Here is a 72,089-nt window from a genome sequence, read left to right as displayed (position 1 = left end):
AATCTTACCTTTATCTATTTTAAATTCTATTTTTATAGGACTCCATATTGCCTCCTGATTAATTTTTGTATCACCAATAATCAATTTCAATTTTATTTATAAGGGCTCAGGGGTGTAAAATTTAGGCACCCGAGAATGGTATAGGTAGGCCTTCTGTGAAATCTCTTTTCTCTCCCTGCCCCTGCTAATAAATTTAAGATGATTAAATTGCAAAAGGCAAGGCACGACAGAAAGGTGATGTTTTGACAAAATGAGCTTGGTTGTTTGGAAGCAGCCCTGAAGCAGTAGCTGGGAATTGGGGGCCTTGTGGATTTCTCCATAATGCAGATAGAACTTCATGATATATTTAAATCCTTTTCCGCAAACATTTCCCTGATTTGTTGCCAAGCCGTCACTGAATTTAGTAATCCAGACAGATTACCATAGGGGTCCTATTTTTAGGGTCCTTCTGTTGCTGTGGCAGTTGCAGCTGATCGGATTATGGCTCTATCCTACCCATGTAAAATGCTTTGATGCTTCAGAAGAAACCTGCACTCCACTCCGGTAATTACAATGTCAGACTCATAGCTGGATATTTCTCTCTGAATTTATTTTGTAGCTCCATTGTGACCAATCCATTATTAACTCATGAGACGGTCTGTTGTCTTTTAGTTTTGCTCGTGTCTTTCAAACTGGCTCACTATTATGCGTATGTGTATGTTTGGGGGGAAGGTGGTTGATAGTAAATGCATGCTGGGGGTCACAGAGGACATATATAATTCTCTGATTCTGAGGCGGGGGGGGGGGAAGCAACCCAGACATTACTTTCTCCTATAAATGACAATATCTCCATCTAGTGGCGAGAATGACATTAACCATTATGGTATCTTTTGCTGTGGGAAGGGGAAAGGCTTTACAAGTTTGCCTCAGGATGTAATTGGCGTAATATAAATGTTTTCTCAAGAAGAAAAGACATGAACTAAATCAAGCCGGACCCCATCCCTCAGTGTTTGCAAGGGGAAAAAAAAAATAATTCCATTTACCTGAGAGGAAGTTTGGTCTTCATCACCTTATTGAGTACACAAATTTTGTTAATAATCTCTTTCGTGGTTTTTTACAAGACATTAAGAGAAAGGTCGTTAAAAATGTAATGAAATAACAAATTGAATTAATTTTAAACAGATTCTTATATTTGGTCTAAGAGGTAAATTGTCCAACAAATTTCTCATGTCCCATCAAACTGTTTTATCAATTGTACAGCTATTACATTGCAGTAGGATAAAATATATACATATAAGCCCATAAATAACATTTTTCCTGGAAGAAATAAAAGCTAAAGTAGACTGGTAAGATTTCTCCTATTTCCTAATTTACTGCAACCTCAAAAAGCTCTTGCAATACGAAGCCAGTAATTTAAGGCTGTCTTTTCACAAATGTTCTTGATTACATTATTGTTATTTGTTAATGCAAATGTGAGATTATTTTAACTAATGTTCCATGTCATAGTCAAGTAACTAGCTTGTCATAAGAAGTTACTCATGGCTCGGCGCCTGTGGCCCAAGGGGCTAAGGCGCCAGCCACATACACCTGAGTTGGCAGGTTCGAATCCAGCCCGGGCCCACCAAACAACAATGAAGGCTGCAACCAAAAAATAGCCGGGCGTTGTGGCGGGCACCTATAGTCCCAGCTACTTGGAAGGCAGAGGCTGGAGACTCGCTTGAGTCCAGGAGTTGGAGGTTGCTGTGAGCTGTAAAGCCACGGCACTCTACCCAGGATGACAGCTTGAGGCTCTGTCTCCAAAAAAAAAAAAAAAAAAAGTTACTCACATAGAAATACAAACACTGGGTCCACAGAAGAGCCCACCAGGTGGCAGCACTTGCCTGGGCTCGGCATATTCTAAACATTTTTCTTATACTTGAATCCCGACTATGTTAGTAAGCCATGGGAATTTGGTCTCAGTAAGAAACTGAAGTTAGTAACACAATGCAAAAGAGGAAGATATTTCAACCCAAAATGCAAATTCATTAATTAAAAATTGAAAGTCTCTTCTGATACTGTAATATTGAAGTGTGTTACCCAAAGAAACTCTTATCAGGGTATCTGAGAATGATCTTTTTTCTGTCTACCACTTTCTTCTCTGCCTTCTTCCCTTTCTCTTTCATTCTTTTACTGGGTTTTGTTTCCATTTTTCTTTTTTATTTCCTCATTTCCCCCTGCCTTCTCTCTTTCCTCCCTTCCATTTTTCCTTCCTTCTTTACTTTTTCCTTCATGAATTCTTTCCATCTTCCTTCCAGTACCCTTCCCTGTCTCCCTTCTCCGAATAATAATAGCCCTAATAAAACTAACAGCACCGGTAGCAACCACATCAATAAATAGAAAAACAATATCAGTTTATATTTTCCAGTTCTAGTTACTTTACTGGGATTGTCTCATTCAGTCCCAACCTCACGATTATTATCTATGTGTACACATGAATAAACGGAGGGATAATATGATTAAGGAAATTGTTCAATATATTCATCTAGAAAATATTTATTATTTGCTTACTATGTAATCAGTATACTAAGTGGTCAAATAAGATACATGTTTTTATGAAGTTTGCATTTTAGACAGAAAGAAAATGAATAGATTAACAAAATAATTATAGCTAGTGATAGGTGTTATGAAGGAATTAAAAGGGCCATTAGTATTATACAAAAAATAGAAGTCTCCTTTAAATAATGAGCCATGAATAAATCAGACATTTCATATAGATATACACATATCTACGTTATGAAGTAATTGTATCTTCAAGATCCGGTGTCTTGCTTACATGGGCAGATTTTTGAGCCACATTTTTGAAGACTTCTTGCACATAATAGCCTTCCTTACACATTACAGTCTTTTTGTTTACATTGCCCTCAGTTTTTACATCATGAAAAGATTATGCTTTATTCACCTTAGGAAAAATATGTCATTCATACTTCCCTGAACTACCCCTTACTGCATAAAATTTCGATAGGCTTTCCAGTGATGTATTCACACACAATCTCACTTACTTGTATTAGTCTCATCTATTATGTATCAATTCTTACTTTAATTTAAAATTATAAGAACTTTCCTACATCTTTCTAAAAGTAATATTTATGTGTATGCAAAAATAAAAATTTTTTTAAAGTTTGGGTTTTTTAAAAAATTTGTTTTTTTAACTGGCACTGTAGAGTCTAGATCCGGAGTTTTTAAATTGTTTTAACCACTCTAGAAAATATGCAATCTCAAGTGTAAATATTTTTTCTATATTACATAATCTAAAATATTTGAAATATTAATTCTTTGCAAAATTTTAATCCTTTAGTGCCCCAAATTTACTATCCTCAATTGGTATGATACTGAATAAATAAACAATACACATTATAAAAGTGGGGATATTTGAAATAGCATCAAAAGAAGGAAGGTAAATTAAATCCATTCTGAAAACCACAATATTCAAACCGAATGAAAGAAGTCTACATTTTTCTCTTGAAGCATGATTAAAACCTTAAAGATGTTCTTGAAAAGAGATTCATAGCTCTAAAATAGACGTTTTCATTTCTTTTCTGTACCACTAGTATTTAAGAATTCCTATCATATTAAAATTTTATAGTAAATAAAAATGTAATATTTCCCAAATGATCACATTACTAAGGCTTTATTAGAAATGGTCAAATTATCTAATACAGAGTGCCCAATATTGATATGCATTATGTAAAAACCATGAGAATAACACTATCTAAAGGATAAATGGATTTTCTGACCTCAGCAATACAGTGTCCAATACATAATGACTGTTAAATAAATACTGCTGGAATGTGTTAATAAATAAGTGGAAATCAAAATTTCTTAGGTAGTCACAGCTATAATAGTTTCAGAACAAGGAATGTCTATGTTCAGTGTGTTCATTCAATATTATTATATACATGTATAAATTATACACAATATGTAATATTAAAAATGTAATGATAAATGTAAATATAAAAATGATCTAATAATAATTTAAAATAATAAATACATACAGTACCATTTTTGTTTTCTAGGAACTACATTAGATTCTGGGTAAAATATATATTGTATCCTTTTTTGTTTTCTAGGAACTACATTAGATTCTGGGTATTACATTTTAAGAAGTAGACCTTGTATTTTAATGGAGAAGACATATTAATAAATTATTACAAATTAAACAATTTAATTTTAATGACCACAAATTCTAAAAGAATTTCAAGAATGTAGGGGAATATAATAATTGAGATGATTGGTCTAAAGTAATAAAAAGCTAATGAGTTATCAAAGGCCTAATGTGATCCTAACATGTCTCAAAGAATCAACTTAAGCCCTGGTGAGGCTCTGATTTTTAGGATGTTTTTATTCATGTCTTATATAAGCAAAAAAGCAAAGTTCAAACTGATAAACTAATCTTAATAATTCTGTAGGACTTAAAAAAGATACTGCAATCTATCCTCTCACCCAAATAGCATCAGAATTAAATACTTAAGATTCTACTGTAAAGCAGGTCTGCACATTACATAGCGATATTGCCTCACTGTTAATTTTTTTTTTTAGTTTGATGACATTGCTATGATTTTGTAGTAAAATATCTTGTTTGCAGGGAACATATGTTGAAGTATTTAGTGGGCAAAAGGGGAGCATGTCTAAACATCATTTTTCTTTTTTGTAATTCAATTTTTTATTAACTCATACTGTACACTTGATGTTAGCCAAAAGGCCAAGAACCAATATTAAATCACAACTGCATGAATTTATGGTGTACAATGTGATGTTTTGATATATGATCTAGAATGCTTAAGGTGATTAACATGACCATCAACTCAAAAAACCTTGTTTCATTAATTTTCTGAATGATTCTTTTGTTTTCAATGTCATTAATCTCTGATTTAATTTTGGATATTTCTTTTCTGCTGCTGGATTTAGGTTTAGATTGTTCTTCTTTTTCCCATTCCATAAGATGGCTTGTGAGTTTGTTGATGCACTCTCTTTCTGGTTTTCGAATGTAGGCTTCTAAAGCAATACATTTTCCTCTCAGTACTGCTTTTGCTGTATCCACAGGTTTGGTAGCATGTGTCTTCATTGTTGTTATGTTCAAGGAAGTTAATAATTTTCTTTTTTATTTCTTCCTGCACCCAACTGTCATTCAGCATAAGGTTGTTTAATTTCCATGCCTTTGTGTTGGAGTTGAATGTTTTTGTTGGAGTTGAATTCCACTTTTAGCGCATTGTGATCTGAGAAAATGCAAGGTAAAATTTTAATTCTTTTGATTCTATTGAGGTTTATTTTGTGTCCTAGGATATGATCAATTTTGGAGAATGTTCCATGGGGCGATGAGAGGAATGTATATTCTTTATCTATGGGATGAAGTATTCTATATGCATCTATCAAGCACAGTTGTTCTAGGGTCTCATTTAAATCTCTTATATCTTTGTTTAATTTCTGTTTAGAGGATCTGTCCAGCTCTGCAAGAGAGTGTTAAAGTCCCCTGTTATCATGGTGTAATAGGATATCATATTGCTCAGACTAAGTAAGGTGTGTTTCAAAAATCTGGGAGCATTTAAGTTGAGTGCATAGATATTTAGAATTGACAGGTCTTCTTGTTGTATTTTTCCCTTGACCAATATGAAGAGACTATCTTTGTCTTTTTTTACTTTAGTTGCTTTAAATCCACACATATCTGAAAATAAGATTGCAACCCCTCTTTTCTTCTGGATTCTGTTTGCTTGAAAAAACTGTCTTCCAACCCTTAACTCTGAGCTTTAATTTGTCCTTTGAGACTAAGTGTGTTTCCTGCAGACAGCAAATGGATGGCTTGTGTTTTTAATTCAATTAGCCAATCTATGCCTCTTCAGTGGCTAATTCAAGCCATTAACATTTATTGAGATAACTGATAAGTGTGGTAGCATTCTATTCATCTTATTTTGTGAAAGACCATTGCTTAGTTCTGTCTTTTGCATCATTGTGGAGTCTAGGTTCTGTCCTTTAATTTCTGAGTGCTTACTTTGCTGGTGGTCCATTGTGATGGTCAGTGTCTAGAACAGCTTGAAGTATTTCCTGTAGAACTGGTCTTATTGTGGCAAATTTCCTCAGTGTTTGCACATCAGCAAAAGATTTGATTTCTCCATCAATTTTAAAGCTTAGCTTAGCAGCATATAGAATTCTGGGCTGCAAGTTGTTCTGTTCAAGTAGAGTAAAAGTAGATGACCATTGTCTTCTGGCTTGAAAAGTTTCATTAGAGAAGTCTGTGGTCACCCTGATGGATTTGCCCCTATAGGTCAACTGGAGCTTATTCCTGGCAGCTTGTGAAACCTTTCCTTTTGTCTTGACTTTGGACAGGTTCATCACAATGTGTCTTGGAGATGCTGTATTAGAGTTGAGGCGACCTAGGGTGGTCCGATATCCCTCTGAAAACAGTGTGTCAGAAACTTTGGTGATATTTGGGAAATTTTCTTTTCTTTCTTTCTTTCTTTCTTTTTTTTTTTTTTTTTTTGAGACAGGGCCTCAAGCTGTCACCCTGGGTAGAGTGCTGTGGCATCACAGATTACAGCAACCTCCAACTCCTGGGCTCAAGCAATTCTCCTGCCTCTTGACTCCCAAGTAGCTGGGACTACAGGTGCCTCCCACAATGCCTGGCTACTTTTTTTTTTTTTCTTGCAGCTGTCATTGCTGTTTGGTGGGCCCGGGCTGGATTTGAACCCACCAGCTCAAGTATATGTGGCTGGCACCTTAGCTGCTTGAGCCACAGGCACCCAGCCAGGAAATTTTCATTTATAATATTCTCTAGTATGGCTCCCATTTTTCTGGGGCCTTTCTTTATCCCCTTCTGGTATACCTATAACTCATATGTTTGAATGCTTTACAAAATCCCATAATTCTGTCAGTAAACATTCTGCTTTCTCTCTCTTCTTTTCCACCTCTTTAACTATCTGAGTTATCTCAAGAGCTTTGTCCACTACCTCTGAGATTCTTTCTTCTGCATGATCTAATCTGTTGTTGATACTTTCTATTGCATCTTTAAGTTCCCTAATTGACTGCTTCAGTTCCTTCAGCTCTGCTGTATCCTTTCTATATTCTTCATATCATTCATCTCTTATTTGATTCTGTTTTTGGATTCCCTTTGGGTTATTTTCCACTTTCTCAGCAATTTCCTTCATTGTTTTCATCATCTGTATTTTAAATTCCCCTTTTGTCATTTCTAACATTTCTTTATAGGTGGAATCCTCTGTAGTAGCTACCTCACAGTCCATTGGGGGGTTACTCTGGACTGATATTTTATGTTGCCAAGATTTTTCTGCTGATTCTTCCTCATGAGTGTTTCCTTTTATCTATTTTCTTGCCCTAATTTTCCTTTCACTCCCTCTTGCTCTTTTAGTTACTGGCTTAAGGCTTTGATGAGTCCTTTGGTACAAGACCAGAAGGATGAGAAGATTGAAAAGCAAGAGGGAAAAAAAGATTTTAAAAAGAAAGAAAAAAATGGAAACGAGAGAAGGTGAGTAAAAGGGAATATTGATAAAATGATGAGAGATTCATATAGAGGGAGACAGGAGTAATATAGGTGTAGGGTACTTTGACCCAACCTTAAAAATCCCCAACCTCTGGGGGTGCTAGGTTGGGTGGTTCCCTTGAGGTCAGCAGCTCTTTGCCAGCCTCTTCAGACACAGTACCCCATCTCCACCAAGTAGAGAGGAAAGACAAAAATACTATATTACTATATATTAGTATATACTAAAATACTATAAATCAAACAAACAAAAACCCTTATGGGATAAAATTGGGGGAAAAAAACAAATAACAGGGGCAGAAACACTAGCAAAAATGAAGTTCTAATTGTTAAAGAAAGCAACAATGGAAAATTGTATTTAAACTAGAAAAATGAAAAAAAGAAAAGAAATAAAAAATAAGAAAAAAAGAAAATCTAGAGGGAAAATGTTAAAATTAAAAAAAAACAGTATATATATATATATAATATGTCTTGCTGAATATTGTCTGTGCAAAAAGTGATCTTCTGGGATATGAGCTGTTAATCACAATGCTGATACAGCTGTATGAGATAGAGACTGGTGGCCTTTGCTGATTTCTCAAACCCCACAGGCTTGAGATCCTAAATGTCTCCTCAACCTGCTTAAAAAACTCTTTAAACTGTTATCCTTGGCTAAGCAGAAGCATTCCCAGGAAAGCACTTGTCACTGGGATCTCTCCTGAAGTGGCTCCCCACTTTTCTAGTACGCCAAAACCAGTCTCACTCTATCCTCTGAAGGTCAAGGCTGTAATCTGCCAAACACTAAGATTTCCACTCTTCCCCAGCCAGCGTCTCAGTTCCCACCTTTGGGCTGCTTAGTCACTAGGTTATTCACCCAAGATCTCCCAGCCAATCCTCAACCCTGAGGGTGGAGCCTGCAGGGGCAGTTCTCCCACAGTGGCTGTGTGGGCAGCCCACAGTTCAACAATATTAGCTCCCTTCCAGCTTAACAGCTTAGTCAGGGCCCTAGACCACGCTCAAAGTCATCCACACTCTCGCCCAGGATCTCTCAAGGCAGATCAATCAAGTGCCCAAGTCCAAAAAATATGAAACAGCCCAAAGGTAAGGCCTTTCCTGTTTACAATCTCACTGTTACTATAGTTACAGCTGCGGGCAGCCTCTGACCGAACAAACGCACCCACTACTTGCCAGTTCTCTACTGTTTTTATCCTCCTCTTTGGGTCCAGAAGTCACTTGCTATATCTCTGTGTCTCTAAAGGGATGTTTCTAAGCAGATCCCACCTGCCAGAGATGCTCGGAGTCTTCTCTCCCCAGTCTCATGAGGCCCGGTTGCAAAAAAAGCTATTACTTGGCCTCCGTCTTCCCATCAAGTCAAAATAAATAAAATTGATAAAACTTTGGCCAGAGTAACTAGAAATAAAAAAGTAAAATCTCTATTAACCTCAATCAGAAATGATAAAAAGGAAATAACAACAGATGCCACAGAGATACAAGAGATTATCTCTGAATATTACCAGAGACTATATGCCCAGAAATTTGACAATGTGAAGGAAATGGATCAATATTTGGAATCACACCATCTCCCTAGACTTAGCCTGGAAGAAATAGATCTTTTGAACAGACCAATTTCAAGTCCTGCCATCAAAGAAACAATAAAAAATCTCCTAACAAAAAAAATCCCTGGTCCAGATGGCTTCACACCAGAAGTCTATCAAACCTTCAAAGAAGAGCTTATTCCCATACTGCAGAAATTATTCCAAAAAACTGAGGAGGAAGGAATCTTTTCCAATACGTTCTACAAAGCAAACATCACCCTGTTTAGTTGGGAAAAGACCCAACTAAAAAGGAGAACTTCAGACCATTTTCACTAATGAATATAGATGTAAAAATTCTCAATAATATCCTAGCCTATAGATTATAGCTTATTATCAAAAAAGTCATACATTATAATCAAGTAGGTTTCATCCCAGGGATACAAGGCTGGCTTAATATATGCAAATCTATAAATGTTATTCACCATACTTTTAACAGAAGTAAAAACAAAGACTATATGATCCTCTCAATAGATGCAGAAAAAGGATTTGATAAATTCCAGCATCATTTTCCAATTAGAACACTGAAGAGTATAGGCATAGGTGGCACATTTCCTAAAGTAATCAAAGCTATCTATGACAAACCCACAGCTAATATCTTACTGAAGGAAGTTAAACTGAAAGCTTTTCCACTTAGAACTGGAACTAGACATGGTTGTCCTCTGTTGCCATTACCATTCAACATAGTGCTGGAAGTTCTAGCCAATACAATTAGGCAAGACAAGGAAATAAAGGGCAAACTCTCCCTCTTTTCTGATAATATGATCTTATACTTAGAGAACCCCAAAGACTCAACCACAAGATGCCTGGAAGTCATCAAAAAATACAGTAATGTCTCAGAATATAAAATCGGTGTCTACAAGTCAATAGCCTTTGTATACACCAAAAACAGTCAAGATGAGAGGCTAATTAAGGACACAATTTCCTTCACCATAGGTTCAAAGGAAATGAAATAGCTAGGAGTATAACTAACAAAAGAGATGAAGGACTTCTTTATGACACTCTAAGAAAGGAAATAGCAGAAGATATTAACGAATGGAAGACCATACATACCATGCTTATGGCTGAGAAGAATCAACATTGTTAAAATGTCTATAATTCCCAAAGCAATCTACCTATTCAACACCATCCCTATTAAAATACCAGCATCGTACTTTCAAGACTTGCAAAAAAGGATTCTGCGTTTTGTATGGAGCCAGAAAAAAACCCGTATAGCTAAGGCAGTTCTTAGTAATAAAAATAAAGCTGAGGGCATCAGCATACCAGATTTTCGGCTGTACTACAAGGCCATAGTGGTAAAGACAGCATGGCACTGGCACAAAAATAGAGACACAGACATTTGGAATCAAATAGAAAATCAGGAAATGAAACTAACATCTTACAAGCATTTTCCCTGAATTCTCTTCTAGAATTTTTATAGTTTCATGTCTTAAATTTAAATCTTTTATCCGGTGAGAATAAATTTTTGTTAGTTGTGAGAGATGTGGGTCCAGTTTCCGTCTGCTACAGGTCTCTAGGCAGGTTTCCCAACACCATGTGTTAAACAGAGATTCTTTTCCCCAATGCATGTTTTTGTTAGGCTTATCAAAGATTAAATGACAATATGTGTCTGGGTTCATCTCTAGATTTTCTATTTATTCCATATATCTACATCTCTGTTTTTGTGCCAGTATCATGTTGTTTTGATCACTATAGATTTATAGAATGGAAGTCCTAGCCATCACACTCAGGCAAGAGAAGGGGATCATGAGTATTTAAATGGGGTCAGAGGATGTCAAACTCTCACTCTTCACAGATGACATGATCTTATACCTGGAAAACCCTGGGCACTCAACTACAAAGGTATTAGAAGTGATCAAGGAATACAGCAGTGTCTCAGGATATAAAATTAATACTCTCAAATTAGTAGATTTTATATATTGTAATAATAGTCGAGCTGAAAATATAGTCAAGGACTATATTCCTTTTACAGTAGTGTCAAAGAAGAAGAAATACATGGGAATTTATCTAACAAAGTAGGTGAAAGATCTCTATGAAGAGAATTATGAAATCCTAAGAAAAGAAATAGCAGAAGATGTTAACAAATGGAAAAACATACCACGCTCATGGCTGTGAAGAATCAAAATTGTTTAAATGTCCATACTACCCAAAGCAATCTACAGATTTAATGCAATCCCTACAAAGCACCAATGTCATATTTTAAAGAGCTTGAAAAAATAGTACTTCATTTTATATGGAATCAGGAAAAAAAAAAACTGAATAGCCAATACATTACTTAGATGCAAAAATGAAAGTTATTTTTCTATAATTAAAAAAGTGTCTGTGCATGTATGTGTTTAGGAAAAGAAAACAGGACAGAAAGAGGTAAAATCGTAAAATTAAAAGATTTGATTGAATGACAGATACATTAGAAACTTTGTTTCTTCTTACAACTCTTCTGTAAGTCTGAAGTTCTTCAAAATAATAAAAATTACAAACATAAGATTTAGAAGATAAAACTAAACACAGTTCCTGGCACATATAATCATAAATATATAGATTCACGGTTTGCACTGAACATCATGAAGTAATCATTGATATATGGCAAATGAAAGCAAATTAGTCCCTGTCATTCAACTTTTACCCATAAGGTGAACTTATAGTTCATAAAGTAAAAAGAAAGATACCTGTGTGATATATTTAGTTGAGAAGGGGACACTTTGAAATCATGCTTACAAACTTCTAGTTCAGAAAACTGAGCTGAACACAGAATTTTTTTTCCTCTCCTTCTGAAAGAGAAGGCAGTTTGCAATAAATCCAAGAGGTATAGCACCAGAAGACAAGAAACAAAAAGTATTTAGAAGCAAGAATCATTCATCCATGAACTGGGATGATTTCTCCCAGACTTCTGTCTTCAAATCACTGAGTTCTAGATGGACTTATTAATTCTGATTGATAGCTTCTGTTGTTAAAAGCCAACAAAGAAACCCTGCTAGTAAACACCAAAGTTTTCTTCAGTTAATTTCCACCCCCAAGGATAAGCATTGGCAGCAATCAGTGCCCTCGCTACATTGTTATTTGTTACCAGTGCATGTGATGTTTTCTGCTAAGAGATTGGCATGCCTTAACTATTTCTCACAGGCAAAATCATTTCTTCAACAGGCTCAAAATTTACTTTCAGATAGAAAGGGTGGCATGATAAACTTTAGTTTTCTGGGGATATTCCAAAGGTTCAACAGGTGACTAGAGATACGGGGCTAGAGCTCTGGGAAATCAATCATGCATTAGATTGCAGGGCATTGAGAGGCAAATGGTAGAGAAAAACATACATGTGGATGATATCATGTGACCATGATATCATAGTAAGGCAAATAAACCACTCTGGAAAATATCAGTAACACTTATAATGTAGTCAAAGGAACCCCGAAAAAAGGAGGATAGCCAGAGAACTGGAAGAAAATCAGGTTAGAATTCATGGTAGGAGGAGAAAATTAAGAGAATGTGTCACATGCAGCAAAGGAAAATAAAAACCTAAAAGCAAAATGGGGACATAAGACCCCATTCTTGGCAAGGGAAAACACCCCCAGAAAAGGGGAAAATAAAGAAATAAGCTGAGCAAGTTGGAACAAAGGGAAAGTCAGCTAGTTTACCTTTAAACCAGCTGCTGGTAATTTTTTTATGTGAGCAAGTTTCTTGCTTTTCCTGGAAATCTGGTCTGTCAGGGTTATAGCTTGCAATCACCCCTGCTGTGCCTATAAACACTCTGAAGGAATATGGCCACAGAGGATGCTGTGTGCAAGGCCTAGCAAGAAAGCTTTAACTAGGCCATCTCCTGCCCAGTCAACAGCCAAAGCAAATACCCATTGTGGAGATTTGTATTATGGCTAGGGGAGAAATCAAGGCACAGCTTGACCCCTGAAATATGGGTAGGAAGAAGACCTTATCCCAGAGGAAGACCCTCTGTGGTGGTTATGAGAGGAAAATTCCTCTTTCTCACTGATTCTTCAGAGGAGATTGACACCAGTGGCATTTTACTCCACAGTGAACTAGTGGGGATTAACACTTCCCTAGGAATCCGTGTGTGTGACCACAGACAGGAAGCTGCCCCAACACAAAGGTCAGGTTTTGGATTTCTTAAGACTGCTCAGACCCTTAAAGTTAATGATTATAGAAACAATAGGAGCTGATATGCTTGCTCAGAGAAACTGCTGATGTCTTTGTTCCCTTCCTAGGCTTACTCTCTGAGCTAAATGACCAAATAGCCTTCAATAAAAGATTAGTACAACAAACACCTGGAGCCACCCACCAGAACCTCAGGAACAGGCTTTGGTCCCCTGTGCTCTCATCTTTGAAAATTCTGTTCTGTGTGTCTTGTCTCTTTGTCTCCTGTTGTGTCTATCTTCACTTTTCTCCAGTCGATCACCACCAGATCCACAGGTCTTAATGGACCCTGCCCCAGGGCAGGACCCCAGCAGAACTAAAAATGTTTTTTATGCATGGTATTAGTTGACACAGTCTTTAATGACTGATCAAGGTCTTTTCAACAGAGTAGCAGGGAGTAAACAGGAGTGAAGAAGTGAAAATAGTCACTGAGATTCACTCTTTTCGGAAGTATGAATGAGAAAGGAGACAGGATTGCTTGTGTGATTTCTAAAAATCTATGCTCCATTAATTTTTTAGTGATACATAAAAATTGTATTTTTAGTGATACATATATTGTATGCACATGATACGTTGATATATACATAGAATGTGTAATACTCAAGTTAGAGTATTTAGGATGTTTTCTGAAACGTGTGTGTGTGGGGGGTTGTTTGAGAACATTTCAAATCTTTCCTTCTTACTACTTTAAAATATGTGATAAATTGGTGTTAATTATAGTAAACTTACTCTGCTATTAAACATTAGAACTTATTTCTTCTATCTTAACTGAATGTTTGTACCCATTAATCAACCTCTCTTCTTTCCCCTGCCTACCCTTCCTAGACTCTGACAAGTATCATTCTACCCCCTACCTCCATGAGATCCACCTTTTAGCTAGCACAGACAAATGAGAACATGAGATATTGTCCTTTGTTTCTGTTAGGTTATTTTTAATGATACCTATCTTTTTGTTGATTTTCTTATTCAGATTATAACTTATGGTTCTGATTGTATTTTCTATCCATGTTAAGTTTCTTTAATATCATTAGTTTGAATTCCTTTTTAACCATTTCATATATTTCCTTTTAGGCGGAATCTATTACTGAAGAATTACTGTGTTTCTTTGGAGGTGATATTTCCTTGCTTTTTCTTGTGTCTTGTATCCTTACATTAATATCCGCCTATTGATGAAACAGTCACTTCTTCCTATTTTATTGTCTTTTATAAAATATAGATGTATCTGTAGTGTTGTTTGGGTGAGGGCCTTGGCTTTGATTCTGGGTAAATGTAGTAGTGTATTCTCTGTTTGATTTATTTGGCTATAATCAGCATTAGTAGTGCCTGTGCATTCCTTGGTGGCTTAGGCTGTGATGATTCTTGTAGGCTGTAGTGAGGTTTTGTTGGGGATGGAGACGCCAGACCAGCCAGTCCTTGGAAATTATTGGCGGCAGTGGCAGGCAGATACCTAGGCAGCATATGTGGATGCCAGCAGTGGCAAATACAAGTAGGCTGGTCGTTAAGCTTCCAGGCAGCTTGCTCAGATGCTGGCAGTTGCAGTGGTGGGACAAGAAGGTGGATAAGTCTCACTATGTGTGGTATCAGTGTTGGGAAAAGTAGGCCTGTCCACAGATCCCTCAGTGGTATGCTTGGGTGATGGCAGCAGGTGGGGGGGGAGGGTTTGATCTCTTGGCCCCAGGATGGTGCCTGAGTAAGCCATTCTCTATTCCCATTGAAGGTATGTCTTTGCCCCATTGGAAGGGGCAAAGTTGTTGTCAATGGCAGCATCTCTGAGTAGGTGGCTCTTAGGCTCTAGGTAGCAAATACTTCAGATCACTTTTTCCTGGAGGCCACCTTGCCAGTGTGCTGCACCACCCATTCCTCAGGGTTTGTGGTGCTGTGTGGGCTAGAGGGCTGAGGACCCTGCTGCACTGCTGGTTTCAATCAGTATTGTGCAGCTGCAGCCATCTGGATGGATGCAGGGGGAGGCAGAGGCTGTTGGGCTTCAGGGCAGGATACAGTCTAGGAGGGGCTAATCTTTCAAAATGGCACCATGCTGCAGCTGCCTGGGTCTCAGCGTGTGTGTAAGACCTGGGGTGAATTCCCTCTCTAGGAAAATGTCATTGTGCACTCTCCCGGCAGAACCTATACCAGTCTCAGGCCCCAGTGGGGCCCAAGGGCTTTCTTGTGGGTGGACGTGTAGGAGTCTGTAGTGGCAATGTGAAGTACTGGGGTCCTCTAGGCTACCCCTTTCCCTCAATGTGGAGTTGCTCCTGGCTCCCAGCTAATCCCAGCCAGCCTGGCTGCTTTGTTTTCCTCTCCTTCCATGCCTCAGTGGCTTCCTGTCACTCTCCCATTCAATTTCAGTGTTCTCTCTTAGACGCTTAACTCAAAGTGTTATTTACTCACTGTTTTGGTCCTTCTTTGGGGAGGAAGTGGATGCTGAGCAGCTCTAATTCCTTCTGCTTCATTGATCCTATACAATATAAAACTGGATTGGGGGAAATGAGTATTACCTTTCCAATGCTTTATTTCAAATAAAAATAATAAATATATAAAATATATAATTTTGTTTTTTAGTAAATATATAATTAATAATTTTGCTCTTTTATATTTGTCTAAGAGCTTTCTCTCATACTTTTTGTGCCTAGCTATGCACCCTGGGCTAATTGCAAATCCTATGAAGAAAGAGAATGTGCCTTATAGCACTTTAACATTTTATTCTTCATACGCTTTCAGAAGGAAGTTTTAAAATACAGACACTAGATGGCAGTAAAGATCAAAAGTTGGATGAAACGAGAGGAGAAAATTTCCACTGTAATCATTTTGAAATAAATTATTGTTTCTTTTTAGGTGGGAGGGGAGACAAGATGGCGGACTGAAGCCAGCTTTCAACAAAGGCTCCCGTCCAGAAGGAGAGTTAAGGGACAGGAATTTATTAAGTATCCTGGTGGACTTGAGCCTCACCAAGAGAGAAGGCTGAAGAACGCACATCAACACCGCTGAGGCAAGTTGTGATCACAAGGACGCAAACAAAAGGTACAAAATCCACCATCAAGCGGACGGGAGTCGCCCTCCCCCATGAGACCGGCTCTAGAGCCCCATAATTGAACAAGCAGGCAGAAATTAAAGGACCTCCCACTACACTCCACGGGAGAGACCTTCTAAAAACTGGACTAACCTCCCCTACTGGGGTGCCGTGGCATTCTCCTGCCGGACATAGGGCTGAATAAAACTTTGGGAATCCTTTGCCGGCAACCCTGAATCCCCGGCGCTCCCCTCCCGCCCACTGAGGTCTGGAGGCCTGTCCCCCAGGACTTCGGATCCTTGGGTGATTTCTCAAGGGGAGTGGACAGTCCCCTTGAGTGCGACTGGTCAGCATTGACTCTGAGGCGCACGAGTGAGGAGAGGGCACCGGGCTGAGGGGGAGTCACGCCTCGCGGCACTTCCCTGCGGTGCAGTGCAGCAACCCTCCCCAGGCATACGGGGCCCAAGACTGAATCAGACTCTGGCCTCCCCGCTGAGAGCTGAGAACCCCTACTCTCACTCGGGGTCTGAGAGCCTATCCCCCAGGAGTTCGGCTCCTTGGGTGATTTCTCGAGGGGAGTGCACAGTGCCTGAGCTGTGTCAGGTCAGCGCTGACTCTGGGACACGTGAGCGAGGAGAGGGCACTCTGCTGAGGGGAAATCAAGCCTTGGCGGCACTTCCCTGCGGTGCAGTGCAGGAGCCCTCCCCGGACCGTAGTATTGCGTGAAACTGAATGAAACTCTAGCTTCCCCCCGCCCCACTCCCAATCGGGGTCTGGGGGCCCATCCCCCAAGAGTTCTGATTCTTGGGGGATCTCTTAAGGGGTGTGGACCCAGCACAAACTGCGGCCGCTCAGTGCTGACTCTGGGGCGCGGGACAGAGGAGAAAAGGGTCGCCTGAGTGCCCACACCAGAGCAGCAGTTCCCTAGAGGTAGATCAACAGCCGTTTTTTCTTTAACGGCAGAACGCTCACTTCTGGATATTCTGAGGCCACACCCCCTGTCTCCCTGGGCAACCAGAGGAGGCCACCGGTGACACGGCTCACAAACCCGGAAGCCTCCAGGGCGGGGCCGACCCAGAGAGGTGTTCAGACGCAATTCCCCAGCAGCAAAGACGTTTAAACTCAAAACAGCCCGTCTCCTGTAGGCGACGACAGGAACAGAGACAGAACCTCACAAAGTTGTCTGTTCTGTTCTGTTCTGTTAGCAGCATGCATCAGGGATGGGGCTAAGCCTGAGTGAACATCTCCTTCCCATCACCTGCATCAAACACTCAAAGATGTCAGGCCCCATCTCCTCCTGCTAGATAGCGGCAGTCTGCGGGGGCCTGGCAGACTTCCTTGCGATTCAGGCAGGTGCAAACCCCTGGAGTGTCTGTTCACTGCAGGCAACTGGGTTAGCCATCTGCAGAGATACCAGTGACTGGGTCCGACGGACGGGCAAAGTGGGGAAGGAGACGTCAACCTTCCCAGACTGCTCTGTTTGCTGGGTGGCTCCTCCTGACTCCACGCTGCACTGGGGTGAGCTGTGTCAGAGGAGTCACCAGGCCCCTGTGATCCAGTTCCCAGAGACCTCTTGAACCCTTCCACCTGAGACAAGTGCCGATTGAGACAGCTGATTCGGACCTTTTGAACTGGGCTAATAGACTGAGGACTCTTCAGGCGGTGCCCTGGGTGTGCAAATGTAGGAAGGTTTGATTCTCCTTTTCCAACTGGGGCCAGAGGTGGGCAGGCGGGGTGACTTAATTGCTGATTTTTCCACACAGCTGAGACTTCAAGCCAGAGTAGAAGTTGCAATAGGATCGAACAGAAACCAGCTGAAAACAAGACACAACCACTTTGTTTTTTTTTTTTTTTTTTTTTAATTTTTTTATTAAATCATAAGTGTATACAATGATATGATTATGGGGCATCATACACTCACTTCATAAACCATTTGACACATTTTTATCCCAGTGGTTAACATAGCCTTTCCGGCGTTATCTCAGTTACTGTGCCAAAACATTTATATTCTACATTTACCAAGTTTCGCAACCACTTTGCTCCACCACACCAGACAGGGCCCCAGTTTCTCAGGCCACAACACTGTACGGGCCCTCGATAAAACCCCAGGGGAAAAACCAAAGGGAGTAAACCATGGGGCGGAATCAGCGGAAAAACTCTGGTAACATGAATAACCAGAATAGATCAACCCCCCCAAGAAAAGATACGGCAGATGTGATTGAAGATCCCATTCATAAACAACTGGCTGAGATGTCAGAAGTCGAATTCAGAATTTGGTTTGCAGACAAGATTAATAAAATGGAATTAGGAATTCGAGGAGAAATTCAAAAATTGTCTCAAGAATTTAACGAATTTAAAGACAAAACCACCAAAGACTTAGACACACTGAAACAAGAACTTACAGCCCTCAAAGATATGAAAAATACAGTAGAATCCCTCAGTAACAGAATGGAGCAAGCAGAAGAAAGGATTTCTGACATTGAAGATAAAGTCTTCGAACGCTCCCAATCTCTCAAAGAGGAAGAGAAATGGAGAGCAAAAACGGATCACTCACTTAGAGAGCTCTCAGATAATTCGAAAACAAACAACATAAGGGTTATAGGAATTTCGGAGAATGATGAAGTAGCTGCCAAGGACACAGAGGCCCTTCTACATGAAATTATGAAAGAAAATTTTCCAGACATGCCTAGAGAATCTGAAATTCAGATAGCAGACAGCTTCAGAACCCCAGCACGATTCAACCCCAATAAGCCATCTCCCAGACATATCATAATTAGCTTCACTAAAGTTAACATGAAAGAGAAGATTCTCAAAGCAGCCCGGCGAAAGAAAACTATAACGTACAAAGGTAAGAATATTAGAATAACTGCAGATCTCTCTGCTGAAACTTTTCAAGCAAGAAGAGGGTGGTCATGAACTTTTAATCTCCTAAAGCAAAAAAACTTTCAACCCAGGATCTTGTATCCAGCTAAACTGAGTTTCATCTATGATGGAGAAATTAAATACTTCAATGACATTCATATGTTGAAAAAATTTGCATAAGTAAACCAGCTCTTCAGGATGTTCTCAGACCTATCCTCCACAATGACCAACCCAATCCTATACCACAAAAGTAAACTCACTCAGAAACTTCGGATCAAACTCCAACTTCCACACTGGCGAAAGGATTAAAAATGTCCACTGGACCTTTGAAAAACTCGATACCCAAAATTCCACCAGACTTATCAATACTCTCCATCAATGTGAATGGCTTAAACTGTCCTCTAAAGAGGCATAGGTTAGCTGACTGGATACAAAAACTCAAGCCAGATATTTGTTGCATACAAGAGTCACATCTCAACTTAAAAGACAAATACAGACTCAGGGTGAAAGGATGGTCATCCATATTTCAGGCAAATGGTAATCAGAAAAAAGCAGGTGTTGCAATTTTATTTGCAGATACAGTAGGCTTTAAACCATCAAAAGTAAGGAAGGACAAGAATGGTCACTTCATATTTGTTAAGGGTAATACTCAATATGACGAGATCTCAATTATTAATATCTATGCACCCAACCAGAATGCACCTCAATTTATAAGAGAAACTCTAACAGACATGAGTAACTTGATTTCCTCCAGCTCCATAATCATTGGAGATTTCAACACTCCCTTGGCAGTGTTGAATCGATCCTCCAGAAAGAAGCTGAGCAAAGAAATCTTAGATTTAAACCTAACCATCCAATATTTAGATTTAGCAGACATCTACAGAACATTTCATCCCAACAAAACTGAATACACATACTTCTCATCAGCCCACGGAACTTACTCCAAAATTGATCACATTTTAGGTCACAAGTCTAACCTCAGTAAATTTAAAGGAATAGAAATTATTCCATGCATCTTCTCGGACCATCATGGAATAAAACTTGAATTGAGTAACAACAGGAATCTGCATACCCATACAAAAACATGGAAGTTAAATAACCTTATGCTGAATGATAGCTGGGTCAGAGATGAGATTAAGAAAGAAATCACCAATTTTTTGGAACAAAATGACAATGAAGACACAAGCTATCAGAACCTCTGGGACACTGCAAAGGCAGTTCTAAGAGGGAAATTTATAGCACTGCAAGCCTTCCTCAAGAGAACGGAAAGAGAGGAAGTTAACAACTTAATGGGACATCTCACGCAACTGGAAAAGGAAGAACATTCCAACCCCAAACCCAGTAGAAGAAAAGAAATAACCAAAATTAGAGCAGAATTAAATGAAATTGAAAACAAAAGAATAATACAACAGATCAATAAATCAAAAAGCTGGTTTTTTGAAAAGGTCAATAAAATAGATAAACCTCTGGCCAACCTAATCAGGAAAAAAAGAGTAAAATCTCTAATATCATCAATCAGAAACAACAAAGACGAAATAACCACAGACTCATCAGAAATCCAAAAAATCCTTAATGAATATTACAAGAAACTTTATTCTCAGAAATATGAAAATCTGAAGGAAATAGACCAATACTTGGAAGCACGCCACCTTCCAAGACTTAACCAGAATCAAGTGGAAATGTTGAACAGACCCATATCAAGTTCAGAAATAGCATCAACTATACAAAACCTCCCTAAAAAGAAAAGCCCGGGACCAGATGGTTTCACGTCAGAATTCTACCAAACCTTTAAAGAGGAATTAGTACCTATATTACTCAACCTGTTCCAAAATGTAGAAAAAGAAGGAAGACTACCCAACACGTTCTATGAAGCAAATATCACCCTGATCCCCAAACCAGGAAAAGACCCAACAAGAAAAGAAAATTATAGACCAATATCACTAATGAATATAGATGCAAAAATATTCAACAAGATCCTAACAAACAGAATCCAACAACACATCAAACAAATTATACATCATGACCAAGTTGGTTTTATCCCAGGGTCTCAAGGCTGGTTCAATATACGTAAATCTATAAATGTAATTCAGCACATAAACAAATTAAAAAACAAAGACCATATGATTCTCTCAGTTGATGCAGAAAAAGCTTTTGATAATATCCAGCATCCCTTCATGATCAGAACACTCAAGAAAATTGGTCTAGAAGGGACTTTTCTTAAACTGATAGAGGCCATCTACAGCAAACCCACAGCCAATATCATATTGAATGGAGTTAAATTGGAATCATTTCCACTCAGATCAGGAACCAGACAAGGCTGCCCATTGTCTCCATTGCTTTTCAACATTGTAATGGAAGTTTTAGCCACCGCAATTAGGGAAGAAAAGGCGATCAAGGGTATCCATATAGGGTCAGAAGAGATCAAACTCTCGCTCTTCGCAGATGATATGATTGTGTATCTGGAAAACACTAGGGACTCTACTACAAAACTCCTAGAAGTGATCAAGGAATACAGCAGCGTCTCAGGTTACAAAATCAACATTCATAAATCGGTAGCCTTTATATACACCAACAACAGTCAAATTGAAAAAGCAGTTAAGGACTCTATCCCATTCACAGTAGTGCCAAAGAAGATGAAATATTTGGGAATTTACCTAACAAAAGACGTGAAAGATCTCTACAAAGAGAACTATGAAACTCTAAGAAAAGAAATAGCTGAAAATGTTAACAAATGGAAAAACATACCATGCTCATGGCTAGGAAGAATCAACATTATCAAAATGTCCATACTACCCAAAGCAATACATAATTTCAACGCACTCCCTATTAAAGCTCCACTGTCATATTTTAAAGATCTTGAAAAAACATTACTTCGTTTTATATGGAATCAGAAAAAACCTCGAATAGCCAAGACATTACTCAGAAATAAAAACAAAACAGGAGGAATCACACTACCAGACCTCAGACTTTACTACAAATCGATAGTGATCAAAACAGCATGGTATTGGCACAAAAACAGAGAAGTAGATATCTGGAATAGAATAGAGAACCAAGAGATGAATCCAGCTACTTACCGCTATTTGATTTTTGACAAGCCAATTAAAAACATTCAGTGGGGAAAAGATTCCCTATTTAACAAATGGTGCTGGGTGAACTGGCTGGCAACCTGCAGAAGACTGAAATTGGACCCACACCTTTCACCATTAACTAAGATAGACTCTCATTGGATTAAAGATTTAAACTTAAGACATGAAACTATAAAAATACTAGAGGAGAATGCAGGGAAATCCCTTGAAGAAATTGGTCTGGGTGAGTATTTCATGAGGAGAACCCCCCGGGCAAATGAAGCAGCTTCAAAAATACACTACTGGGACTTGATCAAACTAAAAAGCTTCTGCACAGCTAAGAACACAGTAAGCAGAGCAAGCAGACAGCCCTCAGAATGGGAGAAGATATTTGCAGGGTATAACTCTGACAAAGGTTTAATAACCAGAATCCACAGAGAACTCAAACGCATCAGCAAGAAAAAAACAAGGGATCCCATCGCAGGCTGGGCAAGGGATTTGAAGAGAAACTTCTCTGAAGAAGACAGGCGCACAGCCTTCAGACATATGAAAAAATGCTCATCATCTTTAATCATCAGAGAAATGCAAATCAAAACTACTTTGAGATATCATCTAACTCCAATGAGACTAGCCTATATCACAAAATCTCAAGACCAGAGATGTTGGCGTGGATGCGGAGAAAAGGGAACACTTCTGCACTGCTGGTGGGAATGCAAATTAATACATTCCTTTTGGAAAGATATATGGAGAACACTCAGAGATCTAAAAATAGATGTGCCATTCAATCCTGTAATTCCTCTGCTGGGCATATACCCAGAAGACCAAAAATCACAACATAACAAAGATATTTGTACCAGAATGTTTATTGCAGCCCAATTCATAATAGCTAAGTCATGGAAAAAGCCCAAGTGCCCATCGATCCACGAATGGATTAATAAATTGTGGTATATGTATACCATGGAATACTATGCAGCCTTAAAGAAAGATGGAGACTTTACCTCTTTCATGTTTACATGGATGGAGCTGGAACATATTCTTCTTAGTAAAGTATCCCAAGAATGGAAGAAAAAATACCCAATGTACACAACCCTACTATGAAACTAATTTGGGACTCTCACATGAAAGCTATAACCCAGCTACAACTTAACAATAGGGGGAAGTGGGAAAGGGGGGGGTGGGTAGAGGGAGGGGAATCGGTGGGATCACACCTGTGGTGCATATTACCGGGGTATTTGCGAAACTTGGTAAATGTAGAATGTAAATGTTTTGGCACAGTAACTCAGATAACGCCGGAAAGGCTATGTTAACCACTGTGATAAAAATGTGTCAAATGGTTTATGAAGTGAGTGTATGATGCCCCATAATCATATCATTGTATACAGTTATGATTTAATAAAAAAATTAAAAAAAAATAAATTATTGTTTCTTTTTATTTTTATTATAAATTGAAAATTTTTAATTGTATAAATTTATGGCATACATTTATAATCTATAAATTCAATGTGAAATATTTAAATCAAGCTACTTAACATATCTATTACCTTAAATATGTTATATCTTTTTTTGGTGAGAACATTTGAAATTTAAATTTTAAAATGTACAATTCTCTATTATTAACAATATTAATCATGTTATGCAATAAAACATTAAAAAAGTAAAAAAAAAAATATTCTTTCTATCTGTGGCCCTCTATCAACATCTCCTCATTTCCTACCCCCAGTCTTGGTAACGCCAATCCTACTCTCTGCTTCTGAGTTTAGTTGTTTTAGATTCTACACATTAGTGAGAATATGTGGGATTTGTGTTTCTGGGTCTGGCTTATTGTATTTAGCATAATGTTCTCTAATTCCATCTCCATTGTCTCACATGACAAAATTTCCTTTGGTTAATCTGGTTTCTCTCCCAAGTTTTCACAGACTAGAAGAAAAAGTTAACTGTATTTTGTCACTATGGTTTGGATATTTGGCTTCTTAAAATCTCATTTTGAAATGTTATCCCCAGTGTTAGAGGTGGGGCCTAATGGGATGTGTCTGTGTTATAGGAGCAACTTCCTCATGAATGGGTTGGTCCTGGCTTCATGGTAATATGAGAACTGGTTGTTGAAAAGGGCCTGGCATCTCCTCCCTTCTCTCTTTCGCTTCTTTGTGTCTGGTCATAGAATGTCTGCACACCCAGCAGTTCTCTGTCACTTTCCACCATAACTAGAAACAGGCTGAAAGCCTTACCAGAAGCTGATGCTGGAACCATGTTTCTTGCACAGCCTATAGAACCATGAGTCAAATAAGCCTTTTTTTCCTTTATAAATTACCCAGCTTCAGATATTCTTTCATAACAACACAAATGGACTAAAATGCCTATTTTGTTTAAAATCCAACAATGACAGTCCTTGTCTGAACAAATGGCAGCTTCTCACATCCAGTTAACCAGCTGCAAACTACGGCCTCCAGTATCACTTACTCCCCGTATGAGCAGGTGGTGCTAACCGGCCATCAGAGGTCTGCAGGACACTGAGCCAGGGAACTCAATTTTTATATTCTGCAGTGACCTTCTCCCAGTTCACTCAAAAAATTATTAGAGTGACCAGAGGAGGAAAAGGTGGAAGAAAATGGGAGAGACAGAGTTCTTTTTGTCTGGACAAATAGAGCAGTGCCTAAAAGAAAATTACCAGAATAGTAGTCACACCAGGTGGCACTACAAGTTAACATTGCCCTTCTTTAATCGGAGTATGAGAACCCATGAGGTAGAAATTTTATTTGTAGACAAAGAAGCTATATTCAGGGCCATCTCTGTATAAAAACTGTGCGGCCGCACAAAGCCCCCTACTCACAAGAACCTCCTATTTGTAGTGGTCTGCTCTTGTCTTTTGGAAATTCTTAGCAGTTTTTTAACAAGGACCACCACATTTTTATTTTTCACTGGCCCCACAAGTTTTGTAGCCATGGGGCGGTGCCTGTGGCTCAAGGAGTAGGGCGCCGGTCCCATATGCCGGAGGTGGCGGGTTCAAACCCAGCCCGGGACAAAAACCACAAAAAAAAAAAAAAAAAAAAGTTTTGTAGCCATGCTTGAACCGTACTTTCTTCACCCTTTCAAATTCAGATGTGATTACAAATTGCGATTTCACTACAGACAAGCCAGTTACTAGATTTCTTTTTTTTCCTTTTTCTTTTTGAAAATTAACATAAAAGATGATTTTTCTAGGATTATGTAGGTAGATTTTTTTTTTGAGTACTTCTTTGGTTTTCTTCTATAAAAACAGATATAGAAAGACTAAAATAGAGAATTGAATGCAAAGAATCTAAAAGGAAGATATACAGATGCTAAAAAAAACCAGGATACAAATATTAATGGTATAAACACTGAGGCATCTAAAGCCACTAGCTGGTTTGCATTCTGACACCACGAAGTTTCCAGCACTCACAATCCCCATGAAAATGGAACAATAATAATTGTTTCCAGTTAGAAGCAAGAGACTAAACTTTTTTTTTTTTTTTTTTCCCATTAGACTGGCCAAAATCAGTCTTCTTCCCAGATGGTTGTTTGGTCGGTGAGTCACCATGGGACTAGGCCTGAGTTTCTACACATTCCACTGCTGGGGCATAAAACAAACAAACAAACAAAAAACAAAAAACAAAAAAACAGAAGTCTTGATATGCCAATATAGTCATGGAATTTTCATTTTGTTTTCTTTCTCTTATATCTAGTATTTTACATTCTACTCAGCTCCTTTTCACATTTTCTCTACTCCTATGGTGGCTCCATTTGAGGTTCCATACTCACAGGAAAGAACAGGGAGGCAAGAATGTAAAGAAAATAATCCATAAGTTAAATTACTACATGTGAGCAATCTCATTAAAGTTACCTTTGCAATACCTGGAAATGATGGAATGTATCTGAGATTATAGGACATTTCAATGTAGGCATTATCATATTAATTAAGTTTCTTTGTCAGAAATGTGGTACAGCTTCTTATAGTAGCAGCAAAGACATATTAATATTTATTGCTTTCTGTGTTTGTTTGTTACATGCAGATTACCTCAATTAGGGTAAAAAACTTGGCCAAGCCTCACAGTCAGTGGGTTGTTGGAGGGATTTGAATGATGAGGCTTGACTGATACTATATCATGGTTGTAAAGAAACTGACCTCCTCTGAGTCAGTCTCCAGACTCAAAAAGTGAACAGTGATGGGCGGCCCCTGTGGCTCAGTGAGCAGGGCCGGCCCCATATACGGAGGGTGGCGGGTTCAAACCCAGCCCCGGCCAAACTGCAACAAAAAAAATAGCCGGGCGTTGTGGCGGGCGCCTGTAGTCCCAGCTGCTTGGGAGACTGAGGCAAGAGAATCGCGTAAGCCCAGGAGTTGGAGGTTGCTGTGAGCTGTGTGACGCCACGGCACTCTACTGAGGGCAATAAAGTGAAACTCTGTCTCTACAAAAAAAAAAAAAAAAGTGAACAGTGATAATTACAAGAAGGCATTTCGTCTATACACCAAAGCCAAAGAAGGAATCTAGAAGGTGAGTCACTTTGGCTACCGAGTAGACGTCCCAGATCTTTACAACTGAAGTGAAGGCAAAAGGATCATTTCCACAGAACAGCAGTTTGGTTTCCAAATACTAAAAGCTCTTCCTCTTTCTGTATTTCTTGCTCAGCCTGTAGTGGGTACACCAAACTCTAGTACAAGAATTTCTTCTCAGGCTACTTCATCTTTTAAAGTCATTTCGGTTGTTAAGTAAGAATTAACTTAAACCAAGTTTAATTACTACAAGATTTGTATTATCTATACCAACAGAGATAGGTGAAAAATAAAAACAGATTCACTTACATTGATTGTCTGAGCTGTCATTACCAGTGACCTTGTATTTGGAAGTATTCTTTTTTTTTATTCACTTTCTCTTAGTTGATTTGATATTAGCTGTTCATCCAATTTCTTAAACACCTACTAGGTACTACATGTTAGTCCCTTTACTTTGTTGTGTCTGATCATTACAGCAACTTTGTACAGGAAGTGGTGGTAGTATAGTAGTATTACATTAAAGAAAAACTGTATCTTAAAAAAGGCAATAACTATCTTTGGGGTCACTAAATAAGTGGTGGAGGTTTAATTAGAATTCAAACATCTCGGGCTCCTAAGTACTATTCTTTGTACTATGCTCCAAAATTATAGCAAACCCTTCGTTATTAGAATCCCCAAAGAAGTCACTTTATCTGTAAGCAGAAGAGAATATTTCAATTTTTACTTTCTGGATACTTCTTATTCATATGTTGTACTATTCTGTCACAAGACCTGCATCTAAAGCAGGTTGTCATTCAGGCTCTTTCCTTCCTCATGACATCAGAATTTCGCTTTTCAGTAGGTCATTGGTCTCGGGGATTCAAAGACAGACCACAGATCAGTGGTAAGATAGGACTTTTATTAGAACTTAGAAATAAAACAGAAGAAGAAAAAAGCATCAGAGCTTCTGGAAGGGAGAAAGAACTTAAGAACTCCCTCAGGAGTCTCCACATGGGCTCTTTTATCCAGAGGATTACACATGGCTGGCACTTGGTCCTTTACAGTCTTTGTCCCTGAGAAGGGATTAGGGTGTGTGCTCCTACCCGAGGTGGAATCACCCAAAAAACTATCACAGGCTGCTTTGTTCATGATCTTATCAGAGCCCAGAGGGTGTGTTCCGGAAAAGGCAGTCTGCTTTTGCCTGGAAATGGGGGTCTGACTTCTGAGCTCACCTAAGCCTAGAGAATGGGGGGCTCTCTGTCTAGCCCTGAGGGGTAGAATCCTGTATCACTCATGCCTATTGGTTTTCTTCCTTTAAGTTTTTTCCCATTACTTTGATGAAGGGAACACAGGCATTCAGAAGGCCTGTGTTTAAATTTATGTTTATTCATTCATATACCATATGAACTTAGGCAAGTCAAATGAATATATCTGGGAGCTTTGGATCCTCATCTGTATAAAGCAAATAACACCTCTCTCACAGATGTCTCAATAAAATTTTTTATAAAATACATCTAAGAATAGTTCTTAATTTTTATTTATTTATTTATTTATTTTTTTGTTTTTTTTTTTAAAAATATGGAACGCTTCACGAATTTGCGTGTCATCCTTGCGCAGGGGCTATGCTAATCTTCTCTGTATCTTTCCAATTTTAGTATATGTGCTGCCGAAGCGAGCACTATTTTTTTATTTTTTTAAATTTTTTTTGTTAGATCATAGCTGTGCACATTAGTACAATCGCCTGTACCCATTCTAAGATGCACCATAGATGTGGCCCCATCCATTACCCCCCTCCACCAAAACCTCCCCCCTCCCTTCCCCTTCCTTGGCCCTTTCCCCATAGTCTTGTGCTATAGTTGCATTATAGTCTTCATGTGAAAGCTATAATTTAGCTTCATAGTAGGGCTGAGTACATTGGATACTTTATCTTCCATTCCTGAGATACTTTGCTAAGAAGAATATGTTCCAGCTCCATCCATGTAAACATGAAAGAGGTAAAGTCTCCATCTTTCTTTAAGGCTTCATAGTATTCCATGGTATACATGTACCACAATTTGCTAGTCCATTCATGGGTCGATGGGCACTTGGGCTTCTTCCATGACTTAGCAATTATGAATTGGGCTGCAATAAACATTCTGGTACAGATGTCTTTGTTATATTGTGACTTTTGGTCTTCTGGGTATAAACCTAGTAAAGGAATTATAGGATCAAATGGCAGGTCTATTTTTAGGTCTCTAAGTGTTCTCCAAACATCCTTCCAGAAGGAACGTATTAGTGGGCATTCCCAGCAGCAGTGTAAAGTGTGCCCTTTCCTCCACATCCATGCCAACATTTCTGGTTTCGGGATTTTGTTATGTGGGCTACTCTTACTGGGGTTAGGTGATATCTCAGAGTAGTTTTGATTTGCATTTCTCTGATGATTAAGGATGATGAGCTTCTTTTCATGTGTTTGTAGATCGTGCATCTGTCTTCTTTAGAGAAGTTTCTCTTCAAGTCCCTTGCCCACCCTGAGATGGGGTCACGTCTTCTTTTCTTGTTAATACATTTGAGTTCTCTGTGGATTCTGGTTATTAGACCTTTATCGGAGGTATAACCTGCAAATATTTTCTCCCATTCTGAGGGCTGTCTTCTTGCTTTACTTACTATGTTCTTGGCTGTGCAGAAGCTTTTTAGTTTGATCAGGTCCCAGTAGTGTATTTTTGATACTGCTTCAATTGCCTGGGGAGTTCTCCTCATAAAATATTCACCCAGGCCAATTCCTTCAACAGTTTTCCCTGCACTTTCTTCAAGTATTTGTATAGTTTCATGTCTTAAGTTTAAATCTTTTATCCAGTGAGAGTCTATCTTAGTTAATGGTGAAAGGTGTGGGTCCAGTTTCAATCTTCTACAGGTTGCCAGCCAGTTTACCCAGCACCATTTGTTAAATAGGGAATCTTTTCCCCACTGAATGTTTTTAATTGGCTTGTCAAAGATCAAATAACGGTAAGTAGCTGGATCCATCTCTTGGTTCTCTATTCTGTTCCAGACATCTACTTCTCTGCTTTTGTGCCAGTACCATGCTGTTTTGATCACTATCGATTTATAGTACAGTCTCTGGTCTGGTAGCATGATTCCTCCTGCTTTGTTTTTATTGCTCAGTAATGTTTTGGCTATTCGAGGTTTTTTCTGATTCCATATAAAATGAAGTATTATTTTTTCAAGATATTTAAAGTATGACAATGGAGCTTTAATAGGAATTGCATTAAAATTATATATTGCTTTGGGCAGTATGGACATTTTAACAATGTTAATTCTTCCCAGCCATGAGCATGGTATGTTTTTCCATCTGTTAACATCTTTGGCTATTTCTTTTCTTAGAGTTTCATAGTTCTCTTTGTAGAGATCTTTCACATCCTTTGTTAGGTATACTCCCAAATATTTCATCTTCCTTGGCACTGCTGTGAAAGGAATAGAGTCCTTGACTGTTTGTTCGGCTTGGTTATTGTTGGTATATATAAAGGCTACAGATTTATGGTGTTGATTTTGTAGCCTGAGACATTGATATATTCCTTGATCACTTCTAAAGGTTTTGTAGTAGAATCCCTAGTGTTTTCCAGATATACGATCATATCATCTGCGAAGAGTGAAAGTTTGATCTCTTCTGACCCTATGTGGGTACCCTTGATCACCTTTTCTTCCCTAATTGCAATGGCTAAAACTTCCATTACAATGTTAAATAGCAATGGAGACAATGGGCAACCTTGCCTGGTTCCTGATCTAAGTTAGAAATGATTTCAATTTAACTCCATTCAATACGATATTGGCTGTGGGTTTGCTGTAGATGGCCTCTATTAGTTTAAGAAATGTCCCTTCTATACCAATTTTCTTAAGTGCTCTGATCATGAAGGGATGCTGGATATTATCAAAAGCTTTTTCTGCATCAATTGAAAGAATCATATGGTCTTTATTTTTAAGTTTGTTTATGTGTTGAATTACATTTATAGATTGACGTATATTGAACCAGCCTTTAGACCCTGGGATAAATCCGACTTGGTCATGGTGTATAATTTTTTTGATGTGTTGTTGGATTCTGTTTGTTAGGATCTTATTGAGTATTTTAGCATCTATATTCATTAGTGATATTGGTCTATAATTTTCTTTTCTTATTGGGTGTTTCCCTGGTTTGGGGATCAAGGTGATGTTTGCTTCATAGAATGTGCTGGGTAATATTCCTTCTTTTTCTATATTTTGGAAGAGGTTTAGTAGTTAGGTACTAGTTCTTCTTTAAAGGTTTGGTAGAATTCTGACGTAGAGCCATCTGGTCCTGGGCTTTTCTTTTTAGGGAGATTTTGTATAGTTGATGCTATTTCAGAACTTGATATAAGCCTGTTCAACATTTCCACTTCATTCTGGCTAAGTCTTGGTAGGTGGCATACTTCTAGGTATTGGTCTATTTCTTTCAGATTTTCGTATTTCTGAGAGTAGAGTTTCTTGTAGTATTCATTAAGGATTTTTTGAATTTCTGAGGGGTCTGTTGTTATTTCATCATTACCATTTCTGATTGATGAAATTAGAGATTTTACTCTTTTTTTCCTAGTTAGGTTGGCCTAAGGTTTATCTATTTTATTGATCTTTTCAGAAAACCAACTTTTGGATTCATTGATCTGTTGTATAATTCTTTTGTTTTCAATTTCATTTAGCTTGCTTTGATTTTGGTTATTTCTTTTCTTCTGCTGGGTTTGGGGTTGGAATGTTTTTCCTTCTCCAGTTGCTTGAGATGTCCCATTAAGTTATTAACTTCCTCTCTTTCCATTTTCTTGAGGAAGGCTTGCAGTGCTATAAATTTCCCTCTTAGGACTGCCTTTGCAGTATCCCAGAGGTTCTGGTAATTCGTGTCTTGATTATTGTTTAGTTTCAAAAATTTGGTGATTTCCTTCTTAATATTATCTATAACCCATCTATCCTTCAGCATAAGGTTTTTTAGCTTCCATGTTCTTGTATGGGTAGGCAGGTTCCTTTTGTTATTGAGTTCAACTTTTATTCCATGATGGTCTGAGAAGATGCAAGGAATAATCTCTATTTTTTTTAATTTACTGACGTTAGATTTGTGGCCTAGGATGTGGTCAATTTTGGAGTATCCATGGGCTGATGAGAAGAATGTATATTCAGTTTTGTTGGGGATGAAATGTTCTGTAGATGTCCGTTAAGTCCACATGTTGAATGGTTGAGTTTAAATCTAAAATTTCTTTGCTTAGCTTCTTTTTGGAGGATCTATCCAGCACTGCTAAAGGGGTGTTAAAATCTCCAACTACTATGGAAGTGGAGGAAATTGAGTTGCTCATGTCTGTTAGAGATTCTTTTATAAATTGAGGTGCGTTGTGGTTGGGCACATAAATATTAATAATAGAGATCTCATCATATTGAGTATTACCTTTAACAAATATGAAGTGTCCATCCTTATCCTTAATTATTTTGGTTGGTTTAAAGTCTATTGCATCTGCGAACAGGATTGCAATGCCTGCTTTTTTCTGCTTTCCATTTGCCTGGAATATAGATGACCATCCCTTCACCTTGAGTCTATATTTGTCTTTTAATGTAAGACGCGATTCTTGTATGCAGTAGATATCTGGCTTGAGTTTTTGTATCCAGTCAGCCAACCTGTGCCTCTTTAGAGGACAGTTTAAACCATTCACATTAATTGAGAATATTGATAAGCCTTTCGAGAGTCCAGTGGACATTTTTAATCCTTTTGTGACTGTGGAAGTTGGAATTTGATCAAAATTTTCTGGGTGGGTTTACTTTTGTGGTGGAGGATTACACTGATCTTTATGGAGGATAGGTCTGAGAATATCCTGGAGAGCTGGTTTAGTTATCACAAATTTCTTCAACATGTGAATGTCATTGAAGTATTTAATTTCTCCGTCATAAATGAAGCTCAGTTTAGTGGGTACAGGATACTGGGTTGGAAGTTATTTTGTTTTAGGAGATTAAAAGTCGATGACCATCCTCTTCTAGCTTGAAAGGTTTCAGCAGAGAGATCTTCAGTTATTCTGATATTCTTCCCCTTGTAGGTAATGGTTTTCTTTCGTCTGGCAGCTTTCAGAATTTTCTCCTTCATATTAACTTTAGTGAAATTGATTTTGATGTGTCTGGGGGATGTCTTATTTGGGTTGAGTCATGCTGGAGTTCTGAAACTGTCCGCTATCTGAATTTTGGAGTCTCTTGGCATGTCTGGAAAGTTCTCCTTCATAATCTCATGGAGAAGAGACTCTGTGCCTTGTGAAGCCACTTCATCACTTTCGGGGATCTCTATAAGACGAATATTGGTTTTCCTCAAATTATCCGAGAGCTCTCTGAGAGAGTGGTCTGTTTTTGCTCTCCATTTCTCTTCTTCTTTGAGGGTTTGGGAACGTTCGAAAGCTTTGTCTTCAATGTCAGAAATCCTTTCTTCTGCTTGCTCCATTCTGTTACTGAGGGATTCTACTGTGTTTCTAGATCTTTGAGGGATGCAACTTCTTGTCTCAATGTGTCAAAATCTTTGGTCATTTGGTCTTTGAATCTGTTGAATGCTTGAGATAACTTTTGGAATTCTAATTTGATCTTATTTGCTATCCAGATCCTGAATTCAATTTCTGACATCTCAGCTATTTGTTTGTGCATGGGGTCTTGTGCTATTTCTGCCCCATTGATCCTTGGGGGAGTTGATCTACTCTTATTATTCATATTGCCAGAGTTTTTCTGTTGATTTCGCCTCATGATTGTTTTTCACCATTGCCTCTGGCTGTCCTCAGAGTTGGGGATGTGTCTCTCCAAGATTAGACCCCAGTGAGGTCACTCTATTGTTGCTGGATCTTTGTAGGGAGTGACCCTGTGTAGTTCCTCTGCGGCTGCTCTAGCTACGGAGTTCTGGTTGTGGAAGCAGCTCCGGTTTGTGACACACCTGGATCCAGCAACAGGGCTGGGGGTGGTGCGCATGGTTCTGGGAGTTCCAGGCGCCCAGTGACTTTGGCACAGACAGCCCAAGGCTCCAGCAGTCTCTGGCCGGAGAAGAGCTCTGCACAGAGGCAGGGAGGGCTCCAAAGGGCACGCAACTACCAGAGTCCCTGTCCAGATGAACGGGCTAGTGTGGAAGCTGGGAGGACACAGGAGGGAGGATGCAGGGTTGCGTGGCTCCTGCAGTTCCTGGTCAGGGAATGTGGAGGCCCGGTGGGTGCGGGTCACCGGTTGGGGGTCACTGCACAGCTCTTATGGAGGTCTGGTCGGAGCCAAGCCCAGGATTTTGAGGTTGATATGAGCTGTGACATCACGGCACTCTACCCAGGGCAACAGCCCAAGGCTCCAGTGTGCCAAAACTGTCTCACTCTGCCCCTAAGGATTAAGGCTGTAATGCAGCTCAGTCCCCACCTTTAGGCTGCTCAGTCAGTAGGTTACTTTGACCCGCCCAATCCTTGCTCTGAGACCCTGAGGGCAGAGCTTGCCGGGGCAGTTCTTTCACAATGGCTTCCTGCGCCCAGCTCAGTGGCTCAGTCTGGGTCCCCAGACAATGTCCAAAGTTCTCCATACTCCTGCTCAAGCTCTCCCCAAGGCAGTTTAACTGAGTGCCAAGTCCAAGAACACCGAAACAGTTCACAGGTAAGGCCTTTCCGGTTTCAGTCGCAATGCTGCTTGTACTTACGGTTGCCAGCGTGATTAGGTCGATTGAACACACGCAACCACTTGCCAGTTTTCCACTGTTTTTGTCCTCCTCTTGGGGTCCAGAAGTCCCTTGCTGGCTCCCTGTATCCTTAAAGGGATGATTATAGGCAGATCTCACTGGCCAGAGATGCCTGGAGTCTTGTCTCCCCAGATTTGCTGTTCCCAGTTGCAGGGAAGCTGTTACTCGGCCGCCATCTTTAATCTCCTCTCAGTTCTTAATTTTTAATACACAAATCGTTCAATGATTTAACTGGTGAAGTACCACTAATCCTTCACGTTTTCTCATTTTGTAGCTTTTCTTGATTCTATTAATCTCTTTTGTATTATAAAAGAACTGATATATGTCTGTGCTATATGACTCTTATTAGATACTACCATCATTTGCACGGTTCTTTCTCTCTGGATATATTATAAGCTTCAAAAGCAGAGAACTATTTTTTAATAGACTTTATTTTGCAATATTAGATTTACAGAAAAATTGCACAGAAATTACAGAGTTTTTGTGTATTCCTTTGTAGAGAGTGGGCTGTGAGACGGCAGAGCCCTCACAGCCTGGGGAACATTCAGAGAATAAATCCCCAACTGCTTTTCTCCTCCATTCCCAAAACAGCCACTTTCCTTTCTTCATGATCCCTCTGCCAGAAGTCACATAGCCCTTTCTTTCTATAGTTAACTATGCAGAGATCCTTGAGATCTCTCCCTTCTTTCTCCTGGTCATATGCTAACAAAGTTGAGTAGTAACCACTAAGTCACATAGTTTTTCCTTTATTCTGTCAACTATGCTGAGATCCTTGTGATCTTGCCCTTCTTACTTCTTGTCATATGTTAATGAAGTTGAGTAGAAACCATTAACAAGATGGTTTGTGTTTATTAAAGTCATTTCCGTTTTCATATTGTACTGTAAGACCAAAACTATGTCTTTTGTTTATGCTACTTCCCCATTTTGTCCATGTTACTTCCCCATTTTGTCTATGTTACTTCCCCGTGGATAACCCTGTAAAGATACTATAAAATAAAGCTGATTTTGTGCTTTGGGGTTGGCAGTAGCCATCAGCTCAGTCAGTCCTTCTGGTCCCATCCTTTGCTTCTGTGTCTTCTCTTGTGCTGTATTTTCCTCATTCCCCATGAATGCCACTCTGGTTTGCTCCCCTTCACCATGCTAGTTTGCAACATTCCTTCTCTCTCTCCTTCAGTTGTCCCTATTATTGATTTCTTGCATTAGGTGGCACATTTCTTACAATTGATGCACCAGTATTGAGGCATGAAAGGGAGGGCACTCTACCAGCAGAGATCTCATAGACCACCAAGGCTCATAGGAAAGGTCTTTATTGGTGAGGGGGTGATGATGCAGGACAACACCAAGGAGGAGTGAGGAAAGAAAGAGAGAGAGGGGAGAAAAGAGAGAGAGAGGAAAGGGGGAGAGAGACGGAGACCGAGAGAGACAGAGACAGAGAGAGAGGGGAGAGAGTTATATAGGTTTGGTCAGGGGAAGTCTTAGAATGGTTGTGGGAGGGTAGAATAGCCAATACGCAGTTACTGCCCTAGCCGGAAGAGGCGTTAGGGGCAGGCCATAAGTTGGCAGGGGCTTTTCTGGGGCAATTACCTAACAAGACATTAGCATTGATTAAAATCCATGGTTTGCATCATTCTTTGTGTTGTACAATTCTATAGGTTCGGATACATGATGAATGTCATACTTCTACCATTACAGTAACATACAGAATAGTTTCATTGCCCTACCAATGTTCCATGTCTGCCTACTCATCTCTCCTTCCCTGAGACTCCTGAAAATCACTGATATTTCTAGTGTCCTCATAGTTTTGCTTTTTCCAGCATGTCTTATCTGGACTCATACAGTTTCAGCCTTTTCAGACTGCCTCTTTCACCAGCAATGCATTTAAGATTCTTTCGCATCTTTTTATGGCTTGATTTTTTTATTGTCATTGAATTATATTCTGTTGTATGAATGTCCCCAGGTTTGTACATTCACCCGCCTTTTGAAAGACTTCTCAAAAAAAAAAAAAAAAAGAAAGACTTCTCAGTTGCATCCAAGTTTTTAAAATTATGGATAATTCTTCTCTCATTATTCATACTTTATTTTAATTTTATAGGCATGCATCACTGCACCTGGCTAATCTTACTATATGATTGCAGGATCACATAGTGAGACTATATGTTTAGCTTAGTCAAAAACTGCCAACCTGTCTTCCAAAGTGGCAGTGCCATCTTGCATTCCCACTAGCAGACTTCATGTTGACATGGAATGAGTTTTAGCCATTCTAATAAGCATGTAGTGGCATCTCATTATTTTAATTTGCAATTACCTAATGATGTAGAATGTTAAGTTTCTCTTTATATGTATATTTGCCCTCTCTGTATCTATCTTTTGCTCATTTTTTTTTTTTCGAGACAGTCTCACTTTGTCACCCTTGGTAGAGTGCTGTGGCATCATAGCTCCCAGCCAACTCAAACTCTTGGGCTTCAGTGATTCTCTTGCCTCAGCCTCCCAAGTAGCTGGGACCACAGGCGCCCACCACAATGCCTGCCTATTTTTTTGCTCATGTCTTAATGGGGTTGTTTTCTTATTGTGAGTCTTAAGAGGTTTTTGTGCATTTTGGATAGCAAACCTCCATCACACATTTGCTTTGCAAAAATTTTCAAGTCTATACTTTCCTCTTCATTTTCTTAACACTGCCATTTACAGAGCAGAAGTTTTTCATTTCAGTAAAGTCTAACCTTTTCTTTCATGAATCAGAGAGAGCTAAGTATTTCTATTGTCTAAAATGTTTCTTTCTGCTGCTACTTACAGAGGTGGCTCTCCTGCTTATTTGTGTGTCCACTTGTCTATTGTGATGTCTAAAATTTAGTCAGGAGCCTCTCAAGCAGTTTTTTGATAGAGTTATTAAGTTTAGCACCTTTGGAAGGTATATCAGATAGGCTATTGGGAAGAAATTACTAGTATACCAAGCTGAATTTTGTTGGTTTCCTTTTAGGTGTTTTTTTTTTTTGAGACAGTCTCACTCTCTCACCCTGGGTAGAGTGCCATGGCATCATAGCTCACAGCAACCTCAAATTCTTGGTTTCAAATAGTCCTCTTGCCTCAGCCTTCCAAGTAGCTAGGATTATAGGCATGTGCTACTATGCCTGGCTAGTTTTTTTTCTATTTTTAGTAGAGACAGGGTCCCACTCTTGCTCAGTTTGGTTTCAGACTCCTGAGCTCAAGTAATCCACCCACCTCGGCCTCTTGTGCTAGGATTACAGGCATGAGCCACTGCCTGGCACAGGCTGGAATTTTGATGATAAGTTTCAATTAGGAGACTATTTACAGAGGTGTGGGAAGGATGAGAGAACCAACATGGAATGTTGCAGCATCCAAGGACCAGCAACAGCAGGATTCCTCAGCCAAAGACACAAAGAGAGGAAACAGATAAAAACTAGAACCATGGACAAGTTGCTACCTGACTGGAGTTATAATCATAGGACATAAACGCTAATAATCTGGGAAGAATCATACAGGGAGCAAAATCCTTCCTTTTCATCTCCCATTTCTTGTCAGGTCCTCCCCTAACTTCTGCTTTCAGCCAGAAGTCTAAAACAAGAGAGGTGGCACAAGAAAGTCCTCAGAAGTTACCTTCTAGAGCAGAGCTGAAAAAGAGCCAACAAGGGGGAAGGTGGAAAGAAGGAGAGAGAGACAATAAACAGCCTAAGCAGTTTCTTCAAAATTAATTTGGAGGAGAAAGAGGTGGGGATGCAGGCAGCTTTGTTATTGGCTGGCAGAAATATTCATAACACCTTGTCAGTACTATTACACTAAGGCTGACAAAGATAACTTGATAACTCCATCCTGCCTCCGTGTACCTTTTCCAGGCTCCCTCTGATTTCCCATTTAGGGACTTCTTCCAAATTAAGCACACAGGGAGATATGAAGGAATTCAGAGGCATTAAAAAGCAGCATATTTGCCAACCCATTTGGCTGATTATGTTGTAGGCTGGATTTTCATGACTCTACCCTAGTATGAATGGGATGGTGAAAGGTAAGGTCAGTGATGAAGGCAAAAAAGGTACAAAGAGGTAGAGGGTTAACCTTAGATGCTACTTGGGAATGGTCAGAAAATCGCACACTCTCCCCAAGAATTTTGGGATGAATAAATTAAGTTACTTAATACCTTTATCCTGCTTCATTTTATAAGAACACTCTTATGAGAAAGTAATATTTGCCTTTATTTTTTTTTATGGAAAATTTGTACTACAGCTGATGCTTTCCTTGGAATAAAGGAGTTATCTAAATAAATATCCACCACCTATTCATGAACCATGAAAAATGGAAAGGTTTTGTATTTTGATTCAAATATGACAAACACAAATATGTCCACTTTTTGACAAAGTGTAAAAGCAATTTATTTAATATTTAAACAAATATTTAAATAAACTGAATATTGGAAATATAACCTTTTCAAACAAATAAGATGCAAGATAAAGCAGTTGGACATTCATAACCAAAAAGAAAAAGAAAAAAGAAATAATTTTTTGATCTAAATCTCTCATTATATTAAAAGGTAACTCTAAATGTATGACAAATTTACATAGAAAACTTGTGGCAAAAAACATAGAAAATTTTTTTTGTTATTGTTGCAATTTTTTTTAGTCAGGGCCGGGTTTGAACCCGCCACCTCCAGTATATGGGGCTGGTGCCCTACTCCTTAAGCCACAGGCACCGTCCAACATACAGATTTTTGAGATCTACTGTTAGGTGAAGAGTTTGTAGAAATATCAACAGTATAATCAATACAAGGAAAAACTAATAAACAGAATCTCATTAAAATTTAGAACTTTGCTCTGCAAAAAAATTCTCAAAATTCAGCAATAAAATAAACAATGCTAACATACAAAATAGTGACAACACTAAATGTTGGCAAGAATATGGAGGAAACTGGACCACTATTAAATTTATGGTGGGAAAGTGGAATGCCATTATTATTCTGGAAAAAATGTAGCAAAGACATGCAATTATCATCATGAAACAAAGGAGTTTTTTTTTTTTTTAATTATACAACATATATAATTTATTGTGCCATTTTTCATACAAATACATATATTTGTATAATCTTAGAATTCTAAATAAATGTATATTTCAAAGGAGTAAAATATTCACCATTTACTTTATATATTATTCACCATTTATTTTATATTGTTTTAATTATCACAATAAACTTTTTTTTACAACTGCTTTTTTATTACAAAGGCCAGAGAGGCTCAGAACATTTCTATTAAACTTCAAGAAAAACAATCTGTTAGGCATGGTGGCTCACACCTATAATCCCAGCATTCTGGGAGGCCAAGGCAGGTGGATTGCTTGAGCTTAGGCGTTTGAGACCAGCCTAAACAAGCGTGAGACCCCATCTCTACTAAAAATGAAAAAACTGAGGCAAGAGGATTGCTTGAGCACAAGAGGTTGAGTTTGCTGTGAGCTAGGACACCATGGGGGCACTCTACCAAGGGCGACAAAGTAAGACTCCATCTCAAGGAAAAAAAAAAAAAGGCTCGGCGCCTGTGGCTCAAACAACTAAGGCGCCAGCCATATACACCTGAGCTGGCGGGTTCGAATCCAGCCCCAGCCCACCAAACAGCAATGACAGCTGCAACCAAAAAATAGCCAGGCATTGTGGTGTGTGCCTGTAGTCCCAGCTACTTGGGAGGCAGAGGTAGGAGAATCGCTTAAGCCCAGGAGTTGGAGGTTGCTGTGAGCTGTTATGTCACCGCACTCTACCCAGGGTGACAACTTGAGGCTGCGCCCGTGGCTCAGTGAGTAGGGCACTGGCCCCATATGCCGAGGGTGGCGGGAGGAGGAGTTTTTATTTTTGTTTTCATTTCATCTTTATGAAATATAGCAGATGTCATATTTTCATAACACCAGTACAATAAATTCATTATTATACAGAGACACTCAATAATTTGTAACTAGATGATAAAATGCAGAGTCCATTTTGTAAATCTCTAAATATTCTTCTCAATTCAATCATTGAGTAATTGTAATTTAGAATTCAAGCTTAGGTTCCTTGATGTGAAATTAAACCTCTAAATTACATATAAAGGAAAATCAACATAGAAGCGCCAAAGACACAGAAATTGTTTTATAAAATTATTTTATTTTCTTCTACATAGACATCTTCCCCAAGTAATGTTGCTAGAACGACTTGAGTATGGGGTTTTTTTGTTCAAGGTAAACATATAAAAACAAAAACAAAAAACTAGCTTATCTCTGTTATACAGAGTTGTGATATAAAAAATTATTTATAGGCTGAAGGTTTCAGAAATCAGGTAGCTACACTGTCATCCTCCTGGAGCAACTTTCTTAGGAAGCCTATGTTATAGAAAGAAAAGATATAACTAAAATAATTAAAATATCTTCTGATCATAAGGCTTGAGACCGCGAAAGGAATGTTTAGTTTCCTCCACAAAGAGACACCAAGATTTTTTCATAATCTCCCTTGGTTTCATCCTGTTGATTGAAAAATAGAGCACACTTAATATTTATTCAAAACCATAATCAATATAAGGTATTTTTAAATTCAGAAGAATTACTTTCTTTGTAGACTTAGCTGTAGAGGAGCTCATACATTACCATGCACCAATTCTCTAGGATCTTTGATAAACATATTATTTATCTAATTAAACAATATGGAGAGCACATAACTGAATATTTCTTGATTGCTGTATAAAATTCAGTAGCTTTTGAGATTCAGATTAGAAACTTTTTAAATTAATTATGCTTTATATTAGTGTCATTATTTTCTAAAAATAAAATAGCATGCAGAATTGAATAAGTGTAACATACCCTTATATCATACATGAGGAAATGCCTGATTCACTTATTAGAAGGAAAGAAATAACCGGTTTATGACTTTCTCACTTTTAGTGAGATATCCAACATGAATAACGAGTTGAATTCAAATAGTTGTCTATCTTTTAATATGTTCAAAACATTTGACTTTTCTTTCTGTGTCATTTTTAATATTTTGATGAGATAAATGTAATTTATATATAAAATTTTATCATATATATCAAATTATATTATTATATATATGATTATTATATATTATATAATTATTATATATCAATTTATATATGATAAAATTAAGATAAATATTTTGAATATTTCTAATCTTCTGACCAATGTCTATTACAAAAGAAACCATAATGCTATGTATCTATCCACACTAGCAGAAACCCAAAAACGCTTTGATTCATAAATTTATGCATGGAAAATGAAACGTTTCCATGACCTTGGTTGAAAAATGTACTTAGTAGTCCAATAAAAGAATTCACTAGTAGATTTTACCAGTGGAAGTTTGATTTACTTATGGAGTAGGTATCCTAAAATATTGAATTAATCTTACACATAAAATGTACAGGTACTATAAACCATCTTTTCTCTTTGAAGATATTGCAAACTAAACCTTTGTTTTTGGAGATGGCATTATGAAAATCACAACATACCATGATGGCTTGGCAAAGAGAGACGCCATACATCTTCTGATAGAATGCCTTGATGTCATTCATGTCAATTTCAGAACGGGAAACCATAATCCTGATCAATTCCTTATGACGAGTTCCAACACCCTGGCCAAAACAAATGGTAGTGTCTCATCTTCAGAAAATACTCTCATTAAAGAACATTGTTCTTTAAATTTTAAAGTGAAGCCCTTTCATAATTTCCATAGAGAAACCACGTCCACAGTAACACACACACACATTACTTAAGTCATGATAAAATGACAAGAAATAAGCTGCGATCTTAGCAGTCGGGACAGAGCACTTTTACTACCTCCTACTTGCTCTCCTGCCATCCAGTCTTTCCTCTGACTAGTCAACAATGCCAAAGCCAACTGCCAAATTGTAAATCTGATCTCTAATTCATCTATTTAAAACATTTTAAAAATCTTCTGTTACTCCTAGGATAAATATGAATCATTTTATCAAGGCTCACAATGCCCTCCCTAATTTTATAATTTCTTCCACTGTACTCCATCAGTCTAATTATTCTTGTTGCTTTGCAAGGGTCCTGTTAACCTGTTTTTGCCTTCAAACCTGTGTACTGTTGCTTCATCCTCTTGGCCCACCATTGCTGTACACCCCATCTGTTCCACTGTCGCCCTCACCTGGCTCATTTCTAGTGAAACTTCATGTCTTATTTTAGCCGTGAGCAAGGCTACATTGATTTCCAAAGTCTGGAGCACATTCCTCTCTTTGCTCTTCCGTAGTACCATCATTAACCAACTAAATACAAGGCTAGATAACAGCAGATGTGGGGCAGCAACCATGCTAAGCACTACATAGCAGATCCCAGCATGGATGTTGTTTCTTAGAGGCCCCTAAACATTATTTGAATGGTTAGAGCTCTCTTTCTGCGGGAACCTTTTTGTTTTGGAGTACAAAGGAAAAACAAAATAACTGTACAACTATTCATTTGGGGGATCAAAATATAGATGCATTACCCCATATAATACCTAAAAATACCAATCAGGTCAAAAGTAAAGTTAAAGTGAAAATAGTTGAAGCTCTATCTCAAATACATCTTAATAATAATGTTTATTTCCCCAGTCAGAGAATGGCATTTTAAAAGATTCAACTATTAATCCACAGCACGAAAGACAGAATAATAATAAAGACAAAAGAAACCCAGGAAGTGGAAGATTATAAAACACAATCTTGGTGGAAGTAGGCTAGTAAAATCACACATTAATAGAGAAAATATGTCACCCCTCCTGTGGTGACTCTGGTTTTAAGCAAATCACAAGCCATAAATCCCATAAAGGCTCAATTTATAATCTCACCTATAAAATAAAAAGCACCCAATCTAGCAGAAATGTATTCTAATAACATAGGATATTATCTCTTGCATCAAATAGAACAAGGATGCTCTTTAATGGGAAGATAGTAAATGAGTAATCTTCCATCAATATGCTATTTTCTGTTTCCTCTACAAATAATTCTTCCTCTCAGCAAGGCATATACTGAGAATAATATGTACCTTCATGGCATGATGAAGCTTCTCCGCAAAGAAAGCTGGCTTGCTGGTAGCACACTTCACTGTAAGGCAGACAAATTTTAGTTGACATTTTCACCACAGAAGAGGAAAGATTCATATGAAAGAAACAGGAAGTGCAGAGTTTTCCCACAGTAGTCTATCTCCCATCACTATTCCTCATCCTTCCCCTCCTAATGTGGGACATTTAGATTCTGAGAAGATATGTGGGCCTCTCTATATAGTGGTTTTTGAATGCTCTTTCCTCTCACAACCACCACCAACTTATTGTAACCTTTTAAATCCCACCCCACCCACAACTCCAATAGTTAGTGCTATCCTGAATATATTGCCCTGGGAATGGGAATGCCAGTAGGTGTTGAAGGATATACAACTAAACACTTCTTCATGTTGTGATAAGAATGTTAAAAAATAAAAACCACCCTGGGGTAGGAGAGGCTGACCTATAAAGCAGCACCCACATTAAATTATAACACATGTCAAGTTGTACGGCTCTTTCTCTCATTACTCGAAGTCGTAGCAACTGGAACACTTTGAGAAGTACAGAACCCAGGCGCCACCCTAGACCTCCGAATCAGAATCACATTTAACACAATTCCCAGGGGATTGGTGTGCATAATGACATTTGAGAAACACCGTTTAAGAACATAGATTCCTCAACACTGATGGTCATCTGCATAACCTGGGAGACCTTTAAAAAGTATAGGATTTCAGGCCAACCTGGACCTACTCAATCAGACTCTCAGACTTGCCCAAGGTCATAAAATTAACAAGTGGCAAACCAGTACATGTATTTACTTTCAAATCTCATGCTCTTAATAACAGTTCTCAACTGCCTCTGAGGTATTATGCATAGCTTGGCATAAGTAGGTGCTCAATAACTATATTCCTCTTCTCCGTATTTTTGAAAAGGGGAAATAGTATCTATTGTTATGAAGAAGGTTATCAAACTTCTTTGCCAGCCTTACATGTTGCTTTTATCTGAGTCATGCATGCACCATCTCCAATGTTTTCATATATGTGTATACACACATACACACACACACACACACACATACATATGTATAAGTATGGGACATTCTTAATACAATTTCCAGTAAGAAAACTCTTCCAGCATCAGGACTACGTACCAATGGCTGTGAGGCATTTCTCTATGTCACCTTTCATCTCCAGGTCCAGAGCTTTGTTCATGTCATGCTTACTGTACTTGGTATATTTCTGAAACACTGAATATTAAATTTAAAATAAGAGATGTACAAAACTTTATATTCTTTAGCAAGCTTTAGCAAAATCTGGGCAACTGACTCAAAGAATTCTTTGGGATAACAACTTCAGCTATAGTTTTTAAAGCTGTTTACACAACTAAGCATGATATGGATACTTCCTCTTCTCCTAGGAATGCAACTCATGTGGCCATTTTGGTGTTCCCATATGTTTTGAGAAAATGTTTAGAAGGGTTAATTAACTGTTATTAGAAATGGCACATGATTGACAGTCACAGCAGTGCTCAGGGCACTGCTATGGATCTTCCATTATATAAAGATCTGGGCAGTAAATTTGTCTTAAGTTTAGCATTAGAAATCCGTGTACTATTATGTAATAATGAACTTCAGGGAATCATCATGACTTTTGCTTTACCTTTGCTTTTAAGAGCCTAAGGCCTACATATCATGGTCAAAGGCCAGAACACTCTTCACATTTGTTTTATTTTGTTTTTGTGTTTTTGTTCTGGGGCATCTACATACTCTTTTCTTTACTTAGCAACCAGGTTTGGTTGGTTGGTTTGTTTTCTTCATTGTAATTTCATTTGTTCTGTCGTATGTATCTTTTTTTACATCTATTTCAAATCTTTGGAGGAATATAAACAGTGAAAATAATGAAACTATGTTCCACAAGCCAAAGACATAAAATGTGTTTCAAATACTATAAAATGGTGGCTGTACACAGTTAGGCAGTGGACCGATACCATTAGTGGGTCGGGAACACTATACCCATTTGATATGAGAGTGACGCTGATAACAAAACTTCTCTCTTCCCTTTCTCTCATTTGTCCTTAAAAAAGTAAATTGCATCTTCTATAAACTAAATCCAGAAAAAAATAAATTCCTTTTGTTACCTCTGCGAAGATGGGGATAGCTCCTGGTGGCAAGAATGGTAACGAACACGTTGGCATCTGTCCCCTTTCTCTTTTCTCCTGCCTCATACAAGGCCTGTCAATAAACATAAAAACAAACACTTGACTATCTGCTGAGATGATATCTGTAAAAGAATGTTAGACCTTGTCAAAGACTTTCTAAACAGCTCTTCTGTGCCCAGTACAATCAGAATAAGCAATAAGATCGCAAGTTCTTTAAAGATAGGGACCTTATTTTGATTGTCAAGTATCTTCCAAGGTATCTTTTGAGATGCCTTATAAACACTGGAGACTGAATATGTGTTTGGAGAATAATGTTTACAGAACTAAATCACTTTAAGAGTATGCCATACATAAAGATAACTCCAAGGACATCTCTAAAATAGATTTTTTTGCTCTTTAATTATCAAGTGGGACTTACAAATCAATAGTTTAACCTAGATCTTGCATGTTGATGTTAGAATTTCTGGACTCAAATTCTGACTCTGCAACTTCTGTAATCTTAGACAAATAATTTAACCTTCCTAAATGGCAGATTTTCTTCTTTTGTAAATGAAGAGGGTAATCCCTGCCCTATTGTTGCAAGTATGCTTTGTTAACTTTGAAATGTTAGTTACCATCTTTCTCCTGATTCAAACTAATCTTCGTAGCCTTCATAAAAATATATCTCAGAGCCCTGATAGGCTTAAAATGGAAAGCAAATTCAGAAATGTCCCAAGTAAATAAAAATAATTTTTTAATATGAGCAATTATTCAAGTGCTAATTTTTGTTTTTTAATATTTCTGTTAAAATGATCTAAATCTTCTGATATATACAAAATGTTATTTTGGACTTCTCAAGCAAACTGATCTGATATGTATGCATTTATTCAACAAACATTTAGTGAATACCTATTATGTGCATGCTACTAGAGTGATATAATGAAGTGGAGGGGAGTGAACAAATAAGTTGACATCCTTACTGATCATTGTGATGAATTTAGCTAGAGCAGCAGTTCTCAATCTGTGAGTTGCAACCCACAGGAACTGTACTAAAGGGCCACAGCATTAGGAAGGTTGAGAACCACTGATCTAGAGAATACTGCTTGATGAGTAAGGCATAATGCAAATAATAGTTGGGTGCATTGTTTCAATAGAAATTCCGGGCCTTAAAATGGCATGATTTTTCAAATGTTGACAGTGGAATACCAATATGCCAATAACCATCAATCTCACTGAAACTATATTAAACAATGTATTTAAACATGTTATTATAATTTATCTTATATTACTACAATACTATTATAGTACAGCAATAATATTTCTATAATATAAATCAACATCCATAAACCATTCTAATGTTCACTGTTAATAGAATGTTGGATGTGTTTACACTTTCCAATACACTTAGTAAAAAAATTACTTTTCTCTCTCTTATACCTGGCAAAAGGAAAATTCAGATTTTTTTCAACAAAAAAAATTCTTGGAAATGACAAATCAAATTCCCATTGTTCTCTTTTAATCCTTCCTGGTTTTATGATTAATGAGATCAATTGAAAACTTAAAGACTACATTTGTATCTCTTGGGCTACAGAAAGGTGTGCCTCGTCCATTATGAACATTAATGAGCCACTAAAGATTCTCGGAGAATTCTAAATTTGCTTTCACAAGGAAGGTATTAAGTGGTAACACCACCTAAGGTAGAAAGATTGACTGCAGTAATATTTTGTTCGCACTTGCTTACCCTGGCATCTGTATCAGCCAAGTCTTCATTCACACCAAAATCCTCACTTCGGTCACCCTGAAAGAAATCCCATCTATTGTAAGCTCCTCTCTCATAGGTAATCACAATTTACTGAATTCCCTTAAAATCAGATTTATAACATTCTTTGACAAAAAGAGAGTCAATTACTCATTTTGCAGAAGAAGTCAAAACCAGATTTTATGGGCAACGATTTGGATGTTTATTGAAATCCCTGTTGACATTGGATCCCAGTATTGGAAGTGGGATCTAATGGGAGGTGTTTAGGTTGTGGAGTGGATTCTTCATGAATAGATTAATGTCTTCCCTCCAGAAAAAGCAAGTCTCTCTTGTTTTTTCTCATGCTTTATGATCTCTGCACTTGGCCAATTTCCCCTCACCTTGCACTATGAGTGGAAGCAGCCTATAGCCCTCACCAGATGTGAGTGCCCAAACTTGAACATTCCACCCATCAGAGTCATAAGGCAAATAAATCTGTTATTTTTTATAAATTTTCCAGCCATAAGTATTCCTCTATAGCAACACAAAACAAAGACATTACCCATCATAAAAGAAGAGGCATTTACTGAAGTCTTTGAGTCATACCTTAGCAAGAGAAAGCAAAGCATTCCGGAAATCTCCAGATGTGTCTGAGGTTATATCTTTGGCCAGATCTCTTTTCAATTCTATGAAAAATATAAGAATAGATTTTGCAGTAAACTAGTGATAAATAATGACGATAATATTATCTGACATCTCTATATTGGCTCACAATGTCACAATGTTGAATAAATTATGGAAGACATTCAAAAATATTATCTGTTTTTTAATGAAAAAATGGAGAAACTAGAACAAGTAATTTTTTGATCATTAAATTTATTTTTTATAGGATAATAAGAGAAATTTAGATGATACTACAATTGAAACGTGCAGTCACAAATCTTTGCTAGTTAAGAATAAATACCATAGATACTTATTAATTAATTATATTATTAAATAATTAATTCTGAAACATACCAGAATTTAAGCAATAGGATGAATAAAACAATTGTTTAAAAGAATAAAACAGAGGTATATGTTTGAACACCATTTATTTACCTTAATAACTTTAAACGTCTTGTATGTAATGTAGTTCAGTGTTACGTATACGTGTGAGTCTAAACACCCCTACTTAGCTATATAAAATAATGCTATAATATAGAAAAAAAGGAATTTATAATTAACTAATGCTATGGTTTGGATATGGTTTGTTTGGCCTAGCCAAGGCTTACGTTGAAGTTTGATCCCCGCTATGGGAGGTAGGCCCCGGTGGGAGGTGTTTGAATCATGGGAGAGGACCCCTCATGAAAGGCTCAGTGCCATTCTCAATCTTAGTCCCCTAGAAAAGTGGTTGTTGAAAAGAGCCTGGCACCTCCTCTCCTCTTTCTCTCTTGCTACCTCTCTTTCCCATGTGACCTCTGCGCATATCTGCTCCTGTTTGCTTGTTGCCATGAGTGAAAGCAGTCTGTGTCCCTCATTAGAAGCAGACACCACTGCCGTGCTTCAGGAACAGAACTTCTGCAGAACTACAAGCCAAAAAAACCTCTCTTCTTTCTCTATTACCCAGCCTTGGGTATTCTTTTGTAACAACACAAATGGATTAAGAAAACTTTAAAGAGGGGAAATTAATAAGCGATCACTAGAGTATATCTTGATATAAAGAAGAAATATAGATATTTACTTTTGTAAATTATGTTTTATCAACTAATAATAATGCCTCTTTTGATTATTATGCCTGACGTATATGTGTGTGTGTGTATGATCTTAAACACTGGAAGTGAAATCAGAATTTCAGGAAATGAAGATAAAACCTTCCTTACTTTCATTCCTTTAGTAAGTTATTCTGAAAACAGTATTCAAGCAGTGTTCTAGTCCCCATGCTTGGTATGAAAATCAAGCAGAAAGATCCTCTATGGTGCCAAATATTGGGTTGGAAAAGCAAGAAAGCCAGTGTTGCTCAAGGATATTAGAGGAAAAAACATGGTAAAAAACATGCGGTTACCCTCATCAGTGCTGAGCATATTATTTAAAGGAATAATGAATAGATGAAATGAGCCATGTCTGGTCTTTCATCCTCATGGATCTAACTAGAGATAAAGAGTGGGTCATTTATGCTCAAAATGATGAGGTTAAGTTTTACAGCAGAGAATTACAAACACCTACTTCTTTATCATTGTCAAGGACAAATGAGGACTATTTTGTTTGGAGGATTTTTTTTGTTGTTGTTACGTATATTTTTCAAAATAAAGGACAATGAAACATTTTATGAAATAAATTTTAGGATAATAGAATATGTTTTTAGAAAATTTTTTTAGATTCTATTCTCTAAATTGATGTTTCCATCATAATAATATGTGGCTATTTGTCCTGGAAGAATATTTTCTATTAAAGTACAAGCTTGATGGAGACAAGGACGCCATCTCTTTTGTTATCACCTTAGCAATTTGAATATCTCCTAGTAACAGGGTGTGCATTCCGTTCACATGTGCCAAACAATAAAGAAATATTTTAATACGTAGATTTTCCAAAGCCCCCATAATTAACATCCACATTCAATTTTTAAAAGGTGTATCAAATTTCCTTTCCAACTAAGTCACTTGTACTCTTAAATGTTATGACTTACCATCTCTGTAGACTCTGTTAATTTCTCTGATTTCTTTGTTATTTCTTGATGTCAATATTTCAATCAGAGTATCTTCATCAGTTCCAAGGCCCTTAGTAGAAACAGAAGAAAAGAAGAAATGAAGAAAAACCTTCACTTAAGAGGATCAACTAGTTTTTGTGTCCCCAAATTTGTTTGAATCTGCTATTTAGTAGATTTTACCTACATTATTTAATAATCACAATAAACTCTATTATACTACCCTAAAATAAAATAGGTTTATAGCCAATTTGGGGTAAAGATATAAAAATGAAGATACACAATTAATACATGATAAGGAAGATGTTAGTTTCCACACATGTGTTAATTCATTCATTGAATTATTAGTTCATCCATTCTTTGAATTTCCACTGATTGACAGACACTGGACTAGATTTTAAAAATACTATAGTAGGTAGAAGCAACTTGCCCTAAACATTGTCTTGGGGAAAGGAGTTTTGGTTAAAGTTGGGGAATTACCTTCATAGCAGCACGGAGTTCATCAGCATCAAACTGTGCTGGGGTTTTTAGCAGTGCTAAAGCAACCTCCTCCAGGTGGCCTGTAAGGGCCTTCTTCAGTGCTTCATCCAGAGGCTGTACAAAAAAAAACAGTAGAATCGAGGTTTCTAATGAGTAATGTGCTAGGTTATACAATGTGGTATTACCTGATTCTTAGGTCATTTTACTGCTGAACCCTAAACCAGCCATCTTTAAGAGCTTTGTGCATTTACATACAAAAGTATACCAGATACTTAAGGGTATTATCTTAATCTTTTTAAATCTAGAGAGAATAGAATAAAATTTATGGAATGCATTGATAACTTCTTAAAAGATAGAATTTTTAATCTTTTACATGGAAGAGAAAAAAACAAAACTCAAAACACGAGAGGAAATATTTTAATAGAAAACAGTGGCAAAATTGCTTTTACAATAATATATTAATAATGTTTCTAATCTTTGAGGTTTACACTTATCAAATAAACAGTGTAATCAGACATGGATATAACAAAGTTTTCTAATTGCACTGCTTTTAAAAACTACCCATATTTTGTATAAAAGATATAGCACTTATTTTTAGAGTAGAATTATATGTAAACTTCATAAGCAGATATTAAAAACATAGTTTCGATTTAAATTTTAGCAGAAGATACATTTCAATCAGGACAAATTCTTTATTGCCAATTCCAATCTTGACCGTATTTTTTACGGTCAAATCAAAGATTTGTTTCCAGAATCCCAAATCTACAAAGAACTTACAGCAAGACGACCAATGTATGAAATTAGTAAATTTGATAAAATTACTCAATTACAGCAAAGTCGATAAATACTTCAATCCCAGTCTCACTTGTAAGGGGAAAACAGTGGTTAGAAACTGACAAAATTAGATAACTGTGCTTCAGAACCCATGTTTAAGCATAAACATGACAGAAATTAAATACTTAAATTTACCATTCTAACCTACCTTTCCCTTCTCCTGGAGATATGCCGCTTTGATCTGTTGACGCTGAGCATTGGTTCTCTTAGTTAATATGTCAATGATGGTCCCTTCATCTACACCTAGAAATAAAGGGACAGCAGTCTTTATCAACTGACATAAAATGATTCATCATTAAGATGCTTCAAAGGACCTTCCTAATAAACGAAGAAATAGAAATATTTCAGCTTAGGATATAGATGTGACACCACATATCAAAGAACCACTTAGGATGACATTTTATTGATTTATTTGAATAAGAAATGAAGAGGCAATTAATATTTCCCCAGCCTTCAGTATTACAGTGCGATCCTAATTCAAACTCTAGATGTGAGCAGTGATACTGAATTTCTGCTGGAAATGAGCTGGTGAGAAGCGCTGTAACATCAGAGATTCCACTTATTTAACCAAATTTTCTGAGTCCTGAGAAAGGAAGTATGTTTTCACTTGACCAAGAAATATTTTTATCTTCAAAATGAAAGAGACCCTTTCTATTGTTCAGATCTGTTTGTTTGTTTTACCTCCTCTTTTAATTCTGAGATCATGTCTGTTTTTCATCACCATTCACACAGCCATTCTGGAGGGGTCTGTTTTGACGAATCGTAATTACCTTTAACCGTCAGGGCTTGGTGGATGGCAGCAACATCTGCAGATGGATTGAAGGAAGGATAGGGGCTCACTGCCGACCCAGGACCACCTTTGGATGATTTCACAGTATTCTGAGGATAAGAGAGGATTAGTGTCCATTCATTCGTATCAATTTCTATTTTAATATTGTAATTGAATTGTTTTATTATCACTTTACTTACAATGTACTGCTGCTCTTCATTTTCAATAAACCAGGCCTGCTTGAGGAATTCTGATACCATTGCCATTTTTAAAGAAGTGTCTAGAAAGAAAAGGAGTAGATGCTTTTACAAAATGAATGTACCACACCCCAACATCCACCCCTGTCCCCCACATACACAGGGCACAGCATTATAAAATAGCCTCACCCTTTATTTCAGGATGACATTTAGGAGCCTGACAAACTGCAGGACTTAGACTTTCTCAAAAGACCCCTAAAAAGAAACCGATGGGCTCCACTCAGAAAATGAGCTCCTTCCTGGCATATTCAGTCCTCAACTTTAGTGATCAGACAAGTATTACAAGTAAGCACATAGGTGGAAGGCAGCAGCTGGTGGATCACTTCATTGTTGGGTATTTACAGACTACCCGCCACACGCAAAGCTCTGAGGGTACAAAAACAATGAAATGGCATCCCTGCCTCAGGCACTTAGACCCAGTGTGTTCTCTTCAGAGAAAACACAGGGCTAAGAAAACGTCTTGGAGGTGGCCTGGGTTGATCCAAGCCTGTCTTGAAATGAGTCAAGGTTAACTTGGCAGAAAAGCTAAAAGAGAACAAACTGGAAAGAAGTTTGACCTATTTGGAATGCTGAAAGAAATTTGCTGGAGCAAGAAATGTTGGCAGAAGCTGGAAGCTTTGGAAAAACATGAATGGGTTTTTATAGAGAAAGCAGAACGATTTGGTTTACATGCATTTCAGACAGATCATGCGTGCTACATCATGGAGAATGACTAGGAGATGGGCAAGATAGAAGGTTAGAGCCCAGTCAGTCGGCTGCTAGAGATCTATGAAGGATTAATGAGGCCTGGACAAAAGGAACGGCTAGAGAAAACAGCATAATGTTCGCATCTTAAGGTGAAATAGTCATGACAATCTGCAGGAGGGATTCAGATTTAAAGCTGTAAACTGTAAAATGATAAATATGGGTGATAGTTCTCCCCCCAAAAGTTCAGTTTCCTTTTCTATTTCTTGGTAGAAAATTATTTCAGCACTTTTAGAGCAATTACTACCCTCACATTTCTTCCTATTTGAACTAAGTACTAGTCCTATGTTTTTCCATGCAACATCAAAAGACCTGGGAAAAGGATAATTTTATGCAAGGTTTTTTGTTCTAACAGGAAGCACTGGGGTGAAATTGTAATAAGTATACCCTTCTGCTAAACTCTATCTTAAAGAAAATGTCTTGAATTGGTTTAACAATATTTCTGCTTAATGAGATATGTGTATTTTAAAACATGAAGTATATTAAATTTAATGTGCTGTCTGATTTCTACACACACACACATGCAAAGCCATCAGTGATCCTTTATATTTAGGGATGTGTCTTTCCAAGCCGAGGCTCAAGGTACACACAGATCTATTTCTCCACATCCTTTTGTTTTATCCCTCTGGAGACTACTGCCAGGGATGCTGTGAGGAAGGTTGGAAAGATAATCTTGCAGTTTTAAATTCTTGGTATCAACCTAAGTGATTCACGAGGAGTAAAATCCAATACTTCACATGGCTTCACAGCATGTTCAGACAAAGTATCTCAATTCACACCTGTTAAAAAATCATCATAGTTCCAAGTAATAAGATTAAATGTATGAGGGAAATAATATCCAAAGCAGAAACTATCTCCACTTAATTATCATGGGGATTGTTCAATTTACTATTCTGTCCTTCATAAGAAGAACTAATATTTTGAGCATTAGTTTAAAGTAATCTATTCCCTCCAGTAATCAGTAAATTTAAGATTGTTTCCTGAGCTAAAGTCATGATGTGCAATCTTGTACAAGGTTCTATTTCCCATTACAGTCTGATCTGGTGCAATCACTGTTGCCACAGAGTTTCACATTCCAACTGCTTAATTGGTACACCCAAAACTTCAAGGCAATTCTGGCAAAGTTTTGGGTATTCAAAATTTCCATTTTTATCACCTCATTCATGCCTTTGATAAGTACAATCCTCAAAATGAGTGATGTAATTGGTCACTTGGTAAAATACTTCTCCGTCACTTACAAATACATGTTCAAAAATTAATTCCATTTGTTTCCTTTAGCAAAGAAAATCTTCACAAGACAGAAAAGACTAAAGATACTGTCAAACATATATGACAACAGAGTCTGACATCAAAATAAAGTTTATGAAAACTTTACTATACCTGGCTAGTTTTTTTTTTTAATTTTAAAAAGTACTTGCATAATGACCAATTTCTTAAAAAAAAAAAAAACTGAGAAAGTCTAGGATAATAACGATATTGCTATATTAATTACATAACACAAAGTAACAAAACTGAGGAAGTTGAGTAATTTATTTAACACAGAAAGTGTCCTTAGGGAAGACAACTTCATGACTTACATCTCTTGAGTTCCTACCTTTTAGTCTGAAGTATCTGAAGTTCCTACCTTTTAGTCTGAAGTATCTAAAAGCATAGTCAGGTAAAGAAAAGCAGCCACTATAGAGCTTTTCTCAGGAGATCAATTAGAGAAAAATGGAAGCACATTCAGTTAAATTCACCCCAACCCCTTAGCAAAGTTTAAACATCATGGCAGGAAGTGAGAAATTGCTCTAAAGGAAACAGATTTTATCATATCCTGCTAGTTAAGTGCCCCAAATATCAATTGCATGTTCTAACAGAACTTCTGAGAAGTTGTAACATATCTAACAAATACCACAGCAAAAAAAAATATTTTGGACAAATTTTATTGCTAAACCATTCTGACTGTTTAATACCTGCACTCTGCAGAAAATCAGCCTAACATAAGTTCACAAAAGATTTTCTTTTTTTCTGTCTTTTTCTTGTAATGGTTAAAGGCTGTACTAGAATTTTATTTATTTATTTGTTTATTTATTTTAGAGACAAAGTCTCACTTTGTTGCCCTTGGTAGAGTGCCATGGCGTCACAGCTCCCACAGAGCAACCTCCAACTCCTGGGCTTAGGCGATTCTCTTGCCTCAGCCTCCCGAGTAGCTGGGACTACAGGCGCCCACCACAACGCCTGGCTATTTTTTGTTGCAGTTGGGCCGGGGCTGGGTTAGAACCCACCACCCTCAGTATGTGGGGCCGACGCCCTACTCACTGAGCCACAGGCGCCACCTTGCACTACATTTTTGGAAGTCTATTCCATGGACTTATTTTAGCTTAGTACAGATTTCAACTAGCTACCAATAAGCCCTAAAAGCAAAACTCATGTCAGTGTTTACCATCGGCTCATTTGAAGATGAAAATGGACATTTATACATAGGCTGGCAGATGGAAACTAAAATATTACACATTTCTTCTAATTGTCTTTCTATAAACATGCCTTGCCTACCTTTCTCAGCTTATCTGTGAATTGAATGTGTGGCTTTCTGAAGATTAGCATTTTTGTATATTTACGTATTCTACAAGAGCCCTCTTTATTTGTCCATCCCTCTCAGCCTTAGGAAAGGCTATTTCCAGAATTTGCAACAGAATAAGCTGGGTTTTGTATTTTTTTACACCTTTCTTGTTATGATCTGGATCTATGAGAGTTTTATGATTATAGTAGGAGCAGCTATTACCCCTTGCACAGAACAACAGACTTATCATTATGCTACTTTCCCATTTGGAAAAACAGAGTGTAATTTTCAACTGGTCTCCCAGCCAGTCATGGCAAGAATCAAGACATAAATTCATGCCTTCTGATTCTAAAGTGTTATATGGTCTTTTAAATCAGTGACCAAACCACAAGATTAATGTTATTTTTTAATTACATTCATTAACAGTCAATCCACAGAGACTATGCCAGGTTTCACCCCAGCCCTAGGTAGTTTATTTTTTAAATACTTAGTCTTGTACATAGCTTTTCCTCAAGGTGTATTTCATCAGCCCTTCCCGGACCTTCCCTTGTGAGAGCAATTAGACTGTACTCTAGTGTGACTTATAAAGAAGCCATTTAAGAAAGTGACCTCATTAACGTTTTGCTTCTAGGCTTTTGGAGAGGGTGTTTCCATTGCCTGGAATGCTCCTGTCTCCTGCACACTCACATCTCAGTGCGTCACTAATTGCAGCTTCTGAGTGAGGTCTCAGGGTAGCGCCCATCAGTCCTCTAGAAAGCCTTTACTAGTTCCTCAGCACCGAGTCTGATGACCTTCTACGTCAACCTGACTTTACCCTGACACCAGTCCTATCATTGCATGTTATCACCCAGAGCGCCCCCTGAGAGCAGCACGATTCATTAAACACCTCCAGTCCCTGCTTACATGCCTAGTATTTGGTATGGTAATAAATATTCATGAATTAATAAATAGTATATCATTGCTAATATTTTAGAAAAAAAAGTATACATGCACTAATTTAACAAACATCTTCAACCCACAACCGTAAGATATAAAAATAAGAATCTAACTGTTCTGGGTCTTCCTTTGATTCTCTTTATCTGGTGATCTGACCTCAAGAAAGCACTTTAACTTCTCCAGAGTCTTCAGTTATAAAATGAAAACACTGAAGTAAGTAGTACCTAAGATCCATCACAGCTGGGAAGTACCAACCTCAAATTTCCCCTCAAGTAGATGAAAGTGAAGGATAATAAAGGAGGGCATTGTGTGAATTAGATCTGTTCTGATCTTCCTGATAAAAATCTTTTTGATTTTAAAGGGACAGGAAGTAGCTAACTTCAAAAACTGTTTATGGTTTATAATAGATGCATTGATTTAGCTCTGCTTTTAAATATGTCATACATTAATAGATATAAAAAGAATGACAAATAACCTGCCCAGTCAGCAGATGTCATAGACAGGAATCAACCTTTGTAACCCTTTGCTTTGAAAAGTATTTAATGAGTGTGAAACTCTGGTTCCTTAATAATGTTATTATTAATTCTTTTGTCAAGAGCAGTCATAGATGGCTTTCTGCCAGATGCTTGAGCCTGGGGCAAGGGTGGTAACTTCTGGGGAAGAGGCCATTTAAGAATTATGAAATGGGCACTTTACCACATTTGACTCATTGGCAATATGCCTTGTCTTACAGCTACCAAAATACATTCCTGTGGAAACAGGGGAGCCTTGCTTTTTCAAAATTCATATATAATTTTAGGCATCAAAGTACATCTTAATTAGCTAGCATTAAAATTTAGAAACCAACTTAATCTTTAACATTTAAAATGGACTAAGGAAAAGAAATCCTTGAAAGAACATTTGTAATGAACAATAGCCAGATACATGGTTCTGTTTCATAATCTCTCACTTTTGCCAATGTATCTGTCCAACACCAGTAGAAACTCTTCTTTGATTGGTCTTGTGCTTTTCTAAGGAGTTTTATGGCCATTTGTCATCCAACAATTAAGTAGAATAGTTTTTCGAAGGCCCCATTGGCATTCCCATGGACTAACTTATCTGACACCACCCAGGAAATATTCTTTTCCCTTTAGGTTTTTCAAATAAGCTCTTGCAATGCCTGTCTATGACACAGAGCCTACAGGAAAAGGAATGTGGTCACACCTTCTTTAAACACAAGTAATAAGCGGACCTTCTTATTTTAAACTGCATGAGTAAACATAACATTAATTTCAAAATGTTAATTATAAAGGGCATGATTACCACTATGAGGTCTGACTCTATCTCGTTTTCCTTTCAAAAAAGGAAAATAAATTAAGGAAGTCTTGCTATTTTGAAATAGCTGCTAGCCACCCCTTCTGCCTCTTCAGTTCTCTCCGTCCCCCCCACGCACCCACCCTCTCATCATAATTTGCCTGTAAGGCACACACAGCTCTCAGAAACTTGCATTCCAAGGTCAGGAAAAGGAAAAACACATTCTTTCCTTCTTTTCCATAGTAACTCACCAACAGTACAATAAGCTAGTATGAAGCAAACTTACCATATTTTAAAAACTATATTTCTTTATTAAGTAAAACAAAACATTACAGTTTATAATTCCTAATATATGAATACTTAATGTAATTCTATAGAGAGATTTATCAAAGCTTATTATCTGCAACTAGCCACAAATCCTATAGAAGCCACAAATCACATTCAACATACTGATGAGAAAAGTTTTCCAAACCACCAAAAGTAACTCAAAGGGAAACTGAGACTCACCTGTGTTTCTATCCTCTTCCAGAGAACTAAACAGAGATTCTGCTCTGAGGGTTTCTAGCAGTGGAGGCTTGGGCTTCCGATTTTATAGCGTTTGAAAGGAGGCCACACCTAGCAACCAGAAGTTAGTAATTGGCTGCCTTCTGTTTGAAGCACAAGCTCAGCTTTGTCCAAAAACAAAGTGAAACAAGTCTTGCATAACTCACTAAACCAACTCAGCCAGCAGCACAGGGGAAAAGAGAGGGAAGGACAGATTTTTGGCCCCTTTTTAGTTGACACCTTTTTCCCCCCAGAAGAGATAGAATGCAATAGATTTTCAAGTACGGGGTATTATCTGTCCTAATCCTATTGCCAATGATTGGCGCATTTTTTTAGTTAAATACGTTGTATGTATAGAATAGAAAGTGTATTAACTTCAAAAGCAAATACAAAACCTTAGGTTGAATTCCAGCTCCACCACTTAATGTTACACTTATACCACTGTGACTGTGGAGATGTATTACTAAATTATTTAATGATCCTGTATACCTGTGTATGTTTCTCTTATTTATTTATTTATTTATTTATTTATTTTTGAGATGGTGTCATTCCAGTGCCACAATTAGAGTGCAGTGGTAGAGTGGCGTCACCATAGCTGACTCCAACCTCAAACTCCTGGATTCAAGTAAATCTCCTGCTTCAGCCTCCTGAGTAGCTAGGAATATAAGCTCATGCCACCATGTCAACTAATATTTCTATCTTTTGTAGAGATGGGGTTTTGCTCAGGCTGATCTCAAATTCCTGGCCTTAAGCAGTCCTCCTGCCTGAGCCTTTCAGAGTGCTAGGATTGTGAATGGGAGCCACACACGCGCAAGGATGCTGGCCTGTTTCTACTTTTTTACGGCTGCCTACCCACTGGAATTCCTATGACATTTTAGAAATAACATATATTTATAAATTTTAACGTTATGCAGTGCTTGATAATTTTCTAATTATCTTTCACTAGCATTTTTTCTGCCTCCAAAATAAAAGACATTTTTGTCTGCATATAGATTTTTGATGTACGTAAAAAATAGAAAAGAATAAAACTTCAGATTGGCTCAAAATTTATACAAAGTGAATGAGAGAAATATGATTGTTATGATATTCAAAAAAAACATTGGCAATAGAAGAAAGCCCATCTACATTCATTTCTTTTAAATAAAATCAGTAACATGCAAATATCGATACAAGTAGATCCTTGCCATTGTAGACTATTTGAACAATGAAACAAGGAACTGGAGCCATACATTGGAAAGCTTCACGGAGTAAGCAACTCTCAGGGAATAGGTACCATAAGAAATTTCCTACCTGATGTAAGGAAGGGAAGTTTGTTCTGGGAACCTCAATAGTGATTCATTTTTATTCCTCATGAAAGATTGCAAAATATTGTATGATGTTTTCATTAAACTATGCCCAAAGGTAGACTCTCACAGCATGATGGTTCAGCTTATGCTACGCTTCCTGGTTTCCTTCCTTTTCTTCTTTTCCTCATAGATGTCTCAGGTAACTGTGTGGATATCAGGTTTAGAGAAATAAATGAAAATAGTGCTGTAGGGTTCGCAGTATTTGTTACACATTCTACATTTTCAATTTCAGTGAAGTCGACATATCCTGAAGTAGGAAACCATCGAATCTAAATTTGTGAAAATGTCAATCTATGTTTTTGGCACCTACCATACCATAGTCCATATGTGTATATTGAAAACCAGTTCATTATCTACTAACGAGTTAACGTGTTGCCATTATTACAAACTGACCCCGATAGATGTAGACTAGCTTTCTAATGCCATACTTACATTGTCAGCTGAGAAGGGGAAAGATAATTATGCAGTCTTTTCTTTTCTTTCTGTTTGCCCTTGTATTCATATGTTTAGTAATGGAAAACCTGGAACATTCTTGCACACTGACACTCTTGTAAAAGAAAAAAATAAAGAAAAAAATCCATGTGCTTTGTGCAAAATATAATAACCTAGTGTATATGTATATATGTGTGTGTATACACTTATAGAAAAATCGTGAGAGAGAGAGAGCGAGATGGTCTCATTTTGTTTTGTTTTTGTTGTTACTAGTCACATAAACTGAAGGAGACTGCTTTATATATTTAGATCTGTAATGCATTGACTAACCTATAATAGCAACCATAAACATGGTACTTGAGGCAGAATTAAGGAAAAAAAGTTCAAAGAACATTTTTCCAAATTTAACTTCCAGATGTAACTCTAAAGGCAAGGGAAATTCCCAAATATAAAAAGAAAAGAAAGTTACGTATAATCTAGGCATATAGCTATGCATAATCTGTTGGAATTTTCTTCCCCCAACAATAATAATGTCAAGTGGATTTGTGGCAATAAAAGAACACATAATAAAATATGTTATCATTAACAGCAAGGGATAATCATGGGTTAAATACTGTATGCGAGGGAAGTGCCACATACTCAAGGAAATGACTCACCACTCTTGCTGTTTCTAGATGGTGATTCATCAGCTTTACTAACTTTGCAAATAGAGAGCAAAAAAATGGAAAGAAAAGACTGTTAAAAGCAACCACTTGATGTTATGTTCTCAAAGCATATTTATTTCTGCTCTTTTCATGTAGAACTTGATAGTGAAGAGAAAACAATGATATAAAATATCGAGTTTCTCACATACATCTCATAACTTAACAGAGCAGAAGTGTTTGCATAAGATTCTAGCAAAATTTTTGATTTCCGTAAGATGTACCCTCATCCTTTCTGTTAAACTCTAAGCATTCCTTTTCATGTGGAAGAAGTGGGATATTCTGACTCATCAACAACGGCATTTCACTGAAAGTTGAAAATCTACCCACAGCCACTATCCACAGAGAATAAACCTCATTATTTTAGTTTGCATTTCCAATGGCCCACATTAGACCATGTTGAGAACTAATGTTCTTGGTGCTTTCCTCTTTACTTCTGGATATGTCAAATAATTATCACACATGCACACACTTGGTTATTGGGATTATTATTGTTCTGAATTTATTCCAAACATCACATGAATTAGAGATAGGGAAGTATTGTTTTTTTCAAATTTTACCCCCTCAAACTAGTAAAATAGCACATAGATAGCAAGGGTAAAAGAAAAAGCATCTTTCTTGCACTTCACTTAAAGAAAAAAAAAAAGACAAAATTAGCTGTGTGCAAACTTGGAGAAGAAAGTTTGTTTTCTTAACACATCTACTATAGGGAGACAATTGGTTAAAATGTGACAAACTAACACTCTGGTAAATGATCTTACTTTCTGTGATATGGATCCAACAAGAAAGAACCAAGGGTATTAACCTGTTCCCAACAAAACAAACCAGGGTGTGGAGTCACTGAGACTGAAAGTACTTTGGAAAGATAACAGAAGTTTCTTATTAGGTCTTCCCCAGGAAGACAATGTTGGGGATTTGAAGACCCAGAGCCATCTGGAGCAATGTGTTTCAACCATTAGGTTAAAAGTATTGGTGGATTATGACATCAGTTTACTTTATATCAATCGATGTTTAAAAACAATGTAGAAAGCAATAGAATAGAATAAAAAGGAACAAAATGGAAACTCTTAGGAATGTTTCATGTATATATGGGTAAGTATTATTTTGAGAACCTTCACTTACAGTGTTATATACATGTGTGTTTGTGTGGTGTAAAGATATAATTGTATTCCAACTGAATATTATGCCTAAAAAATGAAAAAGATAAAATGACTACTACTTTCCAAGAGAAGTAGGAAATAAAGGCTATATTTTTCTCATTATATAATCTAAAGAATGTAATTCTATCATTAAGCATCGTTTATACAATGAAAATTAAAATAATGTTTATATTATAAAAAAATAAGAACAACCCAATTATGCTTCAATAGAAGTATGGATTAGAAACTTTATATATTATGAATACACTAAACACATCAACACGAATAAATACTGAGCACATAGTGTTGACTAAAAAGTCCAAAGTAAGTATGACACCACTTACAAATTTTTTAAAACATCAAAATAATAATATATATTCCAGAAATGTTTACATATAAAATAGCGTTTTAGCAGAATGTTCAAAAAAGATAATTCCCCATCACCACTCTGGATAGAGGTCAACCTTGAGGGGAAAAGAATGAAATGGCACAAGATATAAAGTTTTCCTCAAATCTATAACTTATTATTTCTTTACATAAAGAGTGTTTGTTAGGGCTGCACCTGTGGCTCAAGGAGTAGGGTGCCAGTCCCATATGCTGGAGGTGGTGGATTCAAACCTAGCCCCAGCCAAAAACCAAAAAAAAAAAGAGTGTTTATTAAACTTGAATGTTGAACACAAAAATGTTTTTTAACTTTTCTACAACTTTTTGTATATTTAAGAATTCAAGGGCAGCGCCTGTGGCTCAAAGTGGTAGAGTGCTGGCCTCATATGTCGGAGGTGGCAGGTTCAAACCCAGCCCGGGCCAGAAACAGCCAAAAAACAAATAAATAAATAAAAATTCAAAACTGTATGTGATAATGGAGTCAGATACTGTATCTGACTTTTCACTCAATATCCTGTTTATGGGCTTCATCCATATTATTATGTACATCATTATTATGTGTATAATTATGCTTTCATTGTTTTCATTGTTCTATAATATTCCACTGGATAAAGACATTGCAATTTCTATCCATTTTTTTCTAATTAAATAGTAATATGTTCCTATAGAGACTGTGCTGCTATAAATATTCTCATACACATCTTAAGTACTTAGTTAAACCATAGGCTACTGAAGTCTGACAATTAAGTTTGTAAATTCATCCTAGAAAAAAGTGTTACACATCTTATAGCTGAATATCACTATGGTCACCTTCAAAGTACTCCCCTTGGGAAGCTGTGCACTGAAGTCTGACCCAGTTCATCCTTCACAGCAATTTTGGAACTCTTTTTTCTGGAATAGCCATTAGAGTTGTTATATTACCTTTGATGTGGATGTGATCAAAATGTCTTTCTTTCGGGCAGCGCCTGTGGCTCAGTCGGTAAGGCGCGGGCCCCAAATACCGAGGGTGGCAGGTTCAAACCCGGTCCCTGCTGAACTACAACCAAAAAATAGCTGGGCGTTGTGGCGGGTGCCTGTAGTCCCAGCTACTCGGGAGGCTGAGGCAAGAGAATCACTTAAGCCCAGGAGTTGGAGGTTGCTGTGAGCTGTGTGATGCCACGGCACTCTACCAAGGGCCATAAAGTGAGACTCTGTCTCTACAAAAAAAAAAAAAAAAGTCTTTCTTTCAATATTTCCTTTCCTTTGGGGGAATTTTAGGTAAGTAAAATTATTCTGTACGCTACTGTAATGGTAGATGCATACATTATGCATTTAGCAAAACCTTCAGAATGGTTCAACATGAACAGTGCCCTAATGATGGCAGTTAACTAATATTAATGTATTGATGTTGCTTAGCCGATATAACAAACGTAACACACCAATATAAGATAATAAAATAGGGGAAACTGAGAGCTGGGGGAGGTAAAGTATGTAAGAACTCTGTATATTTTACCCAAGTTTTCTGTAAACCTATAACTTCTCTAAAAACGAGAGTCTGCTAATGTTTCTCTTTCTATTTTAACTCAATAGTTCAAAATGTAATTGAAAACAATTATTTAAACCAGGACAGTGGGATCCCACCTTATACCATAGAAAAAAGTACAGATCTAGGTGGATTTAAAGATAAAATGGAAGTAAATACATAAAACAAACAAACCAAAAACTTTTCAAGATATCCTGGAAATAACATGTAATCTCTGGGGTGAGAGACTGTTATCCCTGGTTAGATGACTAATATTACAAAAGAAGTAACAGATGTTTGCCACATAGGCAAGAAAAATATCCTCGTGTAGAAAAATACAAATTAAAAAATCAATAGATTTTTACTAAAACCTAAAAATTTCCTTTCACACATTAACAAAGGGCTAATATCTATAAAATACACATACCAGGAACTCTTATAAATTGTTGAGGGGAAAAAAGCAATCAACAACAAAAATGGGGAAAATATGAATGTTCAGAGATGCATGTCTAAATACTCACAGAGTTTTTCAGATTTACGGTAGTGAGGACGTAATGTTCAACAAAACAGTGAGTAAGATACAGATATTAAAGAATGTCTGAAAAGTCTTCATCCAGGGGGGTCTCCCTGTTTTATTTTGCATGGCTGGGCACTTTCTGCACAGCCCTTGTATACCCGTCAGACTGGTGATGATCTCAAACTGTCTATAACCCCTTTACTTTCAAGACTATTAGAGAAGGTTACTCTCATATATGCTGGTGCTTTTTTTTGTTTATTTGAAAGCAATTTAGCAACAACGATTAAAATAAAAAACACAAAGAAAAGTATCCTCTTCTTCAGAGGAGACGCACACAACCCAAGAGAAAGAAATTCTGATGAAGCAACAGCAGAATAAGGAATCAAGAAGGAAGATGTGAAAAGGCACAGAATGTTCATTCAGAAAGAGGCTCAAGAATGGGCCTTGGATTTGTATGTTAAGAATGATGTGGTGGGCTTCATGATAAGAGGATCGGAAGCAGAGTAGAGAAGAAATTGAGAAGAACGTCCATGGTGAGGACGTGAAGTCAGCTGTAAGTGAAGGAAACATACACACTTTTACCCAATATGGGAAACGATGAAGTATTGAAAGTGAGGGAGGATTCAGGAACTCTGAATATGATTCAGGTGGAAAGTCAGGAGGTATAAAGAGAGCAAATGAAGATTCCATAAAAAACAGCATAGTCGATGGAACAAGCTTCCAAAAGATTTAGAGAATGGTCTGACCGGTACAGAGGAAGAGTCACTGCCATGCTTAGAGATGAGTGGTGTCTCTGCCACCGAGCATCTCCTCACATCCTCCTTTCTGAGCGGAAGACTTGATGGGAGGAAAGCGAAGAACACTTGGTCCTCTGATAGAAGAAACACCACGTGTAGTAATAACCAGGAGAGAGAGAGGCTGAGAAATCGCACTGAGGTGAATTCTCAAAGGGAAGACAATGGGAAGAAGAAGACAGCCATCTACCAGGCAAGGAGAGAGACCAGGAATAAACCCTTCCCTCAGGGCCCGCGGAAGGAACCCGGTGTGCTGACTCTAATACTGCACTTTCTTGACTTCAGAACTATGAGAAAATAAATTCCTGTGGATTAAGCCACCCAGTTTGTGTAGAGTTGGGTCTAGATGCTGCCATAGTCTTAGCAGAGCAGTGGTTGGTTAGAATGCCTGCCCCATAAAGCAGTTGCCTGAAGAACTATGGCTGAAGCCTGTTAGCAAATCCCTTGAGGTGCACTGTTCCCATGAGGATGCAGGTCCAGAATTGCTTGCAGTTGAAAATAAATTTATCTCGCTAATGAGGAGAAAGGACAATTTTTCACACTATTTTAAATAAAGAATTAAGTAGGCAGGGGAATAACCCTTTAATCTTTGTTTTTGATGTCTTGAAGTACTGATTATTTTGAAGGGTTTTTAAGACTCTGCCTGGAGTATACAGTTACCTCTGATTTTGAGAAGTCCAGAAGCAACCTCTTTTGCTTCCATGTTGCAAGATAGATATAACTGTACTTTAAGGGTAACAGCTAATGTTTAAGTTTTGCAACAGCATATAACATTATTTCTATATGCATAAGGAGGACAAGGGACATAAGACCAATTTTAATAACTAAATAATGCAAAATGTTTTACAATGTCATGATTGTACAGAAATATTGGAGACGACTGCTCTATAGCTAGGTAGTATATAAAAATCCTTCTCTTCACTCTCAGGTATTTAAATTTTTTACACATCTCTACAAATATGGAAGGTCATGAAACTGCCATAAAATAAGTATCAAAATTCAAGAAGGGGTGGGGGACTTTTTATAACTATGATCCTCTTTAAGCTCAAAGCCAAACATGCAAATTCTAACATTTTCCCTAAATCTGATACATAAACAGGAGACTTTTGGAGAGACTAAAAATAAACAAAATGCAAAAAAAAAAAAAGAAACAATTCTAAATTCCACATGTGATATCCAGGTTTACAAAGAACCCTAAAAAGTTTAAATTCGGCTAGTGGGTTTACAGTGGGCAATCCAGAGAATTAAAGATCCTTACAATCTGTCAGAAGCTCTTCTGATTTGAAACTGTATCCTGTTGCCTGGTTGAGGTTTTGCATTTTTAAGAGGCTGTGGCAGGTGCTTGCAATACGCACATTGCAGTTTTATTTCCATCTGGGTGAACAAGAAGTCAGCTGCCTGGAGCTGAGACTTATTTGCCTACAGACACAGGTAAATTTGCTCAAAGTATTCTAAGTGTAAAGAGAATAAAGGCTTAGCTGGGTGAAGAGAGACCACAGAAAAACTCACTGGGATTAGAAATGATGGGTTAGGCAAATATTTTTTATTGTGTTTGATATTTGCAATATGGAAATGAAATGCATAATAGAAGAACTGCCTCGTGGACTTCTTAAAATACTCTGTCTTCTAAACTTCCTCTAACCTGAAACATCTAAGTTACCTTGCTATGTAACTTGAATGTACAAAGTTGAATATGAGTTGTTGGTTTTTTTTTATAAAAACTGTATAAACAGGGTTTTGTTTTTAAAAAGCACTGCATCCAAGAGAACTATTGTATAGTGAACATCACCATCTTCAAAAAGACTTTGTGGGAATTTAATGAAGATCCATTTTGTGAATAACTTGTTTTGCAGAAGGAAATACAAAAGTTCAAGATGTCCAACTGTGGTTTGATGAATCACGATGTTAAAATGTGCCCCCGAGTGAGGAAGCAGGGGAGGGAGATGGAGGGGGGGACTTCCTAGTCCTGTCTGAGCCTAAGTAATAGGAAGATAATACCACTCCTATGCTTGAAATACCTGCATATTTTTTTAATAGGAGATTCAACTTTAATGTGACAGAGGCTTTAAACTGAAATATGAGCCCTTTAGAAAGTAAAGAAAACAGAACAAGCTTGTTTCAAATTACTCAAGTCACTTTAAGAAGCGCTGGAAAGTCCGCATTTTTCCTCCAGGGATGGCACTCAGAATTGCTTTAAGTACTTTATTAAAGGAGCTGCATTGCTTTATAAATTACAGTAAAGTTATTTCAGCTACTGAGAAATATAATTCTTTATTTCTGCTGGTTTTAGGGAGCCTCAGAAGACTATAACCGTGATTTCTGGAGCAAGGCATTCTCTGATTTTGAACTCTGTCTGTGGAAATCCTGTTCATATGTTAAGTCCTAGTTCAAAGGCCAATCCTCTCCAGTAAAATTTCAAACCTGTATACAAAGGAATGTTGTTTCTCTTAAAAGCAAACAGTACATTGGTTGGATTGTGAATACCAGATCATTTCACTTGAATTTGTAGCATATCTCTTTTTATATATTCTCTCTACTCTACTAGACTGTTTCTTCATATCTAATTTTTATTCATACCCAGACTTTCCACAGAGCATTGTAGGTGTACATACAAAATATACCTGTCTTAAATTATTTGGTGAAGTGGTTTTACTCCACCCAGTAAGTGGATCTGGAAAGTTTCCAATCTTCAGGCTTAGTCTAAAATCATCTTTTTTTCCCCTCTTGGTATAGCTAAAAAAAAAAAAAAACTTTTACATTCTATATAGTGACTTATGACTAATATGAAAATTTAAAAGTAGGTAAAAATTTAGTACATTACTTCCATTAGGTAACAACAGACACACAATAAAACGTTCCATTGGTACTGACTTAATCTGTAAAAAGGAATCCCACTGCCAGCGTAAATATCATCTTGTAATTATTGCAGCATAAAAGATAATAGGTTTAATATTTTATGTAGTTGATGTTTTTCAAAAGTAGCAAGTCATTTAACTACTTCACATAATCAGCTACAGCATGACAAAATTTGAAAACATAAATAAAACTTATTTTGTTTTTATAATTATCATGAATCCTAATTTTATTTCATTTATTATTTATTTTAGTGAAAAATCATGAAGCTGAGCCACCAAAGTCTATCCCAAGCTAATGTGCAATCATTATCTTTTTGTGGACCTTTCCATTTGGTTATTCTAGTGACAATCCATTCCATTTGTATAGTACTTCACTGTCCACGAAAGTCCCAATATAATTCTTTCCTCTTGTTGTTGTTGGCTGCCTGTACTTACTTAGCTCAGCTCAATCACAACATAATGTAAAATAGTCTTTGAGCTAGATTGATAAACTGTGGTATGGTTTGTTGAACAAATAGGGCTACTGAGAGTCAAAAATAAAATGAGGATTAGAACTGAATTTTCATGGTCTTCCGTAAGATGTGCATTTAAGTGGATAGGCCCCCAAGGTAGCTAATTAGAGATGATAGCTTATTAAAATCATACTTTGTTAGAAATTTCATACCTGGTTTTGAAGACTTCCTTAGTCTCCGCTAGTTTAATCCTCAGTTTAGAGGTCCCTTGATAGTCAACAGAGGATGAGAAATGTTCAATTAAGTGTTATAATCTACCCAAAGAAGGTCCACGCTAGTGATGGAGACATAGAGCTGTGGTCCCCAACCATTTTGATACTAAGGACAAGCTTTTTATTGTACCCTCAATGAATCCCCAACAATAAAAAAAAAAAAAGAAAGAAAATAATTCTTCCACAGATAGGGGTAGGTTGATTTGGGGATGGTTTAAGCATGTTACATTTATTGTGCACATTCTTTCTTTCTTTTTTCTTCATGTGCACATTATTTCTATTATTATTAAATTATGATATATAATGAAATAATTCTACAACTTGCCCTGCTGCAGAGTCAATGGGGAGCCCTGGGCACAGCCTTTGCATGTGCAGTTTACAGTAGGGCTTGTGCTCCCCTGAGAATCTAATGCCAGTGCTGATTTGAGAGCAGACAGAGCTCAGGTGGTGATGCAAGCAATGGGGCGTGGCTGTAAACACAGATGAAGCTTCCCTGGCTTACCCACTACTCAACCTTCTCCTGTGCAACCTGGTTCCTAATTGAAACCTGTCCATGGCCCAGGGGATAGGAACTGCATGCATAGAGTACTTAAGAATGTCCATCACTTCCAAACCTCAGGGCTCACCCCCTGTGACTGTGTCAATAAAGATTGTCTTTGTAAAGAAAAAAAAAAACAAGAATATCCATCACTTTACACTTAGGAAAAGGACCTCTTCTCATATGGAAACTAAGATTCATAAGAATTTCAACGGAGTTTTTAAAATTCACACTAAAGTTTATGGTGTATTTACCAAAGATACTAATTCAAGTCATTTTGTGATTAACAATATACTCACATATATGCCATTGATGTCTTTAAAAGAAGGTTTGATCATCTCTAGAGGACCATCTTGTCCTAGAGGGAAAAAAAAAAAAAAGCAATTGCTCAAAGCCTTGGTAGATTGGAATACAATGTTACATTTGTATCTTTAGAGAAAAACAAAATCTAAATCAAAATGTTTATTTTGTTTTATAAAACCGAGAAGATGTTCCATTAAAAAATATGTATTCTTTCTTTAAAGGCTGGCACCTTGCTTTTCTTTCTTTCTTTTTTTATTACTGAGAACAATAATCAGTATCCTTGCTGTTAAAATATTGTAGTAGGTGATATTTTATGATTACTTTCTGGCTATCTGGAGTAGAGATCTTCTTTCACATACATTCATGGCACTGGTATGATGGAAATTTATGAGTTTGGGTAGAACTCTATGGAAGCAAAATACCTGTGTATAAATGTGTGTGTATATTCATTCAATCAATGTTGAGAATTCACACAGAGATATGTGTACTGAACCAATAAAACCATTCACCAGGTTAAGCAACTGCTATGTTCATTAAAAGTCTGATGTCCCTATTTTGTACCTATCTTCAAATAAAATCATGTTGTTCAGGTCCAGGGAGAAACTTTTTCCTTCATTATTTCTGAGAAAGAACACAGAACACAAAGGCTTATAAAAAGAGAATATTGTTGGAATAACTGTTCCAAATCGTATTTAAAAATCAACACATTGTACCCCACAAAAGCATAAATGTACTCATGATCTATGGGTATATGACTTAATAAAAGGAAAAATAACAGAACTGAAAATGAATAGGTAACACATTGGTTAAATATTATTTTTAAATTTTATTTTATATTACTTCCCTTTTTAAAATGGGATTACAAGCTAAGATGGTGCTGACTTGATGACTTTCCCCCACTCCGTTACATATACTCAGCTTTATATGTGTCCTCAGCCTGGTGAAGACAATTTCTCTACAGTTTCCCAAATTCTCTCAATTTCTACTTGTGTGTATTTGTTGTTTCCAGTAAAGATATTCCCCTCTTTGATCCATAAATCTTTGTGTTCTTAAATTCCAGTTGCAACCCACACTATATACTCTTCGACTGTCTGATTCAGTACTGTAAATTAGCAGTCGAAGTCTAATTTATATTACCATTTAATACTGCTATAGGCTTAGAAACTCCTTTAGAACATCACTGTGTTCTTAATGCTTATTTCATTTAAAACATAGGACTGTCATGTTGTAAATCACTACCATTTTCATTTTTCTGGTGATAAAAATGAGATGAAACTCACATACTTTGAGACTTTTTTTCCACCTAAAGTCTACTGAATTAAGCAACACTGTTTGAACTGAGGCAAGTTTGTTGCTGACTACAAACAACGCAGGAATTGTTATTTCTGCATCCCTATTCAGAATTGGGAGAAAAATAAAATATATAATTATGACTTAAGAAGAAGATTGTGGGGCAGCGCCTGTGGCTCAAGGAGTAGGGCGCTGGTCCCATATGCCGGAGGTGGCGGGTTCAAACCCAGCCCCAGCCAAAAACCACCAAAAAAAAAGAAAAAAAAAAGAAGAAGATTGTGCTAAACATTATTTTAGTGAACATAATATGAATATATAGTTATTCATGTAGTTCTCTGTGTAATTACATGTTTGATATATCTTTTTTGTTTTAAATTATTATGAATGCATAATAGCTGTATATACTTACAGGGTATATAGGATGCTTGGATACTGATATATAATTTGAATTAATTAAATTGAGTTAATTGGGGTATCAATCACTTCAGGCATTTAACATCTCTTTTTTAGGAACACTCTAAGTTCCTATCTTTTAGTTATTTTTAATGTTATACCCTAACTTATGGTTGATTATTGTCACTTCGTTGTGCTACCAAATACTGTTAATTCTAATTATCTAACTACTTTTTTGTTCCCATTAACCATCCTCACTTTATTTCTCCCTTCCCCGTGACCCTTCCCAGACTCTGGTAACCGTCTTTCTACTCTCTGTCTCCATGAGATCAGTTGTTTTTAATATTTAACTCCCACATATGAGTGTGAAGTTTGTCTTTCTGTGCTTGGTTTATTTCACTTAATGTTCTCTAGTGTCATCTGTGTTGTTGTAAATAGCAGGATTTCGTTTTTTGTGTCTGTATAATATTCCATTGTATAGATGTATTACTATAATTTCTTTATCCATTCATCCTTCGATGGACACTTCAGTTGATATTTATTATTATTATATTATATATATATTTATTTATAAGTTGATATTTATCTTGGCTTTTGTGAATAGCACCATAATAAACATGAGATTCCAGGTATCTTTTTCCTATAATGAGTTCCCATCCTTTGGATCTATGCCCAGCAGTGGGATTGCCGGCTGATATGGTAATTCTAGTTTCAGTTTTTGAAGAACCTCTGCACTATTTTCTATACCGATTCCACTCATTTACATTCCCACCAAAGTGTAAAGGGGTTCCCGTTCCTACACATCCTTGCCAGCATTCATTACTGCCTGTCTTTTCAATTAAAAGTGATTTTAACTGGGGCGAGATGATATCTCCTTGTAGTTTTTATTTG

General features: G+C 37.3%; 1 protein-coding gene and 1 non-coding gene across 2 annotated transcripts; both read right to left on the bottom strand.

Annotated features, from left to right (window-relative positions):
- Positions 1 to 28,204: 28,204 nt before the first annotated feature.
- On the bottom strand, positions 28,205 to 28,311 carry LOC128579964 (U6 spliceosomal RNA). Its single transcript, XR_008378331.1, has one exon. It is a non-coding gene; the product is annotated as a U6 spliceosomal RNA (small nuclear RNA).
- A 12,121-nt stretch (positions 28,312 to 40,432) lies between these two features.
- ANXA1 (annexin A1) lies at positions 40,433 to 58,426 on the bottom strand. Its single transcript, XM_053575182.1, has 13 exons — positions 58,246 to 58,426; positions 52,170 to 52,249; positions 51,971 to 52,079; positions 51,349 to 51,443; positions 50,367 to 50,480; positions 49,869 to 49,959; positions 47,813 to 47,892; positions 47,210 to 47,266; positions 45,469 to 45,562; positions 44,483 to 44,578; positions 43,338 to 43,396; positions 41,804 to 41,926; positions 40,433 to 40,805 (listed from the first exon to the last, which is right to left on the bottom strand). The coding sequence occupies exons 2-13, from the start codon at positions 52,233 to 52,235 to the stop codon at positions 40,749 to 40,751; spliced, it is 1,041 nt and encodes a 346-aa protein (XP_053431157.1). The 5' UTR covers positions 52,236 to 52,249; positions 58,246 to 58,426; the 3' UTR covers positions 40,433 to 40,748.
- Positions 58,427 to 72,089: the final 13,663 nt, after the last annotated feature.

This window comes from Nycticebus coucang, chromosome 2 (genome assembly GCF_027406575.1).
Source record: "Nycticebus coucang isolate mNycCou1 chromosome 2, mNycCou1.pri, whole genome shotgun sequence".
Classification (NCBI taxonomy): domain Eukaryota; kingdom Metazoa; phylum Chordata; class Mammalia; order Primates; family Lorisidae; genus Nycticebus; species Nycticebus coucang.
Note: the sequence above shows the minus strand (reverse complement) of the source record. Positions and strands in the feature narration are given on the sequence as shown.

Bases quoted from the DNA above. Each gene is read 5' to 3' on its own strand.
- ANXA1 (XM_053575182.1), bottom strand. From the start codon at position 52,235: ATGGCAATGGTATCAGAATTCCTCAAGCAGGCCTGGTTTATTGAAAAT. The intron at 52,080-52,169 runs GTAAGTAAAGTG...TCTTATCCTCAG, and splicing joins ATGAAGAGCAGCAGTACATT to AATACTGTGAAATCATCCAA. The intron at 51,444-51,970 runs GTAATTACGATT...CTTTATTTCTAG, and splicing joins CCAAGCCCTGACGGTTAAAG to GTGTAGATGAAGGGACCATC.